The sequence below is a fragment of the Dipodomys merriami genome, unplaced genomic scaffold, assembly GCF_024711535.1.
Source record: "Dipodomys merriami isolate MVZ:Mamm:240054 unplaced genomic scaffold, mDipMer1.0.p SCAF_154, whole genome shotgun sequence".
NCBI classification, from domain to species: domain Eukaryota; kingdom Metazoa; phylum Chordata; class Mammalia; order Rodentia; family Heteromyidae; genus Dipodomys; species Dipodomys merriami.
Window position 1 is genome coordinate 198,470 of NW_027202871.1, and position 72,089 is coordinate 270,558.

General features: G+C 41.1%; 1 protein-coding gene across 4 annotated transcripts; it reads right to left on the reverse strand.

The window, feature by feature from the left end:
• Nucleotides 1-24,383: 24,383 nt before the first annotated feature.
• On the reverse strand, nt 24,384-51,588 carry Nmd3 (NMD3 ribosome export adaptor). Of its 4 annotated transcripts, none has more exons than XM_070022830.1 (17): nt 51,500-51,588; nt 50,971-51,031; nt 48,569-48,703; nt 47,032-47,128; nt 46,364-46,444; nt 45,175-45,303; nt 44,630-44,720; nt 42,867-42,945; nt 41,954-42,050; nt 39,674-39,791; nt 38,372-38,517; nt 36,771-36,883; nt 35,482-35,554; nt 33,890-33,996; nt 31,863-31,933; nt 30,330-30,456; nt 24,384-25,028 (listed from the first exon to the last, which is right to left on the reverse strand). In XM_070022830.1, the coding sequence occupies exons 2-17, from the start codon at nt 51,012-51,014 to the stop codon at nt 25,016-25,018; spliced, it is 1,521 nt and encodes a 506-aa protein (XP_069878931.1). In that variant the 5' UTR covers nt 51,015-51,031; nt 51,500-51,588; the 3' UTR covers nt 24,384-25,015. The 4 variants fall into 4 exon arrangements, with proteins under 4 accessions (XP_069878931.1, XP_069878932.1, XP_069878934.1 ...); XM_070022831.1 differs by lacking the exon at nt 51,500-51,588 and adding an exon at nt 51,121-51,198; XM_070022833.1 differs by lacking the exons at nt 50,971-51,031; nt 51,500-51,588 and adding an exon at nt 47,657-47,707 and having other exon boundaries at nt 48,569-48,654.
• Nucleotides 51,589-72,089: the final 20,501 nt, after the last annotated feature.

Sequence of the window (72,089 nt, forward strand, 5' to 3'; positions counted from 1 at the left end):
ACTGTAATTTCTAGATGAAGGCAAACAAAGAAAGCAAGGAACAAAGAAGTGTCACCACAAAGCCAATAATTGCTCTATGGAAATCTGAAAGGTCTAGGTTTTCAATTAATACATGGGCAAAGTAGCTAAACAGACACTTCTCGGAGGAAGAAGTGAAAAAAAAAAAAAAACAATAAGCACACGAATAAACGCTCAACTTCCCTAGCCATAAGGAAATGTAAATCAAAACAACATTGGGATTCCATTTCATTCCAGAATAGCCATTATTGTGAATAGAAACAACAGCAAATGCTGGTGGGGACAGAGAAGAAAGGAACTCTATTACCCAGTGGGTGGAAATGTACATTAGTACAGCCACTCTGGACGGTGGTTTGGAGATTTCTCCACAAAACTAAAAATAGAGCTCTCTAAGATCCAGCAGTACCACTCTTGGACATTTCTACAGAAGATTACAAGTCAGGATAAAATAAAAAATGCCACCCATGTTTATTGCTGCTCTATTCACAATAACCAAGCCATGGAAACAGCCCAGATGTAGTCTACAACCAATAAGTGGATCAAGAAAGTGTGTGTGTATGTGTGTGTGGGGGGGGGGGAGACAGACAGACAGATTGTATGTAAATAGGAGAATCATGGTCTTGGCTGGCTGGACATAAATCTGAGAGCTTGTTTCAAAAACAAAGCAAAAACAGCCGGGGCGTGACTCAGTTGGTAGAGCACCTGCCTAACAAGTGCAAGTTTGCAGTTCAAACCTCATTAACACAAGAGGAAAAAGGACAGTGGAAGAAAGTATTTCCTGTGGGGGAGTCCCAGAAGGATTATCACATATAGGAAATCTATGTGTGCAGAAATCATTGCCTGATTTATCATTTGCACCCTTTATAGACCTGGCGGGGGGGTGCAAATCTCTAATTTGGAGCCATAGATCACTCCTGGAGCTGAGGTAATACACCGTACCCTACAATCAGCCCTTGCCTCTTTTCAGTGAAACTTGGCAATTTTGAAGGTGGCAGGATGCCCAGAGGCAGGTCTATGCCAAAAGCATTCTTCATGCTCCCTGCTTTCTCAGCTTCCTTTATTTCTGGCATGTAACCCAATTCTTTGACCAATGAGATAGAGTCAGAACATACTGACATCTCAAGGAGTTTTGAACGGCGCTAGAAGAGGGGACAGAGAATTGACCTTTATGGGCCCATCACCAGCATACACAAAGCCATCTTGTACCCATGAGAAGAGAGCTGCAGGACCAAACCAAAATCAAACAACAGGCCGACTTGAGAAGGATGCTGAGCAAAATCCTAATAAGAGTCTGCCATGGTGAAGCTAAACCAATTGCTATAGGAGAAAAGGGAGCCCTTGGTGTTTGCAGTCGTGGTTGGTTAAACGCGTTCCTGGCCTTTTTGTGGAGAGAGGAACACCTGGGCGAGCAGAGCACCTCCCACAGCCCGGCTCTTCCCCTCCCCCCTCTAAGCTGGAGCCGTAGAGTGCTAGCCTTCTGTAAGAAAGCTCAGGGACAGCACCCAGGCCCTGAGTTCAAGTCCCAGCAAGGACTAGCACAAGAAACAAACAAAAAAAGGAGGGGGGACTACTCTCCCTCATTCAAGAGCAGTTCAGACATTGGCATTACTCATTGACTTTTGGCTCAGTCAGGGCCCTCTGGATTGGGATACATCCATCTAGTCCCAGCTGCTGCCTTGGGAAAGGAAAGAGGAAAAACAAAACAAGCAAACCAAACAGAGAGAGAGAGAGAGAGAGAGAGAGAGAGAGAGAGAGAGAGAGAGAGAGAGAGAGAGAGAGAGAGAGAGAGAGAGAGAGAGAACAGCTGAATTCCTGCTCGATTCTGAAGGAAAGCCCAGAGAACAGAGACACTGAGATGCTGTGGTCTCCCAGATTTATCTGTTCAAGACTAATCCCTCTGGGATTGATGGGGTCATCCGGGACCCTGCCTCAAGGAAAGGATTTGTGCCCTTATAAAGAAAAGGCTTAAAGGCTCCTCCTAGATCCTTTTCCTAAGTGAGGGTGCAGGGGAAAAGATGTTGTCTTGTTCTTGAAGAACCAGCCCTTGCCAGACACCCGATCTAAGACATCCTGATCTTGTGTTTCCCAGCCCCCAGAGCTGTGGACAGCAAGTTCCTATGGTTTATAAATTAGCTGGTCCAAGGTATTTTCTGATAGTATCCCAAACAGCTTCATTCAACAGCCTTGATATGCCAGAGTGGCGTAGGTGGGAGGGAGGGGAGGGCTCCATTGTGAGGCTCCCTCTTGTGCCTTGTGCTAGGCTGAACAATGGTTTCCCAAATATATCCACCTCCCAATAGCCAGGCCCTAGGAATGCTATCCTTCAGGATCTTGACTTAGGGGATGATTCTAGATACTCAGGTGGCACAAGGTACTCACAGTGGTCTTCAGAGGAAAAAGGCAGAAGTGGTTCTAGGCAAAGAGAAAGCAATGCCATACCAGAAACAGAGATTGGAGGGAGATGCTTTCAAGATGAAGGAAGGGCAGGGCCAGAGAATACAGGCAAACAGTAGAAAATGCAGGAAGTCGGGCAATGTCTTCTTCCCCCAGAGCCTCCAGGAAGCGCCAGCCCTTCTAATGCCTGGCCTTCAGTGCCCTGGAAGTAACTTGGGACTTCTGATGTTCAGAACTATGTCTTTAAATGTAGGAGAGCAGCGACTGGTCTAATTTCTTTGTCCTCCCTCTGTATTGGATCCTGTGGACAAACACATGCCCCAGGCTCACTCAAAACAGGGTAAGGGGTCTCTACAGGCCCGGCAAGGCAAAGCAAGACATCCTCTCCGCACTTGTGGAAGAGTCGGCTGGCAAACACAGACACTGAAAGGTGCTAGTCCCTGGAAAGGTGAGTGCTGAAAGCACAGAGCCTCGTTCCCAGAGCCTGATTTTCTAAGAGGTGAAAAGGAATCGACGGCAAGTGGAGACTACAAGTTCACACTACATCTCTCCAAGAAACTGGCCTGACTGACTCTAAATTCCAGAAGGCACGAAGTCCATGAATTCTTAGAGTAAGAGCAGTGCATAATCAAACAATAAATAACCCCAGTTTTATAGAGATGCTCTTAAAAGCTCAAGAAGAAAACTTATATTATTTCATCACAGCCTAGACAGAGCAGTTAATGTAAGAGCAAGACAAACCAATTCGATACATTATTTGTGGAAACTCATGAAAACATTGCATTTAGCAATGGTGGCTCATGCCTGTAATCCTCAAGAGGCTGAGATCTGAGGATCATGGCTCAAAGTCAGTCCAGGCAGGAAAATCTGTGGAGACTCTTACCTCCAATTAGTCATGAGAAAACTGGAAGTAGAACACTAGCCTTGAGCAAAAGAGCTCAGGGACAGTGCCCAGGCCCTAAATTCAAGCCCCACGACCTCAAAAAAAAAAAAAAAAAAAGAATTTAGAATAATTGGATGAATAATCAAAAGTATCAAGAAAAACAGACAACTTCAGAAAAGTTTGGCTTTAAAAAAAGCCTTCCAAATGGGTTAAAAGTGATGAGTGCCAATGTCAGACACCTTGTATTCATGTACCGTTCTTGTAGAATCAGAACTTCCTTACACAACTACTTACAGATAATAATAAAAAATTAAAAATAAAAAGATTTTAAAAAGCCCTTCAAGATTAGTAGTAACTTCTATTTTTTTCTGCTTTTTAAATCGGTTGATGGATTTACTGATTTATGAATGCTAGGATCTTGCCACATAGCCCAAACTGACTCTCAATTTTCAATCTTCCTGCCTCAGCCTCTCAAATATGAGGATTACAGGTGTGTGCTACCACAATCTGCTCTTTTCTTTGTACTGAGAGAATCTGAACCAACTTTCCCCTGTGGAGACAGGATCTTTGTGTGACCCTCCTGTGTCATGACTCTAACAAGCAGGACAGATTTGAAAGCGTTCTCCAGGGAAGGCAGCTGATAACACCAAATCAGAACATTTCCATTTAAACCACATCCCCCAGGATTTACATTCTACTGCAGATCCTGGTTCGTTTAGATAGGGATCAAGTATTCAGAAATGTTGGTACTCAAGAGAATAATCATATTTGTATACTGTGCATAGACTGTTTGGTCCATAGACTGTTAGCTGACCTCATCTACACGGCCTTCCAACAATTGATTTCTCTGCAAAAATGGTTGGAAATTCTAATATGATTCAGCATGTGTCTCTAGCAACCTTGAAGACTTTCAGTCCTCCTTTTACAATGCCCTGGACTGGGGACAGACACGTGAGGGGGACATCAGCATTCTCAGCTCCGCCCATCGGCCACATCTGCCTCTCTGATCCACATCTGAGAATAGCTGGATCTTGGTCCACAAATCACATCTGGAGAAAATAGTTCATCTCTTCATTGGTTTTCTTTTTTTTTCAGTTCTTTGGTTATGATTTTATTCTTTTTTTTTTTGGTTGTTGGACTTGAACTCTGGGCCTGGGTGCTGTCCCTCAGCTTTTCAGCTCAAGGCCAGCGCTCTACCACTTGAGCCACAGCGCCACTTCCAGTTTTCTAGTGGTTTATTGGAGATAAGAGTCTCCTGGACTTTCCTGCCCAGGCTGGCTTGGAACCGTAATCCTCAGATCTCAGCTTCCTGAGTAGCTAGGATTACAGGTATGAGCCACCGACACCTGGCTATGATTTTATTCTTTTAAACTCAATTTTATTTGGATTTTGAGCTTCATCCTGCTGAAGATGGAAAAAACACAGCCTTTCAGCGCTGGCTCTCCACCCCTCTGTGGTCCCTAGTACTTTGTGGGCTAGCTATCCCAGAACCATCCAGCATCTCAAGTGGAGCCACAGAAACTTCCAAATCTATGTGGGTGTGGGAATCCTTCCTTGTCCCAAGCAGGTGTCTAGTGTCTTGTCATCTCTTCAGAGCCCTACCTAGGGATTTAGTAACAGTGTACCATTAGCAGTTTAAGAAGATCAAAGCTAGTTTATCAGGTCTCAGCTCCTTTCTAGCCATGAGATCGCAAAATTATGTAATTTGTTAATGCCTGGCTTTCTTCATTTGCAACCTGGGAATAGAGTATCTCATTGGTAGGGGAGGAAAATATATGTCAGGCATTTAGAAGAGTTGGCTACACATAAGAATTCCTTCTGTTTTAATAGCCACCAGACATAAGCTCCTGCAGACAATGATTTTTATTTTTGTTTGCTCTCTGCTCTTGGAACAAGGGCTGGTGGACGAGGAGCTAGATGAATGTTGAAAGATTCAGGCCATGTTCCTTCTCTGCCCTGAGACTTCCCAGTTCCATTCTCTTATTTCTTCCATCCAGTCCTGGGAAATCTCTTTGTGTCCTTAGAAAAATCTGGGTTTTCTTTTGGCTTTCTGGCCAATATGTTGTCTGTGTTTTCCAGCCCATACCCATCCCACCTGTCCCTAAATCCAGGAAGGCCTGAAGACGACTTCTGCTCTTTTCCCAACCTTAACCTTCCCTCTTCCCCCCAACCCGGCCCCCCAGGAAAAGAGCAGACTTTGATCTGCTGTACAATAGGAGAAAGGAAAGAAGGACATGCATTAGAAAAGCCAAGATTAAAAAATAACAACTCAAGATTAGCTCATCAACATTGATTGTAAAATTCAGTTTTGTGCAAATGTGTTAAACTATCAAGATTTTTATCATAATCAAAATAGAAAATACAGCCCTTCAGCAGTGACTAATGGCCTTGTCACCGTGTTAGCCAGGCTGGTCAGTTTCTGCCTAGCCCCCTGGAAAGGATGGGAGTTCGTGGGGAGCTGTGTCACTGGAGCAGCCCTATCTGATAAAAAGCTCTAATTATTAGGTGCACACAGCCCACACCCAAGCGTACCAACACCCACTTCTGAACAGAGATGGAGCAAGCTGGTCTCAGAAGAGTTTCCTGCCAAGTCAGACCTCACAATAAATCTCTGCTGCTCCACCCTCCTTCCCACTGCCCCAGCTGGGACCAGCCTCCTATTCATTAGCCAAAACTTTTGGGGCATCTGCCAAAAGAGGAAGGCTTGTTTTTTCATATTCAGTTACATCAGCCCTGCCTGGCTCCAGCTCCACATCCTCTACCTCTCCACAGAGCCCCCCAAACACTGGACCCAAGGTCACCTGGGCTTCTTTTTTTTTTTTTTTTCCTGGCCATAGGGCCTGAAATCCAGGCCTGGGAGCTGTCCCTCAGCTTTTCAGCTCAAGTGGTAGAGTGCCAGCCTTGAGCTGAGGGACAGCGCCTAGGCCCAGAGTTCAGCCCCCTGAGTTCAGACCTGCAGTGGGTTTTGTAAGTTATATTAAATAGGTAGTTTTCATTAGGTAGCCGATGAGGAGAACACCATGCGCTCTTCAAGCAGGAAAAGAAGTTTGCTGCCCCTGCCATGCATGGTGGACAAGTATGGCTGAAAAGGCAAGGCGGGGGAGGGGCGACCCACCTCTGGGCCAGGGACAGGAAGATGTGGCCAGGTGGGGAAAAGGTGTGGCCACACTGGTCTGGATGTGACCTCAGGGTCTGGGACCTCCTAGGGTCAGAGAGGAGGCATGTGACCAGAGGTGGCCCAGGATGTGACCTAGCAGGAGGGGAAGGTGACTGCTTCCAGGTCTGCCAGTTACCTAGGTAACAGATACTGGGTAGAAACTTAGCCAAAAGGGAGGGAGGTGTCCCAGTGCAGATCTTACATTCCAGCCTTTTGATAATTATGAAGAGGGGAGAAGATTCTCTCTGGCTACTCCCTGCTGGCAAGGGGCGTCGACTGTAGAAGTAAAAGGCTGAGATGTGGTCCCCTCTTGGAGAAGGCAGCAGGCAGCAGCAGTCATTTGGCAGGCATGAATCCTTAGATGAAGTCGGGAGGAGGCAAGTCTCTTGGACGAAGTCTGGAGGAAGTCTCATGAGGCATTGATGGACTGAAAAGAAAAATACTAGAGAGCAAATAAATGGCAAGAGGAAGGACTTGAGGCTGAAAATGTTGGTAGAAATGTCCCTAGCTACTTCTGACATCTGGCCACTAGGTAGAGAAGTCAGGTAACAAAGGCAAGAATGTAAATTCCTGTCCAGTTGAAAGGTAGACAGGTATGGTCATTAGTTGAGCAAGCTTCTTACTTCTATTGACCTCCTGGCTCTGGTTAATTTTGAAAGGGCAGGCACATGATGTGATATCATCTCCTCTTACTCCTCTCCATGGTCCCTTGTTCCCCAGACTGGCTGAATCTAGGTGCTCATTGCTGGGATGGTTTGTGCCAGTTGGTATTCAAGGAGGTTTGAACTCAAGGCCTGGGCACTGTCTCTGAGCACTTCTGCTCAAGGCTAATGCTCTACCACTTTGAGTCACAGTACCACTTCCAGTGTTTGCTGGTTAATTAGAGCTAAGAGTCTTAAGCCATGCTTCCAGCCTGGCTCTTTGCAGGTTAGTTGGGAGATGGAGTCTTAGGGATTTTTCTGGCCCGGGCTGGCTTTGCCACAAAAGCTCTTTATTATTTCCAATTAAAGCAACAAGGAGATCAAGTAGAATAAGTAGAGTTTACCTGGTTCTTATCAAGAATTGACTGACAAATATTCTGAAATGACAAAACTTGTTAGATGTGATGAGAATTTTAGCACAGATACAGTATTGTTTCTTTCAGGTAACCCTAACAGTGCTTAAGTTAACCAAAGTTACAGAAAGACCCTTAGCTTTTGCAAATCCAAAGCAATCTTTCACCAGGAAATCAGCTGTATGTAATGGAGCCAAGTGAGACTCCAGTCTACTTTTACTATGGTGGAGGTAGTCAGGATGGTCTAGGCAGGAGTGAGGCCTGTCTTCCAGGTTGGAAGAAATGGACTGGCTCTGGACTGTATGTAGACTGGCTGGCACTGAACTACGAATCCAAACTGAACAAACTTCAGGAATATCAGACAATTTAATCCAAGTAACTTGATTACAATGCCAGATAACAAGACTACACAGACAGACATACACATATAGACACACACACACACAGAATCAAGTTGAGGTCGGTGTGAAATCGAGTTGGTGTGAAGTAGCAGCTGAGTTCCCACGATGCCAAGAGGGTGCATCTGCCACATGGTCAATGCTAGAGAGAGCTAAAGATTTTGACAATGAGGGTGCATTGCTTCTAGCACACATGGAGCTTCAGGTTCTACCCCCACTACAAAGGCAGAGGAGGAGTCCCGCAGGGGAGGGGGCCTTGCAGAAGAGGCCGCAGAAGTGGGTGGAATAGTAAGATTAGTGGAAGGTTAAGAGTCAGATGAGACCCAATCAACCCACTATGTGGCCAAGATGGCGAACTCAAGATGGTGAATTTCTGAGAAAAAAAAAAATGCAAAGAAAACCTAAATAAATGGCTCTGACAGTTTTCAAACCTAGAATGTCTAGCCTTTGAGAGGGAACCTGGGGGGGGGGGGTTCCCCCAGCCTGTGTCTCACTCTTCAGGGCATAAGCCAAAATGTGGTAGAAAAGAGAAAGGGAGAGATAGAGAAAGTTGGACTTGAATGGCGGAGAGAGAGAGCAAAGAGACCCTGAAAGTAAACAGACTTCTGACCATTTACCATTGCAGTAGCAAAAACTGTGTACATCTGAGAATGGCAAAAAAAAAAAAAAAAAAAGAATGGATCAAGAAAATGTGGTATATATACACAATGGAATTCTATGCCTCCATCAGAAAGAATGACATTTCCCCATTTGTTAGGAAATGGAAAGGCTTGGAAAAAATTATATTAAGTGAAGTAAGCCAGACCCAAAGAAACATAGGTCCCATGGTTTCCCTTATTTGCAATATCTAGTATAGGTATGAGTCAAGCGGAAAAGGTCAGATAATGTGATGTTAGGAAAACGAACCCTTAAATATGTATTTTAATGTTTTCGTTTCTTTCATGCATGTGTTTCTAACCCATTTATAAGATTATTTCTTTGTTGCTTTGTATGTCCCTCCCCCACAGTGTAACCTCCGCTTTCACTTTATTTGATGTCAGTATAACATGTGGAGGAGATGGGGACAAACAAATCGTTTAAGGATTCAGGTGGACCTGTTGCAACAAGGAGAATTACAAAATGTCATGTCAAAGCAAGCTTTACAATGTCGGTGTGGGGGGGGGGAGGGGGTATGATTGGGTGGGGGGGAGGGGGGAGGCTGGGAAGGGAGGTGAAGGGTAAACAAAGGAGGAGGCTGCAATGCTTGGTAAGAAATGTATGCATTATCCTGCCCATGTAATTGTAGCCTCTCTGTACAGTATGTTCTCAAATAAAATTAAATTAAATTAAAAAAAAAATGAGGCGCTCTGGCTTTCCAGGGAGCACAGGAGGCATTTCAAAGGGGTTTCATGGCTCGGACGTGACTCGCAGCACCCCATTAAATGAGTAGGAGAGTCAGTCTGGTGAGTGAAGGAGAGCTGACCAGGCAGAAGCAGCATCCCGACTTCCCCCAGAGCCTGCTTCCCCCAAAGCCAAGCATCCTCAGAGTTGACCCACCTTTTGACCCGCCTTTTGGCTAAAGGCTGTAGGAGCTCTCTGGAGTGGCACAAAATCTGGACAGGGACTGAGCAACAGAGAACCACAGAGAGTAGTTTCACTCACCAGAGTAGAGAAGTGGTGTGGACGTGGATGTGAAGGCCAGCAACGGTATTGGTGAAAAGTCTTGTGTGGTGTCTCCAGGCAGTTCAGTTCACAGAAAAGGGGTGGTTAGGAAATTCTAACATTTCCAACTCAAAAACCCCATCTGAGTCACGGCACCATATGTAAGGTAAATTAAATAGGTAGGTTTCCTTAGGTAGCCAATGAGAATACCACCCGCTATTCAGGCAGGAAAAGAAGTTTATTTACTGAACTGCTGCCCCGCCATGCACGGTAGAGAAGCATGGCTGAAAAGGAAAGGGGGGGGGAGGGGAATGAAGAGGAGTGACCCATCTCTGGGCCAGGACTTATCTAGGCCAGGGACAGGAAGAGGTGAGGCCAGGTGAGGGAAAGGTGTGGCCACATTGGATCTGGATGTGACCTCAGGGTCTGGGACCCTCCTAGGGTCAGAGGGGAGGCATGTGACCAGAGGTGGCCCAGGATGTGAGCTAGCAGAAGGGGCAGGTGACTGCTTCCAGGTCTGCCAGTTACCTAGGTAACAGATACTGTGTGGAAACTTAGCCAAAAGGGAGGGAGGTGTCCCTACGCAGACCTGACAGGTTTCTTGTTCTTAGTTTGGCTAGTCGTGGGTTGACTAAATTTAGGAAAATGATGAGCAATCATACTAGCAAAGATTTCTGTGTGTGTGTGTGTGTGTGTGTGTGTGTGTGTGTGTGTGTGTGTGTGTGTGTGTGTGTGTGTGTGTGTGTGTGTGTGTGTGTGAATATTCTCCAGGGTTCTATGTTGTACTGTACTTACAAGGACACAGTTGGAGGTAGCACAATATGGATGTAAGGGCCTTGGGCTGAAATCATGGAACCTGAATCCCAAATCATCATTACTGTTGGCCCTTGGGTAAATCAGTGACTTTGTCTGGAGCCATTTTTCCGATGGGTACATCCTGATACATTATGGAATATTTTCATATCCCATAATTATCTTTGCATTGTGGCAACCCAGCCATAGGCTAGCCTTTGTCCCTGAACAGACCCACACATACGTAAACACCTGCTAAGCCACTATTCCCTTCAAAGGGAATGCTGTCTTCTGGCCTCAGGCTCTTCCCTGTGAAATGTGGGTGCTGAGTGCACAGTCTCTAGGTTCCTTCCAGTGTTTGGGATTCTTTCTGTAGTCTAGTGTGCACTCTAATCGCGGATAGTGAAGAACTATTTCAACCTTCACCTGAAGTATTAATTAGCACCTTCAAAGAGAAAGTAAAACTTCATTAGTTAACTATACAGCTATCCCTCACCGATAAAGTAGGGCAGGAACAAGTAAAATGTAAGTCCTTCACCACAACCAATGTTGGAAGAAATTGCCTGTACTCAGAGTCTTAATATCTGGTCCTTAATTTTCCTCTGATTTGACTTCTCTGAGCTGGAGCTCAATCAAATGCAAGAAAATACACACTCAAGACTCTGGTAGCTACTACAAATGGTTTGCCATGTTCCTATCTAAGGGAAATTCTTTGTCATCAACCAAACATGGCTTCCCATCTTGATTTGTTTTTTCCCTGATTAAAAGCCATGGGACTAGGAGAAAGGCAGAGTTATTTTGGCAGAGTTTCCAGCTATCTGACTTCAGCTCACTCAGTGAACAGGGCCCTAAAGTAAAACTGAGTCATTCTAAACTCTCTTGGAGCTTCAAACTAAGCCTACTTCAAGCCAGTTTCTGTAGTCCATGCGACCACAGATAAGCATCTCTAGCCTCAGAAGCTAAGGACTTGAAATTATAACCTTGAGAAATGTAGAAGTGTGACTAAGAAAGTCACGCCTGTAATCCTAGCTATTTGGGAGGTGGAGCTGGGGAGGATTATAGTTCAAGGCCAGCTTGGGCAAAAAAAAAAAAAAAACTCTCAAAAGATCCCATTCCACGCAATAAACGTTGGGCATGGTAGTATGTGCCTGGCAGCCCATCTACACAGGAAACAAACAAACAAATCAAAACAAAATTAGACAAGGCTAAAAGGACTTGTAATATGGCTCAAGCACTAAGCTCAAACCCCCGTACCAAAAAAGAGAAAAAAGTACAAATTAAATCACTTGCTTTTAAAGGGTTCATTTATGACCTTAGGGGAATTACATTTCAGCGTGTATTTGTTTGGGTCTACATGGGAGGCCTCTAGCTTACACGGCTTTTCATGTCAAACCCAAGAGTGGACTGGCAGTCCTCCCCTGTCTCTCTTTGCTGTGCAGAAAGACTCATCTCAAAGGCCCAGCCTCCCCCACCCCACATCCTTCCCAGGCCCCCGTTGTCCTCCTTCTACCCAGGTAGATACTGACCCAACAACAACATCCCAAGAAACAGCAGCTTTGCCCTGAGATAAGGAGACTGGGTCTAAGCAACATGCCGTGTCCGCACAGCCAGCCTGGTGCCTTGCTGGGTGGAGGGGGCTTTCCACCCAGCTCTGAAAGGCCTAGAGACGAGAGACAGGCCATTCTTCGAATTGCAGACGCTCTTTAGCCCCTAGAGAGTTTGCTATTATCCCTCTAGATGGTTTGATTTGCTCAAACCTAATTGCTTCCCTATATGGAAAGTTTAGCTGGCCCCAGAGTACTTCCCTAGAGGGTTTGCTTCTGCTGGGCTTGGGTCTCTACCCTAAACATGTGGTTTTTGTTTTGAAAAGCTTTGTGCAAGCGCCATTCTGGGTTGCAGGTCTTTGAGACAAGATTTCACCTGCAGGGAGCCGCCAGCTCTGCGCTAAGATCAAAACTCCCAATTCTACCTCTCAGAACGTGGCTTTTCTGTTTCCTGCAACTGAATTCAGCTCTTCTGATCACTTCCATGTGCTGCTTTCTCATCTCATTATTTAACAAAGTCTCCTCCAAGTACTAAATGTAATGTTTGTATTTTTTAATTATATGCATGATTGGAGTGGAAAAGGAGAGCTTTCATCTTATTGCTCTCTAGAGTTGTTTAGACTGGGAATTGCAAGCTGGTTGAGATATTTATATCTTTCTCTTATTTCCAGTTTTTACACAGAGGAGACAGACTCTGGAAGGTATTTCAAAGGCACGCACATAAACTTTCCCAAGAGATGTATCACAGAGCCATGGAACATTCCAGACTTCCATTCATGGATGGCTGGGGCTGTAACTGGGCTTCCTCACCAGACAGGAGGGAGGTTAATTGAGGAGAAGCATCCTAGCTCGGACCCAAGAGCTCAGATGTTGTATCTACTCTGGAACCCGCTGACTTGCTGGATTTGATAGGAAGATTGATTGTTGCTGCTTCGTCCTTCCTCTCAAATGCTGACAGTGGCTGAATAAAGGAATCTGTTCATGGCAAATTCCTGCACCGACCTGAGCGAGCAGAGCCCGGCGACCGGCCTGTCATGACACTGGCTTCCGGCTTCCGTGGGGCTCCTCTCCAACACGGGGACCGTCTCTCATCATGACAAGATGTCCCTCCTTCCACCAGTGTCCCTGCTCTTGCTCAGCCCAGCTCCTTGCTGTCACCCCTCAAGCTCAGCTCGGGGTGATGCTGCCTGGAAAGCCCTTGGCAGCAGGGTTAGGAGACCCCGTATTGCCGGTTTCTTTTTCATACCTGGGCACAGATTTCCTCTCTTAGGAAAGATTGGGCCAGTTACACAGCATATGGTCAAGAAATATTTTTTTAAATTAACATCCTGTTTTATAAAGGTGTTCCTTGAACTCCTATGCTAAACACTGCTCTGAAAATGAGAATATACCCTTAACAAAGTTCGTAAAGAGTTTACATCAGAATAACAAAAGGACATGAATTATATATGTGTGCATATGTTTCTATTCACACACAAATATATACACACATATACATATCTATGTATGTTTGGGGTTTATAAGGGACATAAAAAAGACAAAGGGTGAATGAATGAGAATGAAGAAACTCAGCTCGCAATCAGGCAATTCAACTCAGTAGGCTGGCTACAAATTCAAATTTGAAAGTTAAATGAATTTGTTTATAAATGACATGTACTCCACAAGTACTGATGAAGAGCCTTCTAGGTAGCAGCCTCTGTTCTTATTATGAGATACAGCAAGATCAGGACAAAACCTGTAGTACTCTCTGCCCAATGTTAGAGGTGGGAAGTGCTTTGAGGAAAACTATACCAAGGGAAAGGGCATTCATTCTTGAGAGTCAGCATTGCAGCTGAGCAGAGAAGTATCCAGAGAGACAACGTGTCTGAAACCACCGGCAGACCTAACGCAGAGACTTTAGAATGATGGGTGAAGGAGACGTTGGTCAGGAGGAAATGCCAAAGGCCTTGAACCACACATGCCACTCACGTTCTCTGTTGATTGGCCAGAGCAGAAATGAACACATAGCTCTAGGCGACAGTTCACCACATGTTCTCAAATTGTGTGCCCCTTCAATGTTGTAATTCTAAGATTATAATCAGAGAGCTCAAAGATTTATGTAACAAGATGTTTAATTCTAGAGTCATTTCTAATAGGAAAATACCGAACTGGCAGTAAACAATAATCCTACAGGGTATGATGAAACTGAGAACTGGTATCTACAGACTACTAAGAGAATGCAAAGACAACACCCACACGAAGAGAAGAAAGCAAATTGTAAGTCTTTAGACAATCTGACTCCACCTATTGAAAGCAAAGAACACACCAAAATGTTCAGACTGGTTAGCAGTAATTTCCTTTATTTCAAAGCTATCAATACTTTGCTGTCCTGTGGTCTCTCCTGTCCGGGCCACTCTGATAGGCTGGGATGAGTTGATGGACACTTCAGCCAAGGCCTGCCTCTTCTGTGGAAGGCTGTTCTTACATTTGCCCTTCTGAACGCAGCCTGTGAGGTTCAAGTGCAAACGCTAGTAGAGCCAGCCCTTGGTAGGTAGGTGAATGAGCACTTCAGTTTCTCAGATCACACTAAGAAGAGGCTTCAATTAGTGCCTGCTTGCTTGGGCTAGTGCCTGACATAAATGATCTCATCTGATTCCCCAGTAGCCTTATGGGTTTACAGCATGGTTCTCATATAGATGGATAAACTGAGGCACATCGAAGCGAAGTAACCCACCCACAGCTAACAAGTGATGCAGTCAGGACGCAGTGTCTCTGCAAGAGAGAAACAGAACCCTCCGGTCTGTCCTCTCATCCCAGGCCATCTGTCACAGCCTCCTTCGTGGTGAGGTGGTAGCCAGCTTATAATCTAATAGGAAGTTCTGGATGAGGTTTGCAGGGCCCATCTGGTGGGGCTGGGCCGGGTGCTTTTGTAACTCAGGGCAAGTCAGAACCCATTCCAGCCTTGACTTTTCTCACAGGTAAAAGGGAAAAAAGCAGCTGAGTGGCTGACCTGCTGGGCTGAGAAGATCCCAGGAGGCCCGTTCCGTGCAACACAGGTTGTAAAAGCTATTATTCAGGCAAATTACCAACCTGCATGACTCAGGTTAAGACAGGACTCTGGGCTGGGGTAAGAAGCTCCTGAGGCTCACTTCCAAGGTCATTTGCTCTGCATGCAGCCTGGCAACAGCAACATGCTACCAGAATGAGGCACCCGGTCTGGTCTCTAGAGCAGCACGCACTGGGGGCTGAGCTTTGTGCAGCACTCACATAGCCAAAGCCTTGCTGGATGCCTTTCCATACACCAGGAGAACTGTGGGGCCCAGTGAATACCAGCCACGCTGTGCCAGGCCCACCGAACATCTCCTCAAAGGCCCACAGCCCCCGCTGCGGCACCTCAGTTTACAGGGAAGGTGAAGATACTACCCCATCCACAGCTGAGAAACAAAGAAAAGTAAGGATGATGGAGAGGTTGCTCCTCGATCTGTGATGATAATGGTGGCTACCCACAGTTAGGTCCAGTCATTGTAAAATGAAGGGAATTAATAAATGGTACCATCTCCTGGCTTTCTGTTGACATGTTATAGGTGAGTTGAATAGAAAATGACTCAATATTTATTAAAATCTATAATATTTTAATTGTTTTGAGACCAACAGATGAAAATCACACGGACCTAATAGGAAACAACTTTTTCAGTCTTTTCCTGGTGCTAAGGCTTGAACTCAGGGCGTGGGCACTGGCCCCTCAGCTCTTTTCGCTCAAGGCTGGTGCTGTACCATTTGAGCCACAGCTCCACTCCTGCCTGGTGTTCGCCTAGAAATCAAGTCTTTGTGCTTACCTGCCCTGCCTGGCTTCTCCACGGGATGACATGGCACACAGGCTGCAAGACCCAAACCACAAGGCCTGGGCTCCCCAGGTTACAAAACCTGTCCAGGCCTGTTACTTCAGGTGTAAACGGGAAGGGAAGGAAACATGGAAGATCACTTGGCTGTAGGAAGCCCTGGGCAACACCTGCTAATGGCATCATCAGCCTGGTTTTAAACACAGTAGGCCCTTCCTCCCCCTCTGTATCTACTGCTCATTCAGCCTCCACATCCATGCACTCAGTCATGCCTCCTTCCTGACTTCACACTCACCACACGGCTCAGCACAGCCTTCCCAGACAGTATTTTAACATACCCTTTTTCTACTTATTTTCCCAAACTAGCAGCTTACATACATGCCTGACTTTTCTCTTCAGTACTCTAGATGCTCCCAGAACCAATTCTCCCATTCTCTTTGATTTTTCACCATGTTTCTACACTCCAAGAGAGAAAATGTATTCTCTTCTCTGCTCTGTTTCCACCAGATAGAACAGCGTATCAGACTACACACCACTTAATAAACACATCCTGAACCAGGGGACTACAGTGCACCCTCGATCTGCCTTTCAGAGCCAGTCACTCCAAAGGCAAGAGAGCAAGTTCTTATGGACTTTCCAAGTAAGAACTCAGAGATGACTCTGAAGGTCTTACAGAATTGTGTGAGACAAAGGCCAGGCTATGGAGATTGCCGGTGATCAGCTGTTTTGTACCTATCACCATAGTAATGCAGTACTGGAATCAAATCATCACTGCCAACTTTTAAAATCTTATTGTGATGGATTCATAAAAACAAGATGGTATGTACTAATGAAGTCTTGTAAGTTCTTAATGCAGTTGGGTCCAATAAATCATAGGCTTTGTTTTCCAGATCTACCCTGATAGCCAAATCGATGAAAGGCCAGGTCTTGATGTCTGATATATACTTTATACCTTAGAGCAACTCAAACTTTCATGCTTCCCGATGAAAAACATGAAGGAGCTGGAGGTCTGCATTCCAGGGAGAGAGGCCAGAGCAGACAGGCTCCAGTTTAAGAGAGAGGCGGAGGCCAGCACAGGTCTCTGGTGAAAGGTCACCTTTTCAACCAGCAAGAAGCAATGGAGCCAAACAGAAAACATACCACAGAGAGGCACTGCAGGCAGTCAGGGTGAGTCAGCCCACAGGTGGAGCTGGGAAACCTGCCTAGTCCCCAAGCCAATTCACTGGTGTCACCCAAATGTGACCAAATGCCAACTCTGCGTCTACAACAACCACTCCTTTGCCAAACAACAGGGTTGGCAGACTCTTTGCTTTCCCATGTTCAAGCACAAGCAAACTATTTCCCTGATAATCAAGATATTAAAAAAAAATAAAAAACAGGTATTCAGGAGAAAGGTGAACTAAGGCTGAAGTTGGTGGGACACAAGCAGAAGTGGGAGAGAGGGGGTGAGGAGGGAGAGAGAAGGGGTGAATATGATCGAAGTGCATCATCAGCCTGTATGGAAATATCACAATGAAATCCCTTGAATGAGTGTACACTCCCTTTGAGTTAGCATGAACTCCCCTCACTGGATTTCCACAATAGGCTATTGTGACTGGAAAAGCAGACAGAGGTTCATACCAGACAGTGGTCCCCTTCCTGTGACCTTTGTATGATTTTATCAAGGGCAATTTCCTCCTAACTTGGTGCTCCATAAAGATGGAGCACTAACAGGTCTCCGTGCATGCTTACACTGGCCTAGACCCAATTTCCTCTTTCCTCCCTTGTACTTCTCCAGGCTCTGTCTCTGAAACAAGATTGCCTCCAAGACTAGCCCAGTCAACGTGACCCCAGGGGTCAGGCCTAGGGAAGGCTTCTCCAGCACCCAGGCCATGGCATCAGTAGCATTCCTCTTCCTAAGGAGCAGTCCTGTGCTCATCTCCTCCAGGTAAAAACAAAGACTGAAGCTGTGCTCCACGGAGCAAGTGTTGTTGTCCCTCCCTTTGTGGCCTGAGCCCAGACCTTGCTGAGGGTCTCCGCATGGGAAAGGGCTTGTACGGCTTCAGGATTCCTACACTGTGACCACGGCCCTCAAAGCCTTCCCATGCTTTTAACGCCCACCACCAATCCATCCATTTCCTGCACCTGCCACAGTTTCTAACTCAATTCAAACTTGTCTTACTCCATCCCCTTGCTTTATACCTCTTCTTTTTAAAAAAACAAAAAAAACAAAAAACACCTTTTCTTGGTTTATCTATTCTCCAGCACAATTCTTTTCTCACAGTTAGGCTACAGCTTTCTTTTTTTCTTTTTTTGGGTCCGGTTGTGGGGCCTGAACTCTGGGCCTGGGCGCTGTCCCTCAGCTCTTCAGCTCAAGGCTAGCGCTCTACCACTTGAGCCACAGCACCACTTCCGGCTTTTATCTTTCTGCTTATGTGGTGCTGAGGAATCGAACCCAGAGTGTCAGGCATGCAAGGCAAGCGCTCTACCACTAAGCCACCAAGGCTACAGCTTTCTTAAAAAGCAGTAAATATTTTAAATTATTAGGCCTCATTTTATCGTTAAGCAAGCTCAAGTCAAGACAGGAGGCTCCAGAAACCTGTTCTTTTACCACAAAACTCTTAGATCCATTCATGACAAACTCAGGGTCTAGCTCCACCTTCAACTCTGGCTTCCTCTGTGTCCAATATTGCCTCCACTCTTTGAAAATCGCCCCTCTTGCCTACCTCTTGGACCCCTCAGTGAACTTTCCCAATTGGATCCCTTTTTCTGCATGGATCTGTGCATCCAGGGCTCTTACTTGAGATCAAGTCTGGGGTCCTGGAACCCAACATGTGACTGGCAAAGGAGGAGCAGACATAGTGCTTGTCCGAGACATACAAGCGTCCCCCTCCCCAAGTTCCCTCCAGGCTCCCCCGGGGTGGGAATGTAGACTCAAACACAATGTAATTAGGGGTGTTATCAGACACAGCTCTGTCCTGCACCTGCTGCCTCTGCCAGGGCCAGCAACAGCTCCCCCCCCACACACACACTTACCCAAATTGTGAGTTAGGACATTACAAAACTGAGACAGTTTGCTATACATTCCTCTTACCACATGCAAAAAGGTACATGGATCAGAATGAAAAATAAAGATGAACGTGTTTTTGTCAGCACTAGGGTTTGAACTCAGGTCCCTGTGCTGCAAGGCAATCTGACCCATGCCTCTCACAGATGGAATGATAACAGCATGTCACCAATGCAGGCTGACGGGTTAAGATAGGATCCCACTAATTTTCACCTGGGCTGTTCTCAACCCGTGATCTTCCTTATCTCTGCCTCCTGAGTAGCTAGGATTACAAGTTTGAGCCACTGTGCTCAACACTTAACTTCTTAAAACCTACTACATTTTTTATGCAAATATTTTGTAATGCATTTGAATCAAATTACTCTTGGGTTGGCAGAGTGCCTCAAGTCAGACAGTACTTGCCCTGCAGCACAGGGACCTGAGTTCAAACCCTAGTGCTGACAAAGAAAACAAAACACGTTCATCTTTATCTTTCATTACCATCCATGTACCTCTTTGCATGTGGTAAGAGGATTGTATAGCAAACTGTCTAAGTTTCATAACGTCCTAACTCACAATCTGAGAAACTGTGGGAAAAATCCAGTACAACTGAGCAAGTTGTACTTCAGACTCACATGTTGGATGGGTAACAAATTCAGAAAAACAAGTGAAACTTAGCAGCAGGCATACAAAAAATGTTCTACTATCAAATCTCAAATTGAACAAATTCAGCTAGGATAAGAAAATTCCTTAGCTTTGATAGCAGTTCCCAACTGTAGCAGTAATGCACAAACTACTCTCACATGTCCCTCTCTGTACCTCCTTTACCCTCCTGAAACAAAACTCATCAACAAGGGGCTACGTCAACCACATTTCCAGAAGGGCTAGGAAGGAAGTCTGCACTTGGCATCTCTGAGGGCCATAGTGAACAATTGCTGGTAGAGCTGCAAGCAAACAACACCTCCTTCAACTTGCACAGTCATAATGTTCCTAGACAGTGTCTCCTATAAAATCTCAACTATTTTTATTTGTATATAAACAGCTGTAAGATAGTCAAGACAAGCACAAGAGTCAAGGGGGCAGAACTACTGTTCTAAAGGTGGTACGAATGTGTGCCTCCAGCATCTACCCCAGCCACCTGATCACTCAACCTGATGGCAGAACCAAGGGGACCACTACAGCAGGGCCATGTGAACCAGGAAGAGAACAAGAACCACTTTCTTTTTCCTTCTTGAAGGACTATTGCTTCACCAATCTTACTTGGGTGGTTATTTTGAAAAATCTACCCAATAGTGAAATCTGAGTACCAGCTACAAGTCAACAAGTTAACAACAGTCAGAAGGTTCTGGAGATAATGTTTTCCAGGAATGTAGAGCCTAACAATTGGCCCTGCCTCCGCACACCAATAATTCAGAAAAGATGACCCAGCTGGGACCAGAAAACTGCTAACTTCCAGGATAAGCAGGTATCACAGACAAACACAGCGTCTACTTCATTTACAGGATGCATGTACAGATTCCATTTTCTTTGGGGAAAGGGCCACAGAGATACTTAGGGGTTCTTGAAAGATAAGTTTATTTATGAATTAATATATCTGAAGACTATAAAATGACTTCAAAGCAATCTCACAGACGAAATATGAAACTTTTACAAAGCTATGGGTCCCACATGGCACTAGGGAGACTCCATGTTTGTCTGTACAAAATGAGATATTTTTCAGTATCAATTCAACATTTGAAATTAAAGCAATAAAATGCTTACTCCCATTAAGTATCAAAAGACATGTTTAAATTGTCAAGTCTACATTTTAGATTTTATTTCTCCCAAACCTGGCTCTAAGTCATAACCCATCAATAGAAAAATGTGCAAAGGCCAAACTATTGCTAGAGAAGCTCATCTCTGCCATAAAGAGAAGTCAAGTCAATAATGAAAGGGACGGCCGAGCTGCAAGCTCTCTAACGCTGCACCCAGCCTAGCTCCTCCATAGGCTTTCTCCAAGACCATTTAGAAGTGGCCAGCGCTGCCTGCTTCATGATGCTGTCCATTTACTCCCGCTAAGTATGAGAAGAATGCTTCTGATTTTCAGAACAAACCAGGTACGGGAGCCACCTGGTGGCCATTTTCACTAAACCTAAAATGATTGTTTCAAAGTTTGGGTCTCTTCCCCTTCACTTAAGAAAAAATAAGCCGGGCGCTGGTGGCTCACGCCTGTAATCCTAGCTACTCAGGAGGCTGAGATCTGAGGATCGCGGTTCAAAGCCAGCCCGGGCAGGAGAGACCGTGAGACTCCTATCTCCAATAAACCACCAGAAAACTGGAAGTGGCGCTGTAGCTCAAGTGGTAGAGCGCTCGCCTTGAGCTGAAGAGCTGAGGGACAGTGCCCAGGCCCAGAGTTCAAGCCCCACGACCGACAAAAAAAAAAAAGAAAAAGAAAAAATAAAGTAGAATTTTTTTTTTTTTTTTACTATTTTGCAACATGCTTTGTTATAGTTTCCACGACTTTAGATTTAAGAAACCAGAATTCAGTGTGATTTCAGTCACTTATCCAAAGACTTCACTTCATCTGTACCCAGATTTGTGAATGGGGTAACAGTTACGCTACTTATAAAGGAAGCATTGAGCAGTGGTATGAAGAAACTCACATGAAGTGAGCAACAATCAGTAAAAGTCATCAGTTTGCTTTTGTTGTTTTGCTAGTGACAACTCTTCTCCAACATCCTGCTCCAAACCTTAGGTAAAGTAGCCATAGTTTTATTTAACAACGCAAAGACCTCTACTTACTTGAAAAATCTAAAGTTTGGGTGTCAGTAGTCCTGCCTAACAAGATTCAAAGAGCACAAGCCTTAATGGAAGAACATCAGTGGTTATATCAATGTGAAATAGTACTATTTAACAGAGGGCATCGTGCAAATTTAACAGGATGTTTAAATAAATTTTGCTATTTATATGAAAAATGTCTTCAAAGTAACAGGACAGGAAATCAAAGGGAGATGAGGGCCAGCATGTTCATGCCTGTCATCCCATCTTCTCACCAGGTAGAAGTAAGAGGTCCGAGGCTAGCCCAGGCAAAATTAGCATGAGATCCTATCTGAAAAATAAACTAAATGCCAAAGAACTAGGAAGTGGCTCAAATGGTAGAAAGTGCTTAGCAATCAACACGAGGCCTGAGTTTAATCCCCAGTACCTCAAAAGAAAAACAAATCACATTAACATGAAACAAACATGAATCATAAAGAGAATCACAATGGGCTGGGAAGGTGGCTCAGTGGGAGAGTGCTTGCCTTGCATGCATGAGGCTCTGGGTTCAATTCCTCAGCACCACATAAGCAGAAAAAGCCAGAAGTAGCACTGTGGTTCAAGTGGTAGGGCACTAGCCTTGAGCTGAAGAGCTGAGTTCAGTCCCCACAACCAACCAGAGAGAGAGAGAGAGAGAGAGAGAGAGAGAGAAAGAATCCCAAATAGCATAATTCAAGTATTACTTATACCTCTCAAGTTGGCAAAAATTGAGAGGAAAAAAGGTCTGACATTACCAAATGTTAGTGCAAGAGTAACAAAATAGAAACGTGGTGTAGTGACTGTGGGAAAGAACTGACAGTCTTATAACATCACATGCGCAGTGTATTAGTAGTATACTACCCAACAGATTACACCAGGAGTTCATGGATTCAGACAAAGTTTCTGGAGGCCACGTATCAAGACTGGCTTACCTGAGCTCTACCCTGAGGACCACAGTAGATAAGGGTCGCCTGAGGCCTAGTCATTTCAGTGGTGCACTTACCTTCTGACTGGCCTCTAGATCCCTGTCCATGCATACTACAAGGAGTGGCAGCCTTGGGGCTTTGCTGGTTGTTGACTAGACCTCTCCCTCAGGCAATTCACCACAGCGCAAGGGTTCCAAAGAGAACAAGAAATAGCATGCGAGACAGAAGTCTCAACATTTTTGTGTACTAATCTTAGAAGTGACATCTCATCAGGTTAGTCACAATCTATTAGATAGAAGAGAATCACAACTAGCTTAGATTAATATATTTAAAATACAAAGGAAGGAGAATCAGGAGGTGGGGCCTCCAGGAGACACTGCAGAGGCTGCCCAGCACAGTGGGTGTATATTTCAGAAACTCTCAAAAGAGCCACAAGAACACAGACATGAGACTGTTCACTGCAGCTGTGTGCAACACAGATGTTGGGAACTTAAGATACTCAACAATAGGGAGACAGATGTAGATCCTGCAATATAATACCATGCAATAAAAATTCATGAAGCCATCTCAAAAAAATGATCTCATAATTTAAGCTAGCAAATAAGAATCAGATCCATAACCTGAAGTGCAAGATAACTACCCTTTAGATAGACAACTACTATTATGACTGAAGTAGTAAAGAGGATATATATAACTGCTACAAAAAGAATTTCTCATCATTTACGCAGCTATCCCGCCCTCCAGGGTGGTAGTGCAACTCACTGCCTAGTTATGAGCTACCATGACTCCCTCCCAGTGGAAGGGAGGAAAAAGACTAATGTAATAGTGAGAAACTAAACTACCTTTCTTCCACAGTAAGGTGATCAAGTTCAACACCCATGTGATAGACCTAGTTATGTACCCTTGACATAATGTCATGGAAATGGTAATTTGCATCTTTGGTTTCCTTCCCACTAACTTATGAGCTGAATCTTAGCGAGGGAGGAAAACATAAAAATACATAAAGAGGTACATGTTGAAGATTAGAGAAAAGCTCGTATAGGACTTCATTAGTCAATTCTGGGATGTGGATATTAAAAACAAGAATTCTATGGATTAACTAACAGAGCATTCGGTGAGGCCTCTGGGGGATAGTTGGATCATGAGGCTAGCTCCTCTCTGAGGACACTCAGAGAGCTGCTTCTTCTCTGCCATTAGACAGTACAAGACACAAAGTAGGCAAAGGGCCCTCACCAGATCACTAACAGAACCCTAATCTTCGACTTTCAAGCCTTCAGAACTTTGAAGCATTTCTGTCATCCAGCCTTCAGTATTCCATTATAGCAGAAACCAATTTCTGCTATCAGGACATATTCAACTTTTGAAAATAGACAAAAGATTTTCACAGGTATTTTCTCAAAGATACACAGATTAACAAGCACATGAAAAAGATGTTCAGTATTACTAAAGACTAGGGAAGTGCAGTACAATCACAAAACAGAGGGTTGGAGGTAGAGATCACTAGCATGAATGTGTAATCCTGATCTAATTTCTCAGCACCACCCAAGAAAAAGATAACTGAAATTCATGCACTGCTGGTGGGAAGTCAGTGCATGAGCCATTTTTGAAAAGTTGGCAGAGGTGTTCTGACTATATGCTCTAGCAATCCTACTTATCCCACATGCTAGGTCAAACATGCCTGAACTACATCCACAGGCCTCTTTATCATTTTGTTTTACTAAAGTAAAAACAAAAATCTGTTCAGAATGTCCCTAATAGCTTTCTTTATTTTGGAAGAAGCAAACTACAAGATCAGAGAACAAATTCATAGTTGCCAAAGGAATTGATAAGGCCTTAGTTACTACTTTAAGAAAACTTTTCAGTGAAGGTGATAAAATTATTCTGCATTTTGGTTGTAGTGATTACATAATCTACTTGGGTTATAGAGTAAAATTTCCATCACAAAGGCTCAATAGCTATGTGCACATGATCATATAAAATGATGTTTATTGAAATGAATTCCAAAATATAGAAAAAAAGAGGGTTTTGTAATTTTACTTTTTGGGTTTTGTTTTCTCCTCTGTCACTGTTTCTTACTTTTGTACCTTTTGCCAGGTTAAGGGGGAGCAAGGAAATGTTGAGACAAAGGGTGAACAAATGCAGCAGTGATACTCACTAGACACTATGTTGAAAATGAACTATGTAACTTGTGGGAAAGAAGGGTGAGGAGGGAAAAGCTGGGAGAACAGGAGGGAAGAGGTGACACTGTTAAAAAAGAAATGCACTCATTACCTGACATATGTAACTGTGACTCCTCTGTACATCACCTTTACAATAATTAAAAATATATATATAAAACTAGTACACACAAAGAAAGTAAATTTTAAGCCAGGTGCCAGTAGCTCATGCCTATAATCCTGCTACTCAAGAAACTGAGATCTGGGCTGGGAAGGTGGCTCAGTGGTAGAGTGCTTGCCTTGCATGCATGAGGCCCTGGGTTCGATTCCTCAGCACCATATAAGCAGAAAAAGCCGGAAGTGGTGCTGTGGCTCAAGTGGTAAAGTGCTAGCCTTGAGCTGAAAGGCTGAGGAACAGCGTCCAGGTCCAGAGTTCAGGCCCCATGACTGGAAAAAAAGAAAAAGAAAAAGAAATATATATATGAAGCTGAGACCCGAGGATCGCAGGGGGCAGTGCCCAGACTGACAAAAAAAAAAAAGGTAAATTTTACTGTAAGAAAATAAACTTTTTAAGATCAAGTAAGAATAATAATTGCAAACAACTTTTTTGTGCCAACACAGGGCTTGAACTCAGGACCTCACACTCTCAACTAGGCTTTTCCATTCATTGTTGGGGATCTAACACTTCAATACAACCTCTAGTACTAGCTTTTTGCTGGGTAATTGGAAATAAAGAGTCTCACAGAATTGTCTGCACAGGCTGGCTCCAAACATCAATCTTCAGATCTTAGTCTACTGTATAGAGCTACGATTATTATTATTATGAGCCACCAGTGCCTGGTTAAACAATTACAGTCCTAGAATCAACTAGTACGAAAAGAAAATGAATAAGCTAAACACATGACTGAACTCCTTCCAACAGATAACAAGTAAAACCTCAGGGAGCTTTGGCAAGATCTAGACTAATTGATAGCAGGTCTCCTAACACAATGCTTTGAGGCTGGCACTGAAGCTGGCACCACTTCTAGAGTTCTGCCAGGACACAATCATTATATAATAATATGAGACAGTGCCAAACTTGAGGTTATTCTACAAGTTACTGACTTGGACTTTTCAAATGCATCCATTACATAAAATTTACACCCAGGAACTGATCAAGATTAAATAAGATTAAAGAGGCATGAAAAACCAATCCAACAATCCTACACTGTTTTTATTCTACAAAGACTTTTATTGAGACAATCAAAAGAAACCTTAAGGCTGGGAAGGTGGCTCAGTGGTAGAGCACTTGCCTTGCATGCATGAGGCCCTGGGTTCGATTCCTCAGCACCACATAAGCAAAAAGGAAAAAAAACCAGAAGTGGTGCTGTGGCTCAAGTGGTAGAGTGCTAGCCTTGAGCTGAAGAGCTGAGGGACAGCGCCCTGGCCCAGAGTTCAAGCCCCACGACCTGATCCAAAAAAAGAAACCTTAATAGCATCTACTGATTAGGGTAGTTTTAGACATTGCATTGTTACTAAAAGTCCTTGTTTGTAGAGATGGAAGGCACTAACATATACCTAGGTATATGTAGCAAGTAGAACTTATCAGTTTGTTAATTCTTTTTGGTGCTGAGGATTGAGCCGAGGGCCTTTAATATGCAAGACAAATTCTAGGACTGATTTCTCTAGCCTGCATCTTATTCTTAAATGGTTACATGAAGCATAATTCATAAGCAAGAAAAACAAAGCCAAGGAGGTAAAATGTTCCTATTTAACAAATCTATATACAGTATTCAGGCATTGTTTGTACCACTCTTGTAACTTTCTGTAACTCTGCTGTTATGGAAAAATTATAAATAACCATAAAAGAAATTCCTCTTTTGAAATAATAAGCCAAGAAAGCTTGAACTAACACCAAAAGTAGTATAAGTACAGAATTAGCATGAGCATATTTACTAAGAGAACCTGGAGAAGACTATGGCAGGAATGCAGTAATAACCAGGGATACGTGTCTTACTACATGGCTTAAGTTCCTGAATTCCTGTCTTCTGTAGCAAGAAATTTGTTTGATCCACTGACCATCTCAACCATAAATGCAAGCCTTATCCTTTAACTCTTTCTTTGTTCATCAGACGTCTAACTACCAACGATAACTTCCGGTGCAGAACTGGCTGGCAACATAAAATAATAATCATACTGACTTGTAGTTGGATTTATAACCTGGTTTTAAGTCAGCTTCTGTGCACTTGATTAATACCAACTTTCCTAACCCAGATTGACTGGCACAACACTAAGTGTGCTGTGGATTCGTGGAGCCTCTAAACTGGTAGTTGCTTAGTTCTGTACAAGTACTTGATGACAGCTTTTCTCTTATTCATTTGCCTTGGCAAAGCATTACATCAACTAGCAAGTTTCCATATTCACAAAGATGGAACAACCAAGAAATAGGGTTACAGTTAGAAGGGAACTAAATTTTTCAGTGGAAAAAGAAATCATTAAAGCACTTAAATCACAATTTCATTTTGGAAAACTGTATGAAGTACTCTCCTGTAAACATTCCAGTGATATTAACACAGGACCAAATGGCTTTATTTTCCAATTTTTAAATTCTTGACACAGAAGTAAAATCCAACCCACAGATGATAGCTTATTATGATCATGCTTACCTCCAAAGCACAAGCTATGCCTACTACAGGATATGACTTTTAGACCCATAACCTTTAATTGAATATGCCTGGAGAGACCCACTAGAGAAAATGCAGGCCTTGAGATATAACTTACATCCCACTCAGCACTGCTCAATATCTTTAGTGGTATGCAGACGATTAATGAAGTAGCACTTAAATTTACTTAAGTCTGATGTTCTTTTTATTTTTTCCAGTCAGCCATGGGGCTTGAACTCAGAGCCCGGGCACTGTCCCTAAGCTTTTCTGCTCAAGGCTAGTACTCTGCCACTTCTAGTTTTCGGATAGTCAATTAGAGTAGACAGTCTCACAGACTTTCCTGCCCAGGCTGGCTTTCAACTGTGATCCTCAGATCTCAGCCTCCTGAGTAGTTAGGATTATAGGTGGGAGCCACCAGTACCAGGCTAAATTTCATGTTCTTTATATAAGCAGTATCATATTATATCATTCTCAGCACACCTGAAAACCAAGTCATGGATCTTTTTTTTGGGGGGGGTGTGTATTTTGGGGGGGGGGTGTTTTTGTCAGACGTGGGGCTTAAACTCTGGGCCTGGGCACTGTCCCTCAGCTCTTCAGCTCAAGGCAAGCACTCTACCACTTGAGCCACAGCGCCACTTCCATCATGGATCTTCTTGTGTGGAAGGCATACCCATTCAAATTATACTTTGACAATGTATGTGCCTCAGTTTTCTTACTTCAGTTATATGCTGGAATCTAATATTCTTTTTGATGGTGATGGTTCAATGATAAAATTTCACCCCTCCCAATTTGTAAAACAAAATTTTTAAACCAAAATCCTTGATATGATAGAAAAATACTTTTATTTTTATGATGTAAACAGGCTACTGCTCTAAGCTGTTGCAGGAACAAAATAACAAGAACAAATTATTATGTAAACTATTAACTATCCTGCATTTCCTATATGGATAAACATTTTACATATATTTCCTTCTATTGCAATAAAAATTAAGATAACCCTCAGTTTAGAAGCTTTTGCAGTGATGCAGCAGCTCAAAGTGACAGAGTACAAGCCTTGAGCAAAAGAGCTCAGGAACGAAGCCCAGGCCCTTAGTTCAAGCCCCACAACTGCGTGTTGGAGGGATGGAGATTAGTGGTAAAGCACCTAACTTATAAGCACAAGGCTCTGGGTTTGATCCCTGGCACCAAGAAAATGAAAAACAAAACTTCTGAAGAATTAATGTTATGAAAAAATAAAAAGATCAAAGACCTTGAACTCAAAGCAGACACTCTGAAAACATTACAGGATGGAATAGGAGAAACCCTAGGTCTCCTTGGCTCAGGCCGAAATTTTCTGAATAGAGACCCGGAAACACAACAAATCAAAGAAAGGTTGGACAAATGGGATTGCATAAAGTTGCAGAGCTTCTGCAGGGCAAATGACATAGCTAGCAAGATCAATAGAAAGCCCACGGATTGGGAGAAGATCTTTACTAGCCATATAACGGACAAGGGTCTCATATCTAAAATATACTTGGAACTCAAAAAGACTTAAAGAGAAACTTCTCTGAAGAAGAAAGAAGGATGGCCAATAGACACATGAAGAAATGTTCAACATCCCTAGCCATAAAAGAAATGCAAATCAAAACAACATTGAGATATCACCTCACTCCAGTTAGAACGGCAAAAATCAAGAACTCTAACAACAACAGATGCTGGAGGGGATGTGGACAGAAAGGAACTTCATTGTTGGTGGGAATGTGGAAAGCAGTATGGAGGTTCCTCAAAAGACTTCACATAGATCACCCCTATGACCCAGCAATCCCACTTTTGGGCATTTACCCAAATGTTTACAAACAAGACCACACTAAAGCTACCAGCACAACTATGTTTATTGCAGCATTATTTACCATAGCTAAGATATGGAACCAACCCAGATGCCCCTCAGTAGATGAATGGATCAAGAAAATGTGGTATATATACATAATGGAATTCTATGCCTCCATCAGAAAGAATGACATTGCACCATTTGTTAGGAAATGGAAAAACTTGGAAAAAATTATATTAAGTGAAGTAAGCCAGGCCCAAAGAAACATAGGTCCCATGTTTTCCCTTATTTGTAATATCTAGTATATGTATGAGTCAAGTGGAAAAGGTCAGATAATGTGATGTCAGGAAAATGAACCCTTAGATGTGTATTTTAATGTTTTTTTCTTTCATGCATGTGTTTCTAACGCATTTATAAGATTATCTCTTTGTTGCTTTGTATGTCCCTCCCCCACAGTATAACCCCTGCTTTCACTATATTTGATGTCAGTGTAACTTGTGGAGGAGATGGGGAAAAACCAGTTGTTTAAGGATACAGGTGGACCTGTTGCAACAATGAGAAGTACAAGTTGTCATGTCCAAAACGAGCTTTACAACGTCGGTGGGGGGGGGGGGGGGGGGAGGATTGGGATTGGGGGGAGGGGGAGGGGGGAGGCTGGGAAGGGATGTGAAGGGTAAACAAAGGAGGAGGCTACAGTATGTTCACAAATAAAATTAAATTAAATTTAAAAAAAAAGAAATGTACGCATTATCCTGCCCATGTAATTGTAACTCCTCTGTACAGTATGTTCACAAATAAAATTAAATTAAAAAAAAAATAAAAAAATAAAAAGATTTTCTTCCTGAATGTTCAGTGACAATTTCTCTGCCCCAAGAACATGAAATTATCTAAAGTGCATCAAAGTGCCTGACAGATTTATACTGAAAAAAATGACATTTCATATACTTTCCTATGCTCATTAAATCAATCACTATAAAACAAATGTAAAAGCCGATTTTATGCTTACTTAGTCAACAGCCAAGGAATCACAACTTTTGAGCACAATGTATGAAAATACAATAGTTTCATATACTGAAAGTTAAAATGTTAAAATTGAACACATAAAATAGCCTTGATATCAATAATAATTCTCTAATTTTTTATTATCTAAAACTGCAAAGCTACCAAATCTTTTCAGTACTTTGAACAATCAAGTCATATTTATTTAGGTTTAAACTTCTCCAGCTGAAACAGTATGCAGTAAAGGTTTGGTCAACTCCGCAGCCCATATGCAAACCATCTACTGCACAATCTCCTTACATCATCATTGAGGCACCTTCAGCACCAGTGGCATCTTGGGAAATGTGAAGGTCTTCAAGCATCTCAGCCAGACTGATGCGAGGTGCACCTTCATCATCAGTATCACTTTCCACAGGAATGGTTGCATCTAAGAAACACAGGAGGATTTCAAATAAACATAGAAGCACATCTATGCCTCCATCAGAAAAAATGACACCACCCCATTTGTTAGGAAATGGAAAGACGAAAAAAATTGTATTATGTAAAGTAAGCCAGGCCCAAAGAAACATAGGTCCCATGGTTTTCCTTATGTAGAATAACTAGTATATGTCTAGGACAGGCAGAAAAGCTCAAAAGCTATGTACATATGACCATATAAGACGCTAAGTGAAATGAACCCCAAGATAGAGACACAAAGGTTTTATCTTTGTTGCTGTTGTTTTTAATGTACTATGTGATTTTTTTTAGTTTCTTTTGTATGTAGTTCCCCCATGGTTTAACCCGTTTTCAGTGTATTTGATTCCGGTGCCCTACATCTTGTATATACAATTTTTCTAATTTGGGGAAACGCTGAAATAAGGATACAGGTTGACCCATAGTAACAATGAGATGTACAAGACACTATGCTGAAAACAAACTTTATAACTTTGTGCGGGGGAGGAAGTTGAGAAGGTAAGGCCAGAAGGGATGGTAGGGGAAAAACAAAGGGGGTACCTGATAACAATGCTGGGTAAGAAATATACTCATTATCTTATTCATATAACTGGAACCCCTCTGTACAGTATCTTTACAATAAACATATATTTAAAAAAATAGAAGCACAAACATCTGCTTCTATCAGTGTTAGTATTACTTAACTATAATTGTTTAATATGCTCAGGTAACTTACTTATTCATAGAATGAAAGACAGGTACCAGCAGATACTTAGGCTAAGAGAGAGGGACCAATTCCAGGACAGCCTGGTCATACGCACAAGACCCTTCTTTCTTTTCTTTTTTTTGTCAGTTGTGGGGCTTGAACTCTGGGCCTGAGCGCTGTCCCTTAGGTCTTCAGCTCAAGGCTAGCGCTCTACCACTTGAGCTACAGCGCCACTTCCACAAGACCCTTCTTAACCCACAGCTAGGTACAATGATGTGCACCTACAATCCTAGCTACAGAGGCAGCTGAGAAGACCTGAAGTCCCAAACCAGTTTGCAGGAGAGTCTGCAAACCTCCATTACAACAGGAAGAAGCCGCGGCATGCCTATCTTCCCAGTGACAAGAAATAAGAAGTATATCTGGGCAGAAAAGGAGACCATCTGTCAAAATAACGATGTGCTCAGAAACAGACCACCTGCCTAACAAGCAATGGGCAGCTATCATGCTAGGACAAAAATGCTATCAAATTCGGAATATAATACACAATACTTTAAAATGTCTGCTTTTTTTAAGTTTGACTACCTGCTTTAAAAAGCAGACAATAAAACTCATTCATGAGAATCCAAGTCTAAAATCGCAACATACTCTCCCTAGTACTACACAGTCTATGACTTCAACACTCCCAAAGAACCAACCTCTATAAATGTTGACATTTTTTCTAATTGCCTCATCTTCTTCGAGATCTTCAAGGAAATCTTGGTATTGCCTACAGGATAACAAAATAAGTTATTTCACCAGTGTAGTATGACATTTCATTCACTCTCATTCACTAGTGCAAATAAATGTGTTCCAAGAATTATGATCTTAAAAAAGGTCAAATGTGGCCAGGTTGAAAAAACTTTTCAAAATTGCATGATAAAGTAGGGCACCAGTGGCTCCCAACTATAATCACAGCTATTCAGGAGGCTGAGATCTGAGGATCACAGTGGAAAGCCAGCCCAGGCAGAAAGTCCATGAGACTGTGATCTCTAATTAACCACCAAAAAGCCAAACATGGAGCTGGGGCTCAAGTGATGAATACTAGCCCTGAGCAAAAAAGCTCAGAAACAGCAACTAGGCCCCAAGTTCAAACACAGGATCAACACACACACACAGCCAACTATAAGGTAATGACAAATATGAGACAATAAAAAGATACCTTCCACCTCACCCCTTCTAAAGTAAAGTCCATGTTGAAATGCAGACTTTTTAAAGACTACAGATGAAAGTCAAATTTGTTCTTAGAATAACTGATTTAACACACTACAGATTTATATTACAAGATTAGAAATAATTTTCCAATCCACCTGTGATGTGAATTTTTATATAATAGTTTTGTATCAACAATGTTTTTGGTGGGGTAGGACAGATGGAAAGTGATGGAAGGGGTGACATTAATCAAGAGGCACTGCCGGGGCTGATGGCTGATGCCTGTAGTCCTAGCTACTTAGGAGGCTGAGATCTGTGGATCATGGTTTGAAACCACCCTGAGCAGGAAAGTCTGTGAGACTCTTAGCTCCTCAAATAAACAAGGCCAGAAAAGGAGAACATGGTAGAACATCAGGCTTTCACAAAAAAAGCTAAGGGACAATATCCAGGCCCAGTACCAAAAAAAATTTTTTTTTTTTAAAATGAGGCCACATACATATAAACTGACATGTTGAATTGAAAGCCCTTTGCATAAATACTTAAATAATCTATTTAAAGAAAACAAGATCATATGCAAAGGGTGAAAGCATGATAACTTTGTTCCAAATAACATAATTATTTACAAACAATAGCAATTCTTAAAAGTAATCTTTCATTTTTTACTTAGTTGTTAAGCTGGTAGAATACCAGTCTTCAGCTTTGCCTTTCCTCTGTAAAAACGTAATTAGGTAAGGTGAGCCTTATATATGGAGGCAAATTAGACTTAGTCCAAGAATTGATCCCTTTCTTCATTTCCTACTTTAGCTGACATTCAAAATAGGGGATCAAAGGCTATTCTCAACACTTAGGATTCACCTAAAACTGAGCTACAGATGTATGAAAATATTTAATTATTAAAGTAGTTTAATCTACTTGAAGATGCAATGTAAATTATATATCCTATGTGATATGTACATGTAAATACATGTATGCATACATACATACAGAAAGATGTGCATGTATCAAAATACATGTATGCATACATACATATAGAAAGATGTGCATGTATCATTTAAGATATATATGTGTGTATATTACAGAATTTAAAATACATGTATAAAATTTTTTTTAAAAAACAATGTTTCCACCATCACTAAGACCACTTTCATTCAATAAACTTTGTTAGAACACATTACCTTCACTCCCACTTAAGTTTTTAAGAAATAACATTTGTCATCATCAGTGAGCTGTTTTCCTTTAAGTCATAAGTACTCATCTGCTATGTCATAGTCACAAGATAATTATTTGGTAAATTTTAACTTCTCAACCAATTTTTAAAAAATTAATTAGTGCAAGTATAAGGTGATAACCCAGGAAATAATTAGTAAGTTGTATTAAATGTCATACCATACACACAAGTCCACTAACACCCTGGCATAAGAAGACAAAATGCAAACTGAGAGCAAGGATCAATCATGATGCCCATTTCTTTACAACATAGAAATGACTCGTAAGGATGAGGAGGCAGCATAGAGGGTAGAAAGACAAGTGGGACCTTTCATCATCTGTATCCATGTTTTCTCGATCTCTTGCAAGCTCCTTTAGTTTCCAGTTTCTACGACGCTGACGTTTACTACGGTCATAACTCTTCTTAATTAATACCTACAATGGCAGTCATCAGTTATCAAATAGAAACTACACAGTAGGGCCACAAAATTCAACAGTTTTAAAAATGAAAGGTTATGAGAATAGTAGCAAAGTCATCAAATTGATGATGATGATGGCTACACCTCAGGATAAAGCAGCAAGGGCAAGAGGATTTACAAATATTCCTCCATATAATTTCATGAGAATGTAATTCCTGAGTAGCTGGATTACATATGTAAGCCATTGCACCTGGGTTAACTTTCTTCAATATCTAAAAGCTGCAGGGTGTTTTAATCAACTTCAGTTTTTACTACCAGTCACATACTTCATTCTAACTATGAATTGTAAGCAGACACTTTCTTTTATTCTATTAAGTACTTACAGAACTATATATAATTTTTATCAAATGTATCTCAGAATACTATGGAATAATTATGAAGTCAAACAGGAGACAGGGTTTTTCACACTCATTAGGTTCCAACTAAACTTTTCACAGTTTTACACTGGTACATTTTTTTTTTCGGTCAGTCGTGGGGCCTGAACTCTGGGCCTGGGAGCTGTCCCTCAGCTCTTCAGCTCAAGGCTAGCACTCTACCACTGAGCCACCTTCCCAGCTCACAAGTTTTAACAACTGAAGATTTTCAACTGCAATTAGATTTAATGAATAATGTTCTTAACTCTAGATGCCCTTTTCAGAATTTCAATAGTATACATTAAGTAAGCTGAGCCTACTTTTGGAATGCACCTGAAATTCTAAAGGCTATATATTTCTAGCTGTAAACTTACTAATTATTTTACAGAGAATGATTGTTTGTTTGTTTGTTTGTTTGTTTTGGCCAGTCCTCAGGCTTGAATTAAGGGCCTGGGCACTATCCCTGAACTTCTTTTGCTCAAGGCTAGCAATCTACCACTTGAGCCACAGCACCACTTACAGCTTTTTCTGTTTATGTGGTACTGAAGAATTGAACCCAGGGCTTCATGCATGCAAGTCAAGCACTCTACCACTAAGCGACTTTCCCCCAGCCCGAGAATGAAAATTTCATTATAAAGAATAACCAAGTCGGGCACCAGTGGCTCACACCTATAAACCTTGCTACTCAGGAGCTAAGCCTGAGCCAGCCCAGCCTGGGCAGAAAAGTTCCCATGAGAGTCTCATCTTCAATTAACCACTCAAAAACCCAAAATGGCACTGTGGCTCAACTGGTAGAGCACTAGCTTTGAGCACAAAGAGGCTCAGGGACAGCATCCAAACCTTGGGTTCTAACCCCACAACCAACAACAACAAAAAAGAGGAACCAAAAAATTAAAAAATAAAAAAGAATAAATCTTGGAATATTGGAATAATCTCAACAAGAAAAATGATTTAAAACAAAGACTTTTGCTATTATGCCTGCATGATAATGTACTTTGATTTGCTATTTTCAAGTGTGAACTTACATATCTTACAAGGTTACATAAATCCTCTATAACATGAAAAAAAAGAAAAATCTGAAGTCTTACCACATCTGGAATTCGATCTGAGTTTATTTTGTTGACATACTCATCGTTTAAGTTACAATTGGCCAAATCAAACCTGAAATGAAAACAATGAAAAACTTTATGACTATGCTTTGCATGTAATTTATTTTATTAACATCATCTAAAACTCTAAAGTCAAACATTTTGAATTTTACCATTTAGTGAATAAGCTTCTACAGATCTTAGTAAAGATAAGGCACATTATATTTTCACATATCATCCACTGTTGCCCACCTTAGTATAGAAAGAAACCTATCAGACTAACTTGAACTATGGGATTCACTTCCATCAGTTTTATAAGATTTAAAAAAAAAAAAAAGCAGGGGCTGGGAAGGTGGATCAGTGGTAGATAGAGCGCTTGCCTTGCATTCATGAGGCCTTGGGTTCGATTCCTCAGCACCACATAAGCAAAAAGAAAAAAGCCAGAAGTGGCACTGTGGTTCAAGTGGTAGAGTGCTAGCCTTGAGCTGAAGAGCTGAGGGACGGCGCCCAGGCCCAGAGTTCAGGCCCCATGACCAGACCCCCCCCCAAAAAAAAGCAAACCCAACTAATACTCCAGTAAAAGGTACTAAAACCTAAAACCAAAAACTATTTAAAGCACACTGATAAGCTTTTGATTCAGGAAGGACCATCTATGACTTAGTATATGGCTGCCAGTTTGGGAAGGGAGGGTGGTACACAGGCTGTCCCGGGCCTTGAACTCTGGGCCTGGACACTATCCTAACTCCTTCTGCTCAAGGCTAGCACTCTACCACTTGAGCTACCCACTTCTAGATTTTTCTGTGATTAACTGGATAAGCATATCACAGACTTTCCTGCACAGGATGGCCTCGAACCTCAATCCTCAGATCTCAGCCTCCTGAGTAGGTAGGATTACAGATGTGAACCATTGCCACCCAGATGGCCTCCATTTTTTATGTGCAATTAAAAAAAAAATCCCACAAAAAACCCTACTCTCCCCATAGGTGTAAATATGGATCTAACCATACTGGAGCAAATGACTCTTTTAGATGCTGGCCAAAATGAAACAAATACAGGCTTCTGTCCACTCCATGATTTAATATAGTTATCAATTAAAAAAAAAAAGAGTATAGGCTCCCCAAAACTCTTAAAAGTATTTTTTAAATTAACAACTGGGCTTTCTTGGCTCCCAAAAAAACTTTCCAGTGCCAAATGGCAGTTTAAAAATACTATAAAATTCACAGTAAAATCTCCTTGTACTACTAATATTAATGTATGCTAATAAAAAGGTAATAGTATAAAATACAAACCCCAATACCAGGTCTCCAGGATTTAGAAGATGTCCCAAATGAGTGCGACAAAAATACTGTTTATCTGTATTCATTTCAGATGTTTTCTGCACCCAAACTTCCCCAAGGGTATGCTTAACAGGAAAGAAAATGCACTCTTCAATAATTTAAACAAACTCAAGAAGCACTTCAGAGGAAAATTAAGTACAATATTGATTTTTGGTTTTGTAAATATTCACATTAAAGATTAGAATTTTTAGTTTCCAGATCTCTTAAACATATGGAAAAAGACTCATAAGGAAATACTAATTTTAAAAAAGTGTCACTGAGCCGGGCACTGGTGGCTCACGCCTGTAATCCTAGCTACTCAGGAGGCTGAGATCTGAGGATCGCAGTTCAAAGCCAGCCCGGGCAGGAGAGACCGTGAGACTCCTATCTCCAATAAACCACCAGAAAACCGGAAGTGGCCCTGTAGCTCAAGTGGTAGAGCGCTCGCCTTGAGCTGAAGAGCTGAGGGACAGCGCCCAGGCCCAGAGTTCAAGCCCCACGACCGACAAAAAAAAAAAAAAGTGTCACTGATTTTGCTAAGATTTTAATGTTTTTTGTGATTTAAATATATGTACACATTTCTGTATAGAGACAAACATATATATATATAAAATACACACATATTCACATGTATATCCTTTACATAAACAAATGCACTGAATAATTCAACCTTGTAAGCACATCAGTATATACCAGGGTTAACTTTCTCTATTGACAAATGAACTATTGATAGCATGTTAGGAAAGATTTTAATGGTTTTATAAAATAATAATACCCCTTGAACAACTTATACATAAGAGAATTTTCAAAGAAACACACAGGAAGACTTACCAATAGTTCAGTTGAGATGTTTGCTCTTAACTATTAAGTTTCTAAGTACTATTTCATACCAAGACAATATTCTTCTATACTTTAAAAAAGATGTCTGATTTTAGTCACACAACTAAATTTAGAACAGTTGAATGCCATGTTGTTTGTTCCAGAAAGCAAGCTCGTTTTCAGAAGAATGGAAAGCCATGTCAAAAGGACATGGGAACATTCTGTAGGAGTTCCCACTGGCTAACTCTGGGGCAATCTATGCATTTAAAAACAAAAAGATTGAAGCAGAAGAAATACAGTAAATACCTAATTTAATGTGTGGTCCCAACTGGAGACTTACTTGAAACGATACTTCTGAGTTAAATAAAGGAATGTGAATATAGACTAAATAGTTCATAGGTAAAACCGTGATACACCGATTATGTAACAACAAATTCCTATGTTTTAGAGATATATGTTGAAGTATTTAGCAATAATTTTGAAAAACAAAAAAGGCTAGTAGGTAATTTCGACCTTCAAAACTTTTATAATAATGGAGTAAACATTTAATATTTCTTTCCCAAAACTTATCACAAAGTTCTACCACAATGACTCCATGTTTTAACAATATTTATTTTTAGCTTAATGTGATACTTATTTTAACCAGACAGACTCCTCATTTTGTAAGAAAGGGAAGAAGGGAGCTAAGGAGGGGAGAGAAGGAAACCATAAGGTAATAATAACAATAGGCAGTAGGGTGGTAGGACATAGCTTACCTTTTTTGATATCACCCCAGCACCTGCACTGCGCTTTGGATGGTGGACTGCACTGCATTCCATCACAATAAACTCTTCCAGCTGTTTGGGATGGCATAAACTATTGAAAGGATGACTCCAGAAAGTGCTGCCATCAATATCTGCAACTACAAATGAGCACAGAACACTAAACATAGGGGAATCGACAGGTTTCAGAGTCCTCAAATGTGTTAGGAATTACAGTCCTCAAATGTGTTAGGAATTACAGTGCCAACTCATTCTCTACAGCCATTACTCATTTCTATTAAGTCAGCTCCAAACTGCTTGCAGAACAAGGGGGGAGGGGGGGAAACAAGATCACAAGTATCTTCCTTAGTTATGATTCTAATAACACAGAGCTTATAAGATAGAACCATACAATTGAATTGCATCCTATCATTTTATTTTAGAAACACATCAGTAAACAAGGCTGCTTATGTCATGGAAAATAAAGCCTAGTTTTACCTAAGACAGAACATCCAATTCAGACTAGAAGTACAGCACAAGTGGTAGAACACTGCCTATTAAGAGCTAGGCTCTAAGTTCAAACTCAATACTGCAGACATTCTGCTGATGAGCTAGAATTGATAAAAAATAATAAGTGAATTTCTGGGAAATATCAAAAGAAACTCAATTTTTAATAATAATTTGATTTTTAAAACTTATAGGAAATCCATGAAAAAAATACAGCGACATATAAGAATACAAGGTCATTTTCAAATAGTAGTTTTATAAATGCTACAAATTATTTGCAATAATGATGAAATAGGTAAAATTCCTTTTGAAACTTAGTGATCACACATGGATTACCTACAAAAGGTCAAGTGTCTCAAAATGCTAAAAACTAAAATTTGTCAATAAACTAATCACAAAAATTAAGTTGAGCAACTGAATTAAGTTTCAGTAAAAAAAAAATTAATGGACCAAAACTAGGAACATTTATAAAAAAATCACAGAATTGTTTTATTTTTTAAGAATGTATAACTAATCAACAGTTTATAATTCGTGTTACAAATATTATTAATTTTAGCAGCTGTTCAGAAGAATATCACCCATTTAGATGCATTGTACTCATAACCTGACTTTTCCAATTGAATCCCTGTTGTACAACTACTTAGTTTTTTTTTAATGCAATGAAATCCCTTCTGTATAACTAATGTAAGCTAGCAAAAAAATGTTAAAAGAACACCAAAAACCAGTATTATCAACCACGACAAAATTAACACTATAAATTATACTACATGCTATACAGGACATCAAGGCAAATTTAGTTCCAAAACTTACCTTGTAAAGTATTTGGGTCTATGAGATGGATAACACTAGTTACTCGAATACAAACACATATCTGGTTCATATTTCCAAGGCTTTGTGCCAGTTTTGGAGAGAGGCAGACAACATTATCCTAGACATAAGAAGTAACATTTAAAATGAAAGAAATCTCAGGTAACAGTTTCTGATGAACAATCACCAATGTAACCCTGATCCAATTGTACTTGCCAAGCCAAAACGGTTTCCTTTTATTTTCAAGACAAAATCTCACTCTGTAGCCCAGGCTAGCCTGGAACCCACAATCCTCCCGCCTCTCTAGTGCCGGGTCTACAGACATACGCTACTCCAAAACAGGACTTCGTCATTCCTATACCAATAAAGAGCTTACAAAAAATAAATCAGGAAGGACAGGAAAGAATGTTGAAAGAAGTGACCTTGATCAAGACATACTGCATTCAGAAACTGCTTTGTTAAATGGCAACTCCACTGTATAACACCTAAAGATAATTTTTAAAAAATTGAAAATAAACCACTTGTTCTTAAGCCATGTCTGATGTTGGGCACCCATGTAATTCTTGCTACTCTGAAGGCTGATATTAGGAAGATCACATTTTGAGGCTAGCCCAGGCAAAAGTTTACATGAGCCAGGCGCCAGTGGCTCACACCTGTAATCCTAGCTACTCGGGAGGCTGAGATCTGACGATCACAGTTCAAAGCCAGCCCAAGCAGGAACATCCGTGAGACTCTTATCTTCAATCAACCACAGAAAACTGGAAGTGGCGCTGTGGCTTAAGTAGCAGAGTGCAAGCCTTGAGCTGAAGAGCTGAGAGCACCCAGACCCAGAATTCAAGCGCCATGACCAACAAAATAAGTTTACATGACTATCTCAATGAATAACAACAATAAAAAGACAGGTAATACATCTGACTTTATACTATGTAAAAAGTATCAATAGGAGGATCATGGTGCAAGCCATCCTGGACGTAACTGTAAGACCCTATCCTAGGGGTACGGCTCAAGTAAAGGGCTGGGGAGGCATGTGGCTCAAGTGGTTAGCTGTCTAGGATGTGCCAAGGTCCTAAGCTTACACCACAACAGTGCTCCCCTCAAAACAAAGAAAACAAGTACAGTTATTTTCTAAATGTACTTGAAATTTATTTGAATCTCAATAAAAAGCAAATTTCAAAGACCAATATATGGCTCTTAAACAATTACATGTACTAATATATATTAAAAATGAAATTACCAAAAATTGCATATGTCTTATATGAACACTGGAAGGTATCATATAAACCAGCAATGCAACTTTTCTTAAATAGGTATTTTCTTGTCACTATCCTCAGAACATGTAACAGCCATTTGCACAGCACTCCTATTGTATTTGGTACAAATAGCTACAAACTGTGGAAATTATACAGGAAAATATACATACTGGGACTTACACATCCTGTACCACGTCATAGTGGTACAGAATAGTGGTACATAGTGGTACCTCCTAAATTTTAGTATCTAAAGTGAAAGATACTCAAATATACCTACAGGGTCATAATAAATTAAAGTTTTTATTTTTTGTTGGTCGTGGGGCCTGAACTCTGGGCCTGGGTGCTGTACCTCAGCCTCAGCTCTTCAGCTCAAGGCTAGCACTCTACCACTTGAGCCACAGTGCCACTTCCAGCTTTTTCTGCTCATGTGGTACGGAGAAATCAAACTCAGGTCTCATGCCTGCAAGGCAAGCACTCTTACCACTGAGCCACCTTCCCAGCCCTAAAGTTTTTATTAATAACTTACTATCAATCTACAAGGACACACAGTTGGGTACAAAATCATTAGTACAACAGTCTACTGATGTTCAGTAACTATTTAGTTATAGTAACTATATAGTTCAATTAGGTAAAAACATTTTATATGTTATATTCAGATTTTTTTCTAATAAAAATGACTTCATGATCTCTTTTCTGTAATAGTTTAATCTCACCAAAATTTACCTTACATATGTTTGCATATCTTCCTCAAAGTAGATGAGTTTTTAAAAATAGTATTTATAATTCAAAGTTGCATGGAACTAGAAGGAATATATTTTTATCTTAATACATCAAAATAAAAGCTATAACAATTCATAATAGTCTGGTTATTTTTAAGATATTTTTTAATAAGGCTAAGCATATCATAAATCATTTGAAGAGATCACTCTACATTTTTAGCAACATAGAAATAAACCATGGGTTACAAATAACATGTAAATCAGTTATTCAGTTGTACTGTTATAGATCTGAATTCACTTTTATAAAAAGGTACCTTGCAGATTGGAACTATTTCCACAGAAAAAGTGCTTTTGTAATTGCACGTGTTATTATGGATATCTTGAGAGATCAACCTTTGTGATGTTTTGTATCTATTAAATAAAGAAAGTTAATTGTTATTAAAAAAAAAAAAAGTACAGGTCTTTACTTGAATAGACTTGGGAATATCAATTTTTACCAGATCAAATGGTCACTGCCTAAGGTCTGAAACAGCTTCCCATTGCTTGATATTACCTTAAAATGTAACTTCATCCACTTTCTAAAAGCCATACCAAGGCCCTAGTTTTTGTTCATATTATTCTCACATTCCCAATATAAACGCCACCTGTAAAAATGTCCCCCATTCCTGGAGTGCAAGACTTAGTTCTTTTATCAGTCTACCCATAACTCCGTCTTCTCATTCCGCTTAAATACAGCTGATTGATGATTCAGCATTAGTGTTTATTGCCATAGAGCTGGGTCAAGCTCCCAAAAAACATTCTTACTAATTCTTTGGCTAATATATCCCTGAAGTGGCTAACAATAAAATGTTTTTCCTAATTACTTAAGTAATCCTACTACAATTTTAAATATTTTAATAAATTATATCTAAACTGGGTGCCAGTGGTTCAGGCCAGTATTTTTAGTTTCTCGGGAGGCTGAGATTTGAGGATTGCAGTTCAAAGTCAGCTAGGCAAAAGTCCATGAGACTCTTATCTCCAATTAAACACTGAAATAAAAACTGGAAGTGGAGCACTGGCTCAGGTGTTAAGAGCATAAACCTAAGCAACAAAGCTCAGGGACAGCACATTGGCCCTGAGTTCAAGCCCCAGAACTGGCACACACACACACAAAAAGACCTATGCCTGAAAAGCAGACATGGCCTACCCCATCCATTCCCTGCACTTAAATTTACATTCACAACATACCTACAAGGAACTGTGCACTGAAGAAATTCTACCATCTTCTGAGCATGTTGTTTTGAAGAATAATAGAAATCTAGACCATCTTTAAAAAAAGAAAAAAACACACATGAAATAATCCTGCACAGTAAGTTTTCCTCTAACATATCACAAGTCAGATCCCATATTAAATAAAATCAAATTATTAGCAAGCACTAAAAGATTATATCCAGGGCTGGGAAGGTAGCTAAGTGGTAGAGTGCTTGCCTCGCATGCATGAGGCCCTGGGTTCGATTTCTCAGCACCATCTAAGCAGAAAAAGCCAGAACTGGTGCTGTAGTTCAAGTGGTAGAGTGCTAGCCTTGAGCTGAAGAGCTGAGAGACAGCACGAAGGCCCAAAGTTCAGGCCCCACAACCAGCAACAACAACCACCACAAAAAGATTATATCCACAACAGACTAGGAATTCAATTAAGATGTGCTTGGCAAAAGAAAAGACAAATGAATCAGATTAATAATTTTAATTCTAGGCAAAAAAAAGGCCAAAGGGGGAGGGGGAAAAAAAAGAACATTTCAGGTTATGAATAGAACAATCTACCAAGAAAACAACAGGAGTATATTTAATTGAGATACGTAGAGGCTCATGCCTATACAGTAATGCTAGCTCCTACTTGGGAGGCAGACAGCAGAGGATTATGGTCCAAGGACAGCCAAGCACAAAAGTCCAAGGGACTCCATTTCAACTAATGGCTGGGCAAGATAGTGTGTACCTGTTATCCCAGCCATAGACAGTTTTAGAGTAAATAGTGTAATTCAATAATTCAGTTGTTCCTTTGAGAAGAAATTATTTCCATGCCTGTACTTTAGAGTAGCATTTTAAAGAATCACATAAATATTATCCTAAGAGACTTGCTTTGCTTTAGAATGTTTATAATTTATATTAATTAGAACTATGCATTAATTACCAAATACCTAATAGTATGCAGTATCAAAATAGTAAGTGCTATGATCACAGAACAAAGTGCTTGACTAGCACAAACAAGGCCCTGGGTTCAAGACCCAGTACTATAACATAAGCAAGTCATTGGGAAATTATGTAAAAGTTTTAAAATTCCATCTTAAGAAATCTCATTATATAGTATTTGTGTATCACTGCTTATTATTTTGAGTTTAGACTTCTGACAGATACACTAGTATCCATCCCAAGTACTGCTTGGCATATGAAGCATATTAAAAACATCACGAAAGAATTTGCACATCCCAAAACTAAATATGCTCTTCCCATCAGAACTACTCTCTCCACTACTTGAGTTTCTGCTCAATCTTCTACCAGGGTAGTCTATACTGAACTGATACTACAGTTCCTTGTTTACTTTTCTACTAGTGAAATAAGCAAGCTATTAAGGGTAGAATTAATATAATTTACTCAGCATGGCACCTACTACAACCTAGATGCTTGATGAATGCCTTGAACCAGGACAGGGGCAGAATATCAAAGAAATAATGAATAGATCTAGTATATTTAGTGTATCTAGTTTTAGCCACTAGCCCTTAAGTAAATTTAATGTGAGCTTAAAACAAGAAAATTCAAAATTCAGTTTGTGAATTACACTAGCCACATTTCAAAGTCTACTCAACTGCCATACAGCTAAGGGAAACTTACAAATGTTTTCTCCCTAACACTAAGTTTACTGCTATAGTACTAGGCCAGATATCAGTAAAATAAGACTATTCAGGGTAAGTTGAAACAAAAGTCAGACATAATTCAAATTCTCTGAAATTTACACTCACCATGAATCTCTTTGATACGAAGTGTATTCTGATGCATTCCATACTTCAGAATCAACTGCTCCAAATAGTAGAATGTTTTTTTGTGTAAAGTCTAAATATAAATGCATAATGTGGTGAACCAATTAAGTGCTCCAAAAATCACTTACAAATATATCCAAATACCAGCTATCAATAAAGCAAAGTAACTTTTCAAACAAAAGCAGCCTTTACAGAGTATCTAAAATGTAGCATCACCTTCTGGAACACAGAGGATATGGTAAGAAGAGGAAAGGGTTTTGCTAGTTAACATAGTTAAAATACAAGGTGTCAGACACTTGTCTTTTTTTTTTTTTCTTTTTGTCAGTCGTGGGGTCCAAACTCTGGGCCTGGGGACTGTCCCTCAGCTCTTCAGCTCAAGGCTAGCAATCTATCACTTGAGCCACAGCACCATTTCCAGCTTTTTCTGCTTATGTGGTACTGAGGAATCGAACCCAGGGCCTCATGCATGCAAGGCAAGCACTCTATCACTGAGCCACCTTCCCAGCCTAGACACTTATCTTTAGTACCTTTTGCCTGACTTGAATTACAGCCTTCCAGAAATCTTTTGCTTCTATTCTGTGGCAATCACCACACATCTGGGACTGGATGATGTAGTCCACCACAAATACCTGCTGAAGGATAGCGCCATTCATCACCTGGGAAGGAAAGCAAGTACAATCCATCTGATACTTCTTATACTTCTGCTGCATGATACTTTAAGGTTACTTTAAAACCTTTTTCAATGAACACACTAAGAATACAACAAAATTTAAAGTCATAAAAATAAGCTATACTATTTCAAGAAGTGTGTAAAGTTTGTACTCATCAGCTGAAGTGGCTGTAATATTCTCTGAAAAATTTGTACATTCACATGCACATGTATGCTGATGGTGGTATGTGTATACAGAGAATTAGCCCTCAGAAGAAACAATTAAGCAAAAATTCTTAAAAACAAATGATTCCTAGCTGGGTGTGACAGTACACACCTGAAACCCCAGCTGTTTGAGAGGACAATGATTTGAGGCTGGCTGGGGTTAAAAGAAAAAGAAAAGAAAAGACAAAAAAGAAAGGCTCTATCCAGAAACAAACTACAAAGGATTAAGAATGTGGTTCAAGTGGTAGAGCAGCACCTTATCAAGAATGAGGCCTGCATTCCAACACTAGTGCTACCAAAAAATAGAAGAAAAATTATTTAATTTAATGGTTCTCAAATACAATCAATCAGATATTGCCTAGGAAGCTTTCCACATACACACAGGGCTGGTGGTGTAGCTCTGTGCTTGCTTCCTACATAAAGACTTGGGTTTAATCCCTAACACTAGGAAAGATAAACATTGCTCGGCCACACACCTAGATATTGTGATTCAACTACTGAGCAATTCAGGATGATAAACAAACTTTAAGAATCACAGACATTGTTTTAACTTCTGTCCTTTCCTGCTTTAAACAAGAAAATGGTGGAGGGGGCCCCTACATGACCCAATCTTCCTGCTTTAAGCTTCTAGATTACTAGGAATATAAGCATGTGCCACCATACTCCGTGTATTTGAAAATATCTAGCCTAATGATGAACAATGGTTGCTCATCATTTGTACAGATGACCAAAAGAACAGAAAGAATTAAAATCAAGAGCATACTGTAAGCTATGAGTGCCCTAGGCCCTCATTCTCATTATTCAAATTTTAGCCCAGCTTAAAAACTAAATGCAGAGCTTACCTCTTTCTGAATAGTTAATTTAACTTTAAGTCTCTTAGAATGCGGCTCAGTCCAAACAAAGCCTGCGTCTACAAGTCGTACCTTCAACAAAATACAAACAAAAGAACATTAAGTTTTCTCCTGAGGAAAAAAAGGATGAAATAACTAATTAATGAACAGCTTTCAAAAGAATACAGTAAGGAGGCTGTAGTTGACATTACCACACACTATACAGTAGCAGCATCAAATAAAAGAACAATCCATGGGCTGTGTTATGCAACCGATGTAATTCAAACAAGAATTAAAGTATTTAACAGGAAGCCAGGTATCACTCACACCTATAATCCTAGCTACTCAATAAGCTGACACAGGAGAATCATGGTTAAGAATCCTAGCTACTCAATAAGCTGAATCAACCAACCCTTGAGCTGGCTAACGCTCTACCACTTGAGCCATAGCTCTACTTCCAGCTTTTTGGCGGTTAACTAGTCTAAAGACTTTCCTGCCCAGGATGCTTTTGAACTGCAATCCTCAGATTTCAGCCTCCTAAGTAGCTAGGATTACATGCATAAACCACCAACACCCAGCTTTTTGCTAGCCATTTTAACAAACACACAGAAGGATTTTTCTGCAAAATGAATTTTAAGAGAAGGATACTCATAAATACTGACTTTAGCTGTCTGACCTACCTTACTCAGAGGGGCTTTGATTTTTTTCAAACATAAAGCAAGAAGTTCCCTGGATTCTAAAGCACACTGTACCCAAGTTCCTGGTGGCTGAAAGTACCTGAGAGAAGAAAACATACTGAAATCAAATGCTGCAGGATAAACATAAATTTCTGAGTATAAAATAAAAATATCGATTATCAACCAGAAATATTACTCATAGTTGCTCTGGAATACCCCAAATATTTAACAGAAAACTTTGAATGAGACAGTACCTTTAGTTAAAAAGGAAAAACTGAGCAAAAAAAATCTGGTAACTTATTAGTCTTATTAAATTATGAATAGTAGCTCACTGAAATTTCAATGGTCTATTCTGTACTCCTAAAATGCTTAGAATGGCTTGTTTCTCACACACAAAAAAGGCAAACTAGTACCTTACTACATTATGTATCAGCAAGTTTAGACATTCATCTATAGATCAAGTTCCTTTCCAAAAATTAAACTGCAAACCTTGAATTTTAAAACCGTGCTCTTAAGAGTATCAAATGTTCTGGGCACCAGTGACTCACAACTATAATCCTAGCTTACTCTGAAGCCGAGAGGATCAAGGTTCAACATCAGCCAGGGCAAACATCCAGGAGAATCTTACCTCCAGCAAAAAGCTGGAACTGGAGGCGTGGCTCAAGTGGTAGAGCACCAGCTGTGAGTAAATAAACTGAGTGAACATAAGGGGCCATGAGTTCAAGCCCCAATACTGGCAGAAAAAATACAAACATTTATAAAAGGCTAAGCCTGCAAAGCACACATTCCTTAAAATTACTTGTTTATATATGTATCTGTATATGTTTACACACACATATACACATAGATTTCAAATTCTCCAAGAGATCCATGAATTACCTCTCGATATACATGCACAACTTAAAGTACTACAGTGTGAACCCAATTGGGATCAAACATATAATTTTACTTCACTAACCAGTTTTGTGTTGCTCAATGGCCTAATAAAGTGCTTATGGTAACAACTAAAGAAAACAAAAGGATGTTAAACAGCAACTTTCAAAAGAAGCCTCTGCTTTAAAATTTAGTCTTTATTTTAAGCCATTCCAGATTTGATTTACTAAGCTTCTTTTCTGTCTCAACTACAGTAATTTTAGTTACCTGTAAACATTGTTTTTTAAATATATTGTTAGTTAAAACATAGGTACTTTCTATTATATAAACTTGTAATAACTAAAGATTCATGGTAATATTGGCAACTAGTATGTCCTTAAAATCTATCCTTATTCTTACAAACATCCATACCCTGTTTATCAACTATATATATCAAACTTACTAAATCCATTAACAGAAATAATACAGATTCAAATACCTTTACACTAACTAGATTAACAGGGCAAGCTAGAAAAATATACCATAAAATTGCATATCCAAAAGCTCTTGCCAACATCAACATAAGTGAAAATTAAATTCTACTGCATAATCTCTCTTCTGTGGGTTGTAAGTATCATCTCTATATAAACCTCTACTTTAAACATGGTTAAACAGCAATGCACCATACCTTTGACACTGTTTGCAGAAAGAAATTGAGAGTTGTTTTGGAATTCCTTGGCTGATGTCTACTTTACTTCGCAAACAGGCCACACAAATATTGGCAGGATTTGGACTAATTGGGACACCACACTCACAACATAAGCTTGAATAAACAAGAGGTAATTTTTTCTAGTTAGATTTATAAACATGATAGGTAAATAAAACAAAAGCTTTCAAGGTAAGCCCTTTATTTTTTAAAAAAGACATAGAAACAAATCTGTCAGCAAAGATCAAATAAAGAGTAAACCTCAAATACTGGAAAGGGGTGGGTGAAGGGGGGGGAGAGAAAGATGGCTGCAACTGTGAAAATGGTCAATGTCCCTTGGGGGTAGCATCAGCTCTGTACAACAGAATTTCAAGCATTGACAGACATATTCTAGTTCTGGTATGATAGCCATGAGCCTCACTCAGGTGGCAACAGGGCCACTGGCAGAGAGGTGCAACTGAAGAATTCAATTTTTAATTTTATTAAATGTACATGTAAACAGCCAGCACAGGTCTAAATAAACCTTAAAAACAAATGTTGATATACATATTATTACAGTAAAATGGAGATGTATTAACAAATACAGAACTTTTACTAACCTCAATTTCAAGTATTTTAAACACAACAAAAAATTTTAAAGTCTTAGACCAAGGCCACCCACAAAAGTAATCATAATTAATCCTGTGGATATGTTCTTCCAGCATTTCTAAACAGACACAACATACACCTTTAATTTTATTTAATGTAATTTTAATCCACATGTTAACTTTTAACAAAAAGCAAAGTTACAATTAATTTCATAACTCTACACCAGGAAAACCAGTCCTGCTATTCATCACCCTTTTTAAAAACTGCAAATAAAGAAGAGACTAACAGAACAGGTACTACACCAATGGCAAAAACAAAAGGAGAACTCCATGTCAAGAATATGTAAGTGTACCCCTCTTTAATTCAACCACTTCAACTCTAAGTACTAAGCCTTTACAAGTGCATCTGATCAGTACTGTTGCACCTTCATTTGCTCTGAACCTTGTTCATTCATTTCCTCAGGCTTAGAAAGTACTGCCCGGTCACCTTGCTCTGATAAACATTTCTTTTCTTTTCTTTTTGTCGGTCATGGGGCTTGAATTCTGGGCTTAGGCACTGTCCCTCAGCTCTTCAGCTCAAGGCGAGCACTCTACCACTTGAGCCACAGCGCCACTTCTGGTTTTCTAGTGGCTTATTGGAGATAAGAGTCTCACAGACTTTCCTTGCCCGGGCTGGCTTTGAACCATGATCCTCAGATCTCAGCCTCCTCAGTAGCTAGGATTACAGGCATGAGCCACCAGCGCCCGGCTTTGATAAACATTTCTTAATGTTGCATTTATGGAAAATGTGTAACCTATGAACTACACAATAAAAACTGGTAATAGTAATTACACAGCAACATACTCCAAAGGGTAAAGGAGACCTGTAGAGACTGCCAAAATATATTTTACCCAAAGCAGAGAATAAAGTACCTCTAAGTCTATCTGTTCACAATACATGGTGAGTATTAAAAGTCTACATGTATTAAGAGCAGAAGTTTGTGAACCATTAATATGTTCTCCAGGGGCTGGGAAGGTGGCTCAGTGGTAGAGCGCTTGCCTTGCATGCATGAGGCCCTGAATTCGATTCCTCAGCACCACATAAGCAGAAAAAAAAAGCCGGAAGTGGCGCTGTGGCTCAAGTGGTAGAGAGCTAGCCTTGAGCTGAACAGCTGAGGGACAATGCCCAGGCCCAGAGTTCAGGCCCCACGACCAGACACGCCCCCCCCACAAAAAAAAAAAGAAAAAGAAAAATATGTTCTCCAAAAGAAAACTGACTCACACATGGAATCCTAGCTACTCGGGAGGCTGAGTTCTGGGAATGGTAGGAAAAACCCCATAAGGCTCTGATCTCCGATGACCGCTAAAAATGGAGGTATGGCCCTCATAGAAAGCCAGCTCCAGTGAAGAGCTAAAGGTCAAACTCAGGCTCTAAGTTCAAGCGACAGTACCCAGTAAAAAAGAAAGTGTGACAATCCTCTGGTGGTGACCTGCAAACTCCCTAAAGGTAAGGTGTCCAGGATGACAGCACAGCTGAGCGGTTCATGTTTTCCAACTCAAGGCGGAGGCATGAGGTCCTCCCGCGCGAAAAGGGTCTGCTAACAGGTATTTCAATCATCTGTAACTCCATAACCAACCAGCAATTCTATTTTGCAAGCAAAGGACATCCCCCCCGCCATGGGTGCGCAAGAACCTCTGGCCCGCCATCCATCTCCTTCCCCGGGAGGCCGGCAAGCGCGGAGGACGGGCGCACTGGAGCTTCGCGTTCAGCGAGGACGGGGGGGCGGAGGGGGGGAGGGGGACGGCGTGGGGACTCACATGTGCGCGGGGCTGGGATCGGTGGACTCGGTCAGGTACTCCATCCTTCTCACCGCCTCGCCTGAAAAAGAAAACCCAGGGGATCCGATCAGCGGCCTGGTCCCCGCGAGACAGACAGACAGACAGACAGACAGAGACAGACAGACACACCACGCTGCCCCGCGGTGGCTTCGGAACGAGGAGTTCCCGGAGGATCCGAACCGGGGACAGGGGGAGAGGGGAAGGACGGCGCGGGCCGGGGGGAGGAGAGTCCGGGCGGTGCCCAGGGCCAGGTCCGCACGGAGCCAAGCCGCGGCCGCTCGGAGCCGGGCACCCTCGACAGGGTCACTGCGCACGCGCGCACGCCGCCCCGCTGCCAGCGCACACGTGGTGCGAACGCTGCCCCGGCTTGCGCGAGCCCACAGCCTGCCTCCCTTCCCCCCACCCCCGGCCCGGCTCCACTCCCACCTCAGGAACCCCCCTCCCGCCAGTAGACCCAGTCTCGGCTTCCCCAAACCCGTTCGGCGCGCCGGGACGAGGACAAATATACCGAAAGGCCGCGACAGAACCAACGGCGGCCTTCCTGTCAGGAGCCGCAGCCGCCAGCGCGGCTACGGGGGAGATCTCGCGACAGCAAACCTCGAAATCCCGCGCATAACCCCCGCGATACCGGGTCGGGCGAGGGCGGTGGCGAAGGGGAGGGGCCGAGATGTGGGTGTGGCTAGTGGATAGGGGCGGGGTTACAAGCGTGAGGGGCGGGGCGAAGGGCGAAGCGGGCGGGGCAGAAGGTGGCGGTCGGTTGTCTGGGAAGGTGCTTATCATAGGCACCTCTGTGTAAACCTCTTTCCAGAAAACTTGACTGGGAGTTCACTTCTTGGGTAAATGATCCTGTTGCATACAAAGTTTGTCTGTACACTGTTCAGTATTGCACGGAGGAATCAGAGCAACGCCATGAGCCTTGTAGCTGGATGGACAGACGAACGAATGACCTGAAAGGCATAATTGCATGTGAAGAAATCTGTTGTTGTTAGACTAATTACGAGTCTGATCAAAAAAAAAAAAAAAATGTGCTCTGTATAGTATGCTTACATGATTTCTGACTGTACCCTTTGATCGCAAACCACACAGACTGCAATTTACTTCTCTCAGGATAACATGTCAACTGCTGGAAGAACACAGCCATTTCCCCCCAAGTCTTCTCACCCCAAATTTCAAGAACTAAGCAAACACGTGTTATAAAGGCTGATCATCAAGCAGGAAGGCCTTTCACCATTTCTTGTCCCTACTTACAGAATCCAGTCCACCGTGCCAAAGTGTGGCATTCTGATTTTATGTTATCAATGCCTTTAATCCTTCAGTGATTGCTGATTACTTTCAAGATTATTTCTTTTTAGAATGTCTATAATCAAGAACTCTAATAACAACAGATGCAGGAGGGGATGTGGACCCAAGGGAAGCCTACTGCATTGTTGGTGGGAGTGTAAACTTGTTCAACCACTTTGGAAAGTAGTGTGGAGGTTCCTCAAAAGACTCCACATAGAGCTCCCCTATGACTCAGCAATCCCACTTTTGGGCATTTACCCAAATGTTTACAAACAAGACCACACTAAAACTACCAGCACAACTATATTTATTGCAGCATTATTTACCATACCTAAGATATGGAACCAATCCAGATGCCCCTCAGTAGATGAATGGATCAAGAAAATGTGGTATATATACACAATGGAATTCTATGCCTCCATCAGAAAGAATGACATTGCCCCATTTGTTAGGAAATGGAAAGACTTGGAAAAAATTATATTAAGTGAAGTAAGCCAGGCCCAAAGAAACATAGATCCCATGGTTTCCCTTACTTACAGTAACTAGTATATGTCTGAGTCAAGCAGAAACAGTCAGATAAGTTGATGTTAGGGAAATGAACCCCAAGATAAATATTCAAATTTTTTTTCTTTCATGCGATCGTTTCTAACATATTTATAAGAATTATTTCTTTGTTGCTTTGTATGTCCCTCCCCCACGGTATAACCCCTGCTTTCACTGTATTTGATGTTGTTATAATTTGTGGAGAGGAAGGGAAAAAACAAATCGTTTAAATAGTGATACAGGTGGACCCATTACAACAATGAGATGTACAAGTCGTTATGTCAAAAAACAAACTTTACAACTTTGGTGGGGGAGGGGGCGGAGGGCTGGGTGGGGGGGTGGGGACGGATGGGAAGGCGAAACAAAAGAAGAGGCAACAATGCTTGATAAGAAATCTTGCCCATGTAATTGTAACCCTTCTGTACAGTATTTTCACACACACAAAAAAAAGATTATTTCTTTTTTTTCCCTTGCTTAGACAGATGGCCCTTCAGAATAGGATTTCCACATACTTTTTCATACCCCAAGAGCACAGACATCCAGAAAACTGGCAGGACCTCCAATGAGATAATCTTTTGATTATGCCTGTGCAAATCTTTTCAAAAGTGCTAGTATCTAGAATATATGAAGAACTCTGAAAACTTAACAGTAGAAAATAAAACAATGTAAAATGGGCAAATCACACAAAGAGATATTTTTTCCACAAGATACGAATATAAATGTCAAAGACACGTGTGTAGAGAAGGCTAGTCACTAGAGGTAAATGAACCAAAAGCCCTAGGAACTGCCACTGGCATTTATCAGAATGGCTGAAAATAAAAAGTAGTCCAACACCAAATGTTGATAATGAAGCAGAGAAGCTATCAGTCATTGCTGGAGGGACGCAGTATGATCTAGCCCTTCTGGAAAACAAGTTGACAGTTTCTTCAAAAATAATATTAATAGTAATAAACATCAGCCAGATATGGTGGTGCATGCTTATAATCATAGTACTCAGCAGGGTCATGAGTTCAATGAGGCCAATTTAGGCTATGTAGAGAGATCTTGTCTCAAAAAAAATGCAACTACCATAAGACCTTGCAATTATACCCCAAAAGATATTATAACATATATAGAAACCTGGACATAAGTATGTCTAAGCCCAGAAATGATACAGTCTTGCTGTCAGCGGTATGGTTTATCTCTACCATAAACTCCTTTTCAACCTCCAAAAAATGAACACATTTCCTGATACAAGCAACAACCTAAGTCAACAATCAAAAGACAATGTGATATGTGAACCTCTTTCTATGGCATTCTTTCTTTAAACCTGTTTGCTTTTTAATTTTTTTCACTTTTAATCTTCAAATGGTTGTACAAAGGTATTACAACTTAATATGTACACTTATGTGTTCGGTTCATTTTGATTAGACACCCTTATGCAACATTCTTGAAATGTGAAAGGTATAGTAAAGGGGAATGGATTTGTGGTTGCCAGAAATAACAGAGAGGCTGAGAGTATGGGAACTGTAACTACAAATGGATGAGTGGAGGGGTCCCTAAATGTAACTGCATATGTGCCGATATTCAGTGGTGTTCCTGTCCTGTATCATTACAGTGTGTTACCAAAGGTCTAGAGGAATATTTGAATATTTGTTCCACAACTGCATGTGAATCTACAATTATCTAAAAAGTTTATTTTTATATTTATGTATTTTGTGTTTATTGGTATAGATACTGGGGCTTGAACACAGGCCTGGGTGCTGCCCCTTCGTTATTTTCACTGGAGGCTGGCGCTCTACCACCTAAGTCACAGCTCCACTGCTCCACTTCTGGCTTCTCTTTTTTTGTGTGGTTAATGGTATATAAGAGTCTCATGTACTTTCCTTCCCAGACTAGCTCTGAACTGCCTCAAATCTCAGCCTTCTGAGTAGCTAGGATTAGACTTGAGCCACTGGCATCTGACACATTTGAATTATTTGAAGTGAAATTTTCTTTTGTCCCTACTGCTGATGGTTAATCCCAAATATCGCCCACTAGGGGCAGCCTTGAGATCTAATTTGGGCCAGTATGAAAAAAAAACACACCTTTAGCTCTCAGGATGAAAAGAGTAGGTTCCATGTGTCAGTCATTTAACCTAACTCTTTGCTTCTTTGTCCTTTTGTCTCTTTTTAAAGTCTGAAATACAAATGTCATGCCTAGAGGTGCAACAGCCACAACACAACCAGAATGGAACAAACAATGAGGACAAATGTCACCTTTCTAAAGCTGACAACTAGAAAGATGCTGCATCTTGGTAGGATCATTATGCAGAGACGCCAATTCAGATTCTGGCTGTGTAGGAAAAATCGACTGTATTTGCTTAAGGCACTGTTAGTCAGATTTTCTATTATTCATTGCCAAACACATTTCTAACAGATTTTTTACCATCGCTGGAGACTCTCTTCAGGGCTGTGCCTGTATTTATTAAAGATTGTTGAATAGATGAACCACATGATAGCTACTGATTATTCCTCGTGCCTTTCAGAAACCAAACTGCTGATACAGCCTTCCTGTCTCTTTCTCACTAGCATTTTGTGTTTCTTATTCTCCTCAGGTTGGTTGGGATTTGTATTGTAATGAGTGTCTGGCCAGCCAATCTCTTAATTGAATCAGCTTAATGGTAGCTCAAGCAACTCAGGATTTTCTTTTTAATGGTCCATCTCACAACTTTGACCTTGGAGCAGCTCCCAAATGCCAATTCATCAAGCACTGCCCTGTGACACTTCTCAGACAGCTGTCATGGAATAATCAGTGTTGACAGCTGGGAGGAAGTCTGTTTCTTTCCCAGCCCTCTCACTCCAAGTGAGTGTGGCTAACCTCTTAGCTTTATCTATGTCTTCATGGGTTCATGGTTTATCTATCCAGCCAATCTTAATCTCCAAATAAGTGGCAGTAGGGAGGAATTAGGAATAAAAAAAATACTGGTTGATTGGCCTACTATCTGTGAGACACCTTATATGCACGATTTAATTTCATTTCACTGCAATCTTAGAAGTGGATATTAATGCCTATTTGACAGATGAGACCTAAAACTCAGTCAAGTTATTTGGAAAGGTAATGTAGGAAGATTCTGACTCAATCATTGGGATATTTAAGTTTTTACACCCATTTCCAAGCCCAAGCAATTAAATCTCCAGGATTTGGGTATTGGTAAAATGTTTTCTTTCATCAGTATAGTCCAAATACTATAACCACGATAAAGTAGTTATCCAGATAAGCTGTGTTTTCTCTTTTTTTAGTGTATATTAATTCTACAAAATAAAAGATTTCTTGATGACATTTTCACCTACACATATAATATTCATTAGTGGTGTTTGAGCCCCTATCAGGCATATTTATTCCTTCTCTTCCATACTGCTTATCTCTTCCTCTTCCCTAATAGTCTCCCTTCTACTTTTGCATCTTTAAAAACAATTTTATTTCAGGGCTGGGAATGTGGCTTAGTGGTAGAGTGCTTCCCTAGCATGCATGAAGCCCTGGGTTCAATTCCTCAGTACCACATAAACAGAAAAAGCTGGAAGTGGCACTGTGGCTCAAGTGGTAGAGCACTAGCCTTGAGCTGAGAGAGCTGAGGGACAGTGCCCAGGCCCTGAGTTCAACCCCAGGATTGGCTAAATAAATAAATAATTTTTTAAATTCCACATGTGAGAGAAAATAGGCAGTATTTGTCTTTATGACTCTAGCTTTTTTTCACTTAGCATGATGATCTTTAGTTCCATCCAGTTTCCTAGGAAAAACATGATTGTGTTCTCCTAGTTGCTGAATAATACTTTATTGTACTGTCACATTTTATCTACCCACTCATCCACTGATGAGCACCGAGGTGATTCTAGAACTTGGTTGCTATGCATGTGAAGGCCTCTCTGTTGAATACTGGTGGCACAGCAGGACCATATAGTAGTTGGTATTTCTCATTTTTTTTTTTGTTTTTGAGGAATCTCCACACTGATTTCCACAGTGATTACATCACTGATTTACATTCCTGTCCACCATCTAGGAGGGTTCTTTTTCTCCCCATATTGTTGCCAGCATTTGTTGGTATTTTTTTGCCTTTTTGATGATAGCCATTCTGATTGTGGAGTGAGACCATATTTTTTATCTTTGAAATATATATCTGTAAAGGTATAATTTTACATTGTTCATTTTTTAAGACTTGGGTCATATTTTAGATGTTTTTTTAACCTAGATATGTACTTTTTTTTTTTTTTTTGCCAGTCCTGGGGCTTGAATTCAGGGCCTGGACACTGTCCCTGAGCTTCTTTTGCTCAAAGCTAGCACTCTACCACTTGAGCCACAGTGCCACTTTAGACTTTTTCTGTTTATGTGGTACTGAGGAATTGAACCCAGGACTTCATGCATGCTAGGCAAGCACTGTACCACTAAGCTACATTCCCAGCCTTAGATGTGTCTTTTAATTCATGTACCAGCATCTGTCACTTTTGGAAACATATCTTTCCTTATATAATCTGAGCTTATTTGTATCTATTATATGCTATTTATCTTTGAACCCAAGATAATGAGGTAAATGCCAATCATTTAAAACTCCATAGGTTACATAATTAGCAATAAGTAAACAAATATATATATATATATGTATGTTCTGAGTAGAATGAACCATGTAATAGGCCTCACTCAGGTGAAATGTGAATGATTTTACTATTAACAAATAGCTCCAGAAATTAGGACTACATTCATATCTTTAAATAGAAAAGATCTAATTAAAAATACTTGAAAAATGGATGCATAAATGAACATGTCAGGCCATCAAATGACCCATGTTTCTTTGAGTTTCTCCAGGTTGTTAGCACAGTGTTCTGCCCCAAGAAAATACTTACTTATTGAAGAAGGAAATGGAAAAGGTTTCTTTGTGTCCCCTCAGGTGTTTCTGGCTCCTATGGTCACACTATTGTCTAGATACTGTGAACTATGCATCTCCTAACCAGCTGGTCTTACCATTTCCCCATTGCATGGCTTTTCACCAGCTCAATCTAGCTGTGCCCTATGTATTCCATCTCTAACTCCTGCCTTCCCCTTGAAAGTATAACACTCTCTTAAAGAATTATTTGACAATTATTCCTCTGTTTAAAATGTCATTAAAAAGAAAAAAACAACAAGATAAGCCGGGCACTACGGCTCACACCTATAATTCTAGCTACTGAAGAGGCTGAGATTTGAGGATCATGCTTCAAAGCCTGCCCAAGCAAGAAAGTCCATGAGTTTCTTATCAGCAATGAATCACCAGAAAAAAGCACTAGCCTTGAGCAGAAGAGTTCAAGGACAGCGCCCAGGCCCCAAGTTTAAGCCCCACGACGATCACCACCACCACCAATAACAAATAATACTATAGTACTTTGAAAACTATGATGGGGGGACAAACAAGAAACTTAACTTGAATGGGCTCCACTTGTATTTTCTCTGTTCCCATTTTATTTATTATGTAACGTATGACTTTATTAGGAAGATCTCAAATTGGTGCATCACATACAAAATTTGAGGGAGTTTGTTGTTGTTGCATCTACCATTGACCTTTTAAAACTTCAATTCATTCCTCTATCACTAAGGCTCTTATTTATAAGTAAAATGAACCAACTGACTTATTTACTTAAGAATATGCTCTCTGTGTGTGTGTGTGTGTGTGCGCGCGCATGCGCGCACCGCGCGTGTGTGTATGAATATACATATGGTATGTGTATATATACATAGGTATCACATTTTCTTGATCCATTGAGGGACATCTGGGTTGATTCCATATCTCGGCAATGGTAAACAATGCTGTAATGAACATAGTTGTGCCTGTAGCTTTAATGTGGCCTTATCTGTGGTCTATCGGATAAATGCCCAGGAATGTAATTGCTGAATCTTAGCTCTATGTTTGGTCTTTTGAAGAACCTCCATACTGTTTTCCAGACTGGTTGAACAAGTTTATATTCCCACCAACCATGTAGTAGTGTTCCCTTTTGACCACATCCTTGCCAGAATCTGTTATTGTTAGTTTTCTCGATAACAGCCATTTTAACTGGGGTGAGATAGAATGCTGATTCAACACTTAGGCAAAATAACAGAGTAAATAATTAACCCACAAAAATCAGTAGTTTTTTTTTAGAGTCTAACAATGAAAAAGTCAAGACAGAAATCAAGAAAGCAACTCCATTTGTAATAGCCTCAAAAATAAACCTAGGAATTAACCAAAGATGTAAAAAAATCTGAAAAAATAAATGGAAGCATATTTAAGGAAATGTATAATCTTCCATGCTCCTGGATTGGAAGAATTAACATTGTGAAAATAGCATTATGCTCAAAGCTACTTACAAATTCAATGCAATGCTCATCAAAATCCCAACAACGTTCTTCAATGATGCAAAGAAAGGAATTCATATGGAATAATAAAAGAGCCAGAATTAAAAAAACAATCCTTATCAGGAAGAATGATGTTGGAGGAATATCAATACCAAACCTCAAACTCTATTACAAATCCATAGTAATAAAAACAGCTTGGTACTAGCACAAGAACAGGCCTGAGGATCAACAGAATAGAATAGAAGATCCAGAAATGAACCCACAGACTTATAGCCAGCCACCTAATGTCTGATAAGGGAACCAAAAACACAGGATGGAAGAAAGACAGACTCTTCAACAAATGGTGCTGGCAGAATTGGCTATACACATGCAGAAAACTGAAGTTAGATACTAACATCACCAGAATCAATTCTAAATGGATCAAAGACCTCAATATAAGGCTGGATACCATGAAAATATTACAGGAAGGATTAAGGGAAACATTAGGGCTCCTAAATATGGGACAAAATTTCTTAAGATCCAGAATCACAACAAATCAAAGAAAGACTGGATAAATGAGATTGCATAAAACTGAAGAGTTTCTGCATGGCAAAGGACATAGCAAGATAAATAGAAACCCACAGAATGGGAGAAGCATCAGACAAGGGCCTCAGATTTAAAATATACTTAGAGCTCAAAAAATTAAACCCCTCAAAAATAAACCCTCAAAGAAACAACCCCCAAATTACTGAGCTAAAAACTTAAAGAGCGATTTCTCAGAAGAAATAAGAATGGTTAATAGACACATGAAGAAATGTTCAACATCTCTGGCCATAAAAGAAAATTACAAAACAACATTGAATATGCTTCCCCCTCCCCCCCAAACACTCATGAGGCCTGAACCCTGGGCCTGGGCACTGTCCCTCAGCTCTTCAGCTCAAGGCTTGAACCACAGCGCCACTTCTGGCTTTTTCTCCTTATGTGGTGCTGAGGAATGGAACCCAGGCCTCATGTCTGCAAATCAAGCACTCTACCACTGAGCCACCTTCCCAGCCTCTGAATATGCCTTTAAGAGCTCTCAGAATCTAAAGAAAGGATGCAGGGGTCAGAACCAAGGCCCTGCCATCAGGAACACCAGCCATAATCTCACAGCAGGGCCAATTCATGGAGTAGGGACCACATGGCCATTTCCTGTATTGAATGCACTGTAGCCAGCACTGCATACAATCGCTGCTGCTCGCCCCTGCTCCACTCACATGTGGGGCTACCAAAGGCCTCTCTTAACTTCCAGCTCCATGACAACATAAGCTCAGAGGTTTCAGGGCAGGCACAGCCAATCAGAATCTAGATCCCTGGGTCACATGAGCAGAGGGAAGCGGCATGTTGAACCTGAGCCTGCTCCCTTCTTGCTAATTTTCCAGTGACTTTCTTCTACTTTGCCTCTTCCAAGTTTAGAATCCCTAACCAGGTTTAGTAATTTGCATCTTCCCTGCCAAAATTAACACAGTGGAAGATGTTCCTATGGCCAACTGTTCTTGGTAAATATTTATTAGCCCATTTTTAGTCTCATTAATATTTATGAATGTAAAATAGAAAACCCTAAATGGCCACGGCTGTATTTGTTTAAAATGCAGAATTAGCTCTTGAATAGAGTCTGCAATTGCCTTGAGAAAACCAATTAAAAGCTGAATCCCCTACACAGAGTGGTTTTCCTTCCCTGTATTGTGCAGGCTCAGGGTTTCCAGGCCCAATGGTAGCCCCTCTCCAGTAGCGTCTAATCTACCTAAAGCGAGCAATCAACCAGCTCAGTGAAAATTCAACCAATTATTGGATAAACCCATTAATTTTCTCCGAAAGCTTCCAAGAGGATAAGCGGCAGTCCAGAATTCAGTATTTGTGAACAGTCTGGCAAAGAGTCACAAGCCTTAATTTCACCTACAAGGAAGTGTTGTTAGCTGCAAGAATTTTTATACCTACTTAGGACAAGACACACCCATCCTTTAACAATCCAAGCAGTTAATTTATCACTACAATTAGGAGGGTTTAAAAAAATAACATTCATGGATGGCGGTAATCTTTCAGACTCAGTCTGTCTGATTCCGACTCAGTAGACAGGTACTGAATGTGGACTGAGTATCAATCACTACTGAAATGAGTTTGCAGGCATTAGCTTAGCTGCTTACCAGCAGTTACAAATATTCTCTTCACTGTCATCACATATATCACAGTCATCTTTATTGTCAGTACAAGCCCATGGGTTCATCTCATTTACTCATTGACCTTGGTGGAAAGCGAGTCCCAAGGGTATTGGCTACAGATGGCTCTTGCCAGTAGGCCTCCTCAAATGGGAGGTTTGTGATTGGAGGCCAGCCTTAGCAGAAACATGATTGAAACCCCTCTCAACACATAGCTAGTGTTTGATAGAAAAGTCTGCAAGATTCCATCTCTACCAGTAGGGAAACTGGACAGAGTAGCAAGAGCTAGTGAGAATCAGAAGCCTGTAAGGGTGGATCACTGCTTGTGCAAGCAAGGCAAGCATCACATAGTAGCTGGGCTTCAACTCAAATCACAACTCTGGTAGGAACCAGATTGAAGCTTGTGCTCTGATCTAATTCAGATCCAGAATGAATAAAAGTTTCAACATTGCCGTGTACTGTTGCTCATGGCTGTAATCCTAGCTACTCAGGAGGCTGAGATCTGAGGATTGAGGTTTGAAGCCAGCCTGGGCAGAAAAGTCCCCATGAGACTCTTATCTCCAATTAACCACTCAAGAACCAAAGTGGAACTGTGGATTAAGTGGTAGAGCACTAGCCTTGAGCACAAAGAGGCTTGGGGACAGGGCCCAGGCCCTGAGTTCAAGCCCCACTACTGACAAAAAAAAAAAAGAAAGAAAAGTTTCAACATGTAGTTAAGGTGGTTTAAGGTTTGGGCGGAAATGTATAACTTCAAACCTTATTGTGCAGAGGCAAATGTGAATGAAGCCTACAGCAGGCTCATGATACTGAAATTTTAACGTGCAATTTGGCATATTATCACTCAAAATTGTTCAAACATAAGGACGCATCTAAAGCAAATGGGCAGGGAGTTTTCCCAAGGAAAGAATGCCTCCAAATTATGAAAGATGATGAAATTAATCTCTTCAGATCTCAGTGCATGTGATTAGAAGACAACAAATAAATACATAGAAACAACAAAATCATCACAGTGGCTCTACGAAATAATGATATAGAGTCTTATTTATATTATTTTGCATGTGATTTTTAAGGTAGCTTCATATTGTAACTACATCTATTTTCTCCTTCAACTTCCTTTTTATGTTGTTGTTGTTGGTGGTGGTGCTGGGGTTTGAACCTAGGGCCTGGGCACCACCCCTGAGTTTTGTCACCCAAGGAACTGTAAGTAAATATGAGCCTAGATTATTAGGCCTCTACCTTGGGTGTGATTGCTGGTGAAAGGGTGCAGTACTGGGACCCCCACGGAGGAAGATCTGGGTACCAACTCTTCACTCCAGTGCTACAGTGTGGAAGTCAGAATTATATTTGGCCCAAGCTGTTTAAAAGTCATTAACAAAACATTTATTTAAACTTCTGGGGACAGTGCCCTGGACCAGTTTAGCATCTTTTTATAAGAGAGGTCATTAAGACTTAACTAGTTTTAATGGTACTGGTGTTTGAACTCTGGGCCTTATTCTGCGTGTCAGCCATGATTTCAACCCAGAAACTTCAAAATTATGTTTTGAAATGAGGCTTTGAAAGTCTTCCCTAGCTCAACATACCATTCTCCACTGCTGGTGGGGCTGTCTGAGCGCTTCAACGCTGATCAGCTCCCTGTCCTAGCTTCTCTGACTCCACTGCACCTATAGATACACATACCTTCTCTGATTTACTCAAGTTATGGTTTTCTCCTGCTGCTCAATCTGGGCCTATTACTCACATCCATTCAGATGGTATATGTATAGGGTCCAGTGTCTACAAAAGCTCCTGATCTTCGATTATTGATGAAAAGAGATAGGTAGATATATTGCCAAGCTGATGACCAACCATTGTTTGTAGCTATGACCACAGGGTAAGGAACATGAGAAAACCTTCATGGAAGACTCCCTTCATCTCACATCCATCTACAATCATCACCCCTTCAGACATTTCCACGTATCTTTAAACTGAATTCTGTCAAGTAACTCATGTCGAAAGGAAAGTCTAGGGCAAAATATACATAAAAATTTATGAAATGTGAAATGTACTCCATCAATAAAACTGCTAGGAGAAGAAATGATTGTACCGCCACAGCATCAAATGTCCTGTGGATCTAGTCTTTTGATATGTGCTACGAGGAAGGAGAAGTTGCTCAAAAAGCATGTCATGCTAATTGGAAAAGCCAGGCATCTACAGGTATAGATCTGTGAGAATTAATCATCTCTGGAAAATCTCTTTATCTGCAGCATCTAATGTTAAATTGACTCTTACTCAGCAGAAAACAGCTCTTTGCCTTCTACACACTCATGGTTGATGGAGCCTTTGCTCTGTTTCCACCCTTCATTAAACCATTTCCCTGTGTCTTTCACTAAGGATTGTTCCTTTCCTCTCTTTTTTACTAGCTTGAAGCGGTTTTCTGGCTATGACTCCAGGCCAAAGGGGGGAAAAAAAAAAGGAATAAGGTTACTATGTCTTTGAAAACTTTTAAACAGGCTATTTCATTCTTTTTTTTGGGGGGTGGGGGATTCTGGTCGTGGGCCTGAACTCTGGGCCTGGGCACTGTCCCTCAGCTCTTCAGCTCAAGGCTAGCACTCTACCACTTGAGCCACAGAGCCACTTCTGGCTTTTATTTTTCTGCTTATGTGGTGCTGAGAAATCGAACCACAGGCCTCATGCATGCAAGGCAAGCGCTCTACCACTGAATCACCTTCCCAGCCCTATTTCATTCTTATCATTAGACTTGCAGAGAAATGCAGAGATCTATTGGATGCCATATTTCTTGCTTATCACTTAGCTTGATAAAGATTTAGCTATTTTTAGGATTCAGATAGATATTTGATAAGGTTTTTCTTTCGACCATTTTCTGGTTTGTGTAGCCCACTGAGATGGCAGCTGTGGGGTAGAAAGAATTGCAAAAGGAGTAAAATTCCTTTCGCTGGTCCATAGGGAGATAACAAGACTCTGCTACTTAATCTCCTAGTTCCTACCCTCTGATTCCTACAGATATAATTAAATGTGTCATAATAACTCATTCAGATCAACTTACTGTTATTGTTTGTTTCTTTGTTTCTTTGTTTTTTGTACAGATCCTGGGGCTTGAACTCAGGGCCTGGGCACTGTCCTTGAGCTTTTTTTTTTTTTTTTGCTTTTTTTTTGGGGGGGGGGGGGCTCCGGTCGTGGGGCCTGACCTCTGGGCCTGGGCGCTGTCCTTCAGCTCTTCAGCTCAGGGCTAGCGCTCTACCACTTGAGCCACAGTGCCACTTCTGGCTTTTTTCTTTTTGCTTATGTGGTGTTGAGGAATCGAGCCCAGGGCCTCATGCATGCAAGGCAAGCGCTCTACCACTGAGCCACCTTCCCAGCCCCTGTCCTTGAGCTTTTGTGCTTTGCCACTTGAGCCACAATCTGATATTTTTGGTGGCTAATTGGAGATAAAAGTCTCATGTGCTATCCTGACTGGGCTGGCTTTGAACTGTGATCCTCAGATCTCAGTCTCCTGAATATCTGGAGTTACAGATATGAACCATTGGCACCCAGCTTCAACTTTGTTATTGTTGGTTTTTGTTTTGTTTTTGGTTATTTTTTTTTAAACTATCAAATGAGCCAAGTGCCGGGGGCTCAGGCCTGTAATCGAGTTCAAAGCCAGCCCAGGCAGGAAACATCTGTGAGGCTCTTATTTCCAATAAACCACAAAGAAAAGGCCAGAAGTGGCTCTGTGGATCAAGTGGTAGAGCACTAGCCTTGAGTACAAGAGGCTCTAGGACAGTGCCCAGGCTCTGAGTTCAAGCACCTGGATTAGCAATAAATAAATAAATAAACTAGTAAGTGAAATTCTTAAAAGCTCTTAACCACTTTGGTAAAATGTAACCAGTTGTGGAGAAGTGCACAGATCTTAAGTTGTACAGTCATCTTTTATCTCTTTTTCAAGCACCTTGACTCGAAAAGCCATAAAATAATAATTTCTGTCTTTCTTTTCCAGATATTTATCACTAGATCTCCTGATGGCCTTACCAACTATTTTTTCACAATATTAAACCAATCACTTTCAGAAAAATACATTCTGCTACCACTAAGGCTGAGATTAGCTGAATGTACAACCCAATATATACACTTGTATAAGCTTACCAGAAAGAATATATTGAGTAGAATAGCCAAAATTTCAGGTTTTGGTGATCAGGACAATGACAGGATCATCTTGGTAGCAACCCAAATAAATAAAATCCTTTCAAGAAGAATGTATAAGCTATGAGATAATTAATTTCTTAACTCTGTTATAGATTCCACTGCTCATAGCAAAAGCAGAAGTCCCATATCACAGTCACATAGAAGCAGCTTTTTTTCTTCCTTCTTTCTTTTCTTTCTTTGTTTTTTCTTTCTTTTTTTCTTTTCTTTCTTTCCTTCCTTCCTTCCTTCCTTCCTTCCTTCCTTTTTGCTGGAGCTTTAACTAGGTTCTGTCCCTGAGCTTCTTTGTGCTCAAGGCTAGCACTCTAGCCTTTGAGCCACCGCACCACTTCTGGATTTTTCTGAGTAGTTTATTGGAAATAAGAGTCTCATAGACTTTCCTGCCTGGGCTGGCTTTGAACCATGATCCTCAGATCTCAGCTTCTGAGTAGCTAGGATTACAGGCGTGAGTTACCTGCACCCACACAGCTATAAGCAGTATTTTATAAAATGACTATTAGAGTGTTCCTATTCCTTCAGTCTGATTGTAAAAGGAACCACACCTTCCACTAGGGGGCATCTTTAACCCATTTGGTCTTTTGAAAAAAAGCATGTTTTCCTTAATGTTATTTTATTTTTTAATTATACCTGATCCTATGGAGAAAACTGAGGAATCATCTTGCTGCTAAGAGAGCTCTTAAGAAATAACTCACCCACATACATACACACACACACCCCTACACCTACACACAATCTTTATCATGAACAGTTTCTAGTGTTAATAACTGTTCCTTTTATAAACTACTCTTTGGAAGTAAGCAACATCCTTTCTCCTCTCTTTTCTACAAAAAAAAAAAAAAGCACCTTTTAGTTGATCAATCTGGGCAGTGGGAATATACTTAACACTATAATGTTTCTTACGTACACTGTAGAAATCAACTCTAGCATTACGGCAATGAAAAAACACAAAGGAAAAAAAATAGAGCTGATTCAGTTCAGAACTCAAATATTTGAATATAAAGTGAAAACAAAATCTAAAAGATAGATAACAATGTGTCATAGTCTGAGAAAACTTCATGCAGATGTGTGAAACTCTAAGCTCCTGATAAAAGTAGGCTACACGTAAACAGGTAATTTAATGACAACAAGCAATAAATTAATACATTTTGCTAATAATCTAGGAAACAAACGTTATTTTAAAATTTTTATCTTATTATCTTTGGGTAGTTGTGCAAAGGAGTTTCGGCTCAACGAGTCAATGCAAGCATGCAATGCATCTGGAGCTGTCGGCCTTACATCATCCTCCCCCATCTCTCTCAGCCCCGCCCATCCTCTCAATGGTGCTTGGTCCATTTTCAGCTAGATCGATCAATAGATAGATCGAATATTATGACTGCATCCTCCCATTCTTCCAGGCTCCATTCCTCTCTCTTCTCGCCTCCCTTTGACTTCATCCCCCTCAAAGACACCCAAGTCTCAGCTTTCTGGTATTCATTCCATTAAACTGTGAGTGGTTCAAAGGAAGTACACTATTGGGATCCTCCCCTCCATATACCACACTTCATTTATTATGGGAAACATACATTATGCTGCACTTTTTTTTTTCATCTAAAGGTTAGGAAAAAAAAATAATGAACGTTTGTAAATGTGGAGAAAGACGTCCACTCGGAAGCACTGCCGGAGATTACACCAGTACATCTCCAGGAAGCAGTTTGCTGCTATCTATTAAGAATTTTCAAAATTATAGTCCTTGACAAAAACAAAAAAGAGCTAAAAAAATTGACCTTTAAAACATGATCGAGATACAGAGCTGCCACACTGGTTTCCTATTACTTTTTTCTTCTAGAAGGAACCAAGGTTCTTCAAAGAAATTGGTAGGCCCAGAAATTGACGTAGTGAGCCTGAAACATTTTGTTATAACAATAAGCAAAAGACGTTTTGTGTCAGCAGCTGGTCAAAAACATGACAACAGGAGCCAGATAGAAAGAACTGCTACCTATCACCTCTAAAACAATCTGAGCAGCAACCATTGGGGAGAAAGATAGCATGCCATGAGTCTATGCTAATAATATAGACAAATGTGTAAAGACTAGCTCTTGCTTCTGGAAGACTTCCAAGGGTAAATGTGAAAAGACTGCTTCGGTTGGGAAAGTTTCATTTGTCAATAAAGTCAGTGGTGGTTGATTGGCTTAGGCAAAAGTCATCAATAGGTGCTAAGTCTAGAGGAAATTTCTGATGAGGAGCAAAGGTATTTGCATGGTCTTTCTGGGAGTAACAAGAGTTTAAAAACTACGTACAGTAAGGTGAACAATTCAGACAGCCACTTGATGGAAATAAACATCAGAAACTAGCAGTACAGGCTCATGGCACCTGGCTTCTGGGTGCCCTTCCCTAGGGGAAGATCACTTAGGAGTTATTCAGGCCAAGATGCATAACCTAAAACAGATCATAGAAGAATACTGAACCATCACCTCAAGGAATATGGGGTTAGGAAGGTGGCTTAGTGGTCAAATGCTTGCCTAGCATGCATGAAGCCCTGGATTCCATTCCCTAGTACCACATAGACAGATGAAGCCAGAAGTGGTGCTGTGGCTCAAGTGGTAGAGTGCCAGCCTTGAGTAAAAGAAGCTCAGGGACAGTGTGTAGGCTCTGAGTTCAAGCCCCAGGACTGGGGTCAGAAGGTGGCGGGGCGGGAAGGGGGGGGGGGAGAGAATATTCTATGCTTCTTTTTGTTTGTTTGTTTAAAGAGGCTGCTCTGGGGAAGAGAGGAGAGAATGATGAAAGGGTGATGCAGATCAAAAGAGTTTGCACTGATAAACTGATGTGAATTAAAACCCCTTTGTACAACTACCTAAATACACTACACATGTTTAGTGTTTTTAAACACTTTTTTTTTTGCCAGTCCTGGGCTTGAACTCTAGATCTGGGCGCTGTCCCTCAGCTCTTCAGCTCAAGGCTAGCACTCTATCACTTGAGCCACAGCGCCACTTCTGGCTTTTTCTGCTTATGTGGTGCTGAGGAATCGAACCCAGGGCCTTATGCATGCAAGGCAAGCACTCTACTACTAAGCGACCTTCCCAGCCCCTAAACACATTTTTTAAAATATATTTTTATTGTGAAAATACTGTACAGAGGGGTTACAATTACATGAGTAAGATAATGAGCACATTTCTTATCAAGCATTGTAGCCTCCTCCTTTGTTTCCCCTTCCCATCCCTTCGTATCCTCTCCTCCCCCCTTACCCCCCCCACCAAAGTTGTAAAGTTCGTTTTTTGACATAACAACTTGTACATCTCATTGTTGCAATGGGTCCTCCTGTATCCCTATTCTAACAATTTATTTTTTCCCTTCCCCTCCACATATACCAACATCATATACAGTGAAAGCAGGGGTTGTACCATGGGGGAGGGACATACAAGGCAACAAAGACATAATCTTATAAATATGTTAGAAACAATCACATGAAAGATCTCTCTCTCTCTGTCTTTTTTTTTTGGTCAGTCGTGGGGCTTGAGTTCTAGGCCTGGGAGCTGTCCCTGAACAATTCAGCTCAAGGCTCATGCTCTACCACTTGAGCCATCGCGCCATTTCTAGTTTTCTGGTGTTTTTTTTTTTTATTGTGATTAAGTGATTACATAATTTCCCAAATTTCAGAGTATTGTGGAATAATGATGTTCATTTAAAGTCACAAGTTCATTCTAACTTTCCTGGAGCAAATTGTCCATCAAGGTCTATAACATATAATGGTGTATACATATACACCATACTTGTGATCAGCAGCATGGGGTTATTTAGTAGTGGTCCGACCAGATGTTAAACACATTTTAAAATAATAAAAATTAAAAGAAAAGACTTCTTTCTCAAGAATTTTATGTCATAAAAGACAATGAAGCCGGGCACCAGTGGCTAACGCCTATAATCCTAGCTACTCTGGGGCTGAGATCTGAGGATTGAGGTGCAAAGCCAGCAGAAAAGTCCCTGAGAGACTCTTTTTTTTTTTTTTTTTTTAGGGTCTGGTGGTGGGGCCTGAACTCTGGGCCTGGGCGCTGTCCCTCAGCTCTTCAGCTCAAGGCTAGTGCTCTACCACTTGAGCCACAGCGCCACTTCCGGCTTTTTTCTTTTTGCTTATGTGGTGCTGAGGAATCGAACCCAGGGCTTCATGCATGCAAGGCAAGCGCTCTACCACTGAGCCACCTTCCCAGCCCCCCTGAGATACTCTTATCTCCAATAAACCACTCAAAAACCAGACGTGGCGCTCAGGTTCAAGTGGTAGAGCCCTAGCATTAAGCACAAAGAGGCTCAGGGACAGTGCCTAGGCCCTGAATTCAAGGCCCCCCACCACCACCACCAATAACAACAAAATCATTTGCCGTTCTTCTATAATGGCCCACAAACCCTATCTCTATTTCCCCTTTGAAGACAGTGTTGAGCCTTTGCATGTTATTTCAGTGTGCTGCTTCTCCTGGTAATCTATCTACTGTCAGTCTGTTTCACAGATTCAAATGAGTTAACTAACCTTCAGAGCCTGGGCAGAAAGTTCCTTTTGGGCTCTGAACTGCTGAGTTAGAGCAGATAGGGAAAGAAATCTCAGGAGAACTTAAACTGATTGGAGTTATCTGACTCAAACAGAGCTTTCCAAAAAATATACAATTTCCTTTTAACTTGCTTTCATGGGTTGTTTGGGTAAAGACTAATTCTTTGGGAGAGGTGCAAATTCCACAGCTATTTAACCTACCCCAGCCCCAGGGGAGTTTCCGATCTGGAAGGACTCTACCTGTTAGTACCAGGATGAGGGTAGAACTTTCCACACTTCTCCCGGAAGCCATCAAAGCTAAACCCTTGCTCCTGCCCACAGCAAAGTTCTCCCTGCTCTTATTTGCATGCTTGTGAATAAAGGTCTTTACTCTTGTTAATCATTCCTCAATGAATTTCCGGGCTCCTAACCATGGGAGTTAACCTGTGAGACTGGTGTAGGTGAAGGAATGACTACATTTCTCCTTGAGTTCCGTGGCCTCAAACTTTCACTTTGATTACTTATTTCCCTTTAAGGATGTCCTGAGGCAGAGGAGGTCTCATCTCTTGAGCTCCATCCCAGACTTAAGTCACATCTTTTGCTTGAGTTCCTCCTTCTAATAAGCGCCATTAAAAGAAGTCGTTTAAGCTGGGCACTGGTGGCTCACGCCATTCTTGTAAGCCTAGCTACTCTAGAGGCTGAGATCTGAGGATGACGGTTTAAAGCCAGACTGGACAGGAACATCATGAGACTCTTACTTTGAATTAATTACCAAAAAGCTTGAGGTGGAACTGTGGCTCAAGTGGTAGAACACCAGCCTTAAGAGAAAAAGCTCAGGGACAGCATCCAGGCCCTGGGTTCAAGCTCTAGGACTGGCACAAAAAGGAGGAGGAGGAGATAGGGGAAGAGAAAGAGTAAAAGGATGAGGAAGGGGAAGAGGAAGAGGAAGAGGAGGAAGAAGAGGAGGAGAGAGAAGGGGGGAGGAGGAGGGGGAGCAGGAGGAGAGCAAGAGGAGGAGGAAATTATTTATACATAAAATTTCTACCAAAAAAGGGAGAGTCCTCCAAAGTAGTGTAGAAAGGAAGAAACCAATTATTACTCTATAAACACAAAAAAATTACATGAATACAGTTAGAATTTGAGAGTCTATAATGTCACAACAAAACCTCACACAATTCAGTTAAGCAGGAGAAAGAATAATGAAATTTCTCTTATACCTTCTCGAGAGGGTTGATCACTTAAAAATAAGGATATGTTCTGAGAGCGCATCATTAGACAATTTGATGATTGTGTGAGCAATTGTAAATTGCACTTACACAAACAGACAAGTACGATGTCACTATGGTGATATAATCCTATAGAACTATTGTCCTATAGGTGATCTATTACCAAAACATTATTATGGAGCATGTGACTGTACTTAACAGCTCAAGGTGGGCTCCTACATATGTCAAGTCCAGAGGTTTATATTAATATTTCTAAAGGCTGTGAGGCCTTGACCTTGGGGACTTCTCTATACAAGGTCACAAAACAAAAGGCCAGCCACCAATGGCTCATACCTGTAATTGCAGCTACTCAGCAGGCTGAGATCTGAGGATTATAGAAGCCAGCCTTGGCAGGAAAGTCTATGAGACTCTTCTCTTCCAAAGATTAACCACCAGAATGATGGAAGTGGAGCTGCGGCTCATTGGGAGAGTGCCAGCCTTGAGTAAAAAAAAATCTTAGGGACAGTGTCCAGGTCCTGAGTTCAAGCCCCAGGACTGGCAAATTTACCTTTGGCCAAAGAGGACTAGGGGCATTCTGTTTCCAAAGAGACTCCTTCCAGAGGAAATGAGGACCAACTCCCCGCTTTAAGAACAGCACCTGCTCCAGGCTCCTGAAGTGTACAGAAGTGTCTTTGGCCACTCCAATAACTGCAATTTCCCAGGGCTCCTCCCAGACACCAGCCTCTCCCCTTCTGACTCCTTTTGCTCTTTGGACATTTTACTCCCCTCGATGAGTTCAAGAAACTCCATTGTCTTTGTATTATGATGCACACAATTTAGTTTTTCACATACTGTCAAGTTCTGGAGCAGCAAAGACACTTTCATTCCCTAAAGCTTCGAATGTTTGTA

What these genes read in the sequence shown, in the direction of transcription:
- Nmd3 (XM_070022830.1), bottom strand. Translation starts at nt 51,014, where the DNA reads ATGGAGTACCTGACCGAGTCCACCGATCCCAGCCCCGCGCACAT. An exon ending in AATTAACTATTCAGAAAGAG is followed by an intron (nt 45,304 to 46,363) that starts GTAAGCTCTGCA and finishes TTTCCTTCCCAG; the next exon opens with GTGATGAATGGCGCTATCCT. An exon ending in ATGGATACAGATGATGAAAG is followed by an intron (nt 31,934 to 33,889) that starts GTCCCACTTGTC and finishes GTTATCCTGTAG; the next exon opens with GCAATACCAAGATTTCCTTG.